Raw genomic sequence first — 71,263 nt, 5'->3', positions numbered from 1 at the left:
AGAGTTGCCGCCTCTGACTCTCCCTACTGGATTTGTGAAGATTCAAAGATGACAGTCATCTGGGAAGCTGTGCCCTTACATGTTGCCCGCTGCCTGAAGCTATTTCTATGAACAATCAGACCTCTCTTTTTCTATGGCCTCAAAAAACCTGTGCAGGGGTAGACTGCCCAGGTAGGGCACTCACAGCTCTAGCACCTTCTCTTGGAGGCCATGTTCAATGTTCTGGAGGGATGGGAGGAGGAGATAGATGGAGGAAAAAAGCTGTCCCTTCTGCTTCTGTCTTCTTATGTCCCCAAAGATTTCATGTGAGGAGAGTTACAAAGATCTTAGTGTTTGTTTCTTAGAAGTCTGGTTCTTTCCCATTTCCTCAGATTTCCTGGAGCCTGGACCTAGTCATGGACTCCCTCTGCCTCTGTGGTCTGATCAAACTGTAGGCTGTTTCTGCAAATGCATTGGGCTTTGAACCTAGGGGCTAGGCTACATGGTCATTGGCATCCCTTCTCCTTCTTACAAAAGGGAAGTAATAGGTTAGTGGAGTGAGCAGTGGGCCAGGAACAGATGAGTTTGGGGATCTGATCCTAGATCTGATGACTTGTGACTTTCTGCAAGTCACTTGCATCTTGGTACCTTGGTTTATCATTCATCGCATGCACGGTTCGACAGAGGCAGTTTGCTAAACCCTGGCCTCTCGTGTGTACTTCCGTATTTTTTTGCCTGTGTATCCCCTATACTATTATATACTTAATATTTTTCTGAAAATTGAATTACCTTTTTAACTTGACTTCATGGTAAGCAATGTATCCATGAAATGACATATTCAATGTGCTAGTTTTATTTTTTTCTACTACGTGCTAAGATAAATACTTATTTTTAATTATACTCATCTGTACAATCCCTGAAACCATCCTAAGTACCACATGCATATACCACCCTTTGGGAAACACTGAATTAGAGCATCACTTTTGTTCCTAAATGTCTTTACCCCTATTGTGAAATTCTAATAATCCCCCAAAGGAAAAACAATTTCATAAAGAAAAACATATAGTAAAAAAAGAAAAAAAAGAAAAAAAAAGAAAAACATATAGCATTCCTGAGCCAAGAGACAGCATGACCCTTGGATAAAATGGTTTGTGTGTGTGTGTGTATGTGTGTGTGTGTGTGTGTTTAAAGTGTGTGTGTTTTATTTATTTATTCTGAGAGACACAGAGAAGCAGAGACATAGAGAAGCAGGCTCCTCACAGGGAGCCCGATGTGGGACTTGATCCCTCATCCAGGATCATGCCCCGAGCCAAAGGCAGACACTCAACCGCTGAGCCACCCAGGTGTCCCCAAAATGGTTTGTGTTTGACAACTTTTTATTTCCCATCACACTTTACAGGTCCCAACTCTGATTCTAATTTCTTGAGCCTGAGGAGTCTACAGAACTCTGCTGCTGCTCTCTCCTTGGAGTTGCACACGGTCTACCAAAGACCTCAGGCCCAAAGTGCCTGAGGCCTGCCCCTGTATCAGGTGGTGGGACTACTGTGACCCTATAAAAATGGGATCCAAATTCCAAATGACTGGAGGGTTGGCCTTTCATCCTAAGCAAGCAATCCCAAGGTTAGAGCAAGTCTTGTTGGTGGGTAGCCTCCTCCAGTTCCCTTCACCCCCACTGCTTCCTGGAACTATCTGGATGACATAATTCAAGAGACTCATGGGGATCCTCTGCTGGGAACTCTCTTCTCTGGTAAGGTACTAGCAAGCAAGAGAGACAAGGGTTGGGCTCCTCAGCTGAGAGAGGGAGAAGAGATAATGTTTCCCTGGTAAAAGAAGGACACCTGTATAATGAAATAAAAGCTGAACAAATTATCAATCATCAGGGTTGATCTTCCTCTACCTCAGATATTCCCAAATCACAGTGATCATTACAATCATTTGATTTTATAAATAAAATTAAACACATCCCTATGCTATTATTCAGCAATTCCACTCCTTGGTATTTGGTATTTAGCTGTAATAAATGAAAACAGGAGCACCTGGGTGGCTCAGTCGAGCAGCCGACTCTTGATTTTGGCTCAGGTCTCCATCTCAGGGTCCTCAGATCGAGCTCTGCCTCAGGCTCTGCCCTCAGGGAGTAAGCTTCAGGATTTTCTCTCTCTCCCTCTGCCCCTCCCCATGCTGGCTCCCTCTCTCTCTCTCTCAAATAAATAAATAAATCTTTAAAAAAAATAGGGGTGGGACACCTGGGTGGCTCAGTGGTTGAGCATCTGCCTTTGGCTCAGGACGTGATCCCGGGGCCGGGGATTGAGCCTGAAATCAGCTCCCTGCTCCTCGGGAGCCTGCTTCTTCCTCTCCCTCTGCCTGCTGCTCCCCCTGCTTGTGCTCTCTCTCACTCTCTGTCAAATGAATAAATAAAATATTTTTTAAAAATAAATAAATGAAAACATATTTATGGCAGCTTTATTCATAATAGCCAAAAATAACACTAAAAGATCCATCAGTAGATAGAGAAACAAACTGAGGTATAGCCTTAGAGTGGAATACTACTCAACAATAAAAAGCAATGAAAGATTGATATGATTGATACATGTAACAACACAGATAAATCCCAAAAACTTTATGAGAAGCAAAAGAAAAAAAGAAACTGGACACATCCATTGATATGACATTCAAGAACAGGAAAGACCCATCAATGGTGATATCAGAAGAGTAGTGATCTACACAGGATGGAGATTGATTTAACTTTCTGGGACCGTAGAAATGTTCTGTACCCATACGTTTGCCAGAATTCACCCAATTTTACTCTGAAGATTTGTGCACTTCCCTATAGGTAAATTCTACCTTAATTTAAAAATCAAAACCAAGGGGCACCTGGATGGTTCAGTCAATTGAGCATCCCACTCTTTGTTTGGGCTCAGGTCATGATCTCAGGGTCATGAGATGGAGCCCTACATCAGAGTCCACGCTCAGTACAGAGTCTGCTTTCCCTCTCCCTCCCCTGCTTGTGTGTACTCTCTCTCTCTCTCTCTAAAATGGATGAATAAATCTTAAAAAAACAAAAACAAAAAACCAAATATATATATATCCTCTGGCTCCATCCTATTCCTACTACATCAGAATCTCCAGAGTAGAACCTAGAAATTTATATTTTATAAAACCTCTGCAGGTGAGTCTGATATACACTGCGGTGGGAATCTTTGGATCCTAAGAAAGCTTTGGCTGATTCATAGTTTACCAGATTTGGGGAAGCTACAGGGCTGCTAGTAGTTACTACTTATTGAACACTTATTATTATGTTCTCAAATTCTTTCAAGAACCCTGAAAATGGTTTTCTCCACCTTACAGATTAAAAAACAACAACAGCAAAACGAGGGCAAGACACTTGCCCAAACCACACAGCTGGTAAATAGCAAAAATACTTAGCCCAAGTATTCTTTACTACAAATACCTCATTCTTTCCATCATTCATTCATTCAAGTAATCCAAACCAAGTAAATATTGTGTGCCTTCTCAGAGCCAGGCACTCTGCTGGGCATTATGCCACACCAACCTCCCTGAGAAGATAGTAAGGAGGATTGATGGGTGAGCAAGATGGGAGCCTGTAATGCAGCGTTTACCTTTGCTTCATAGACTTGGGAGGAAAAGGGATCCCAGGCCTCTTTTAATTTTAATTATTCAGGTGGTTTGGGAAAAGGCAGGAGGTTTACGGTTATAGAAGCACAGCTAAAGGAAGCTTCTGTGCTGCTTACTTTGGGAACTTTCCAGAAGCTAACACCAATAGCAGGTACTGTTAAAAATGGGTTAAAATCATTATGGGATTATGAATAATTCACAGGCACCCCCTGTTACCCATTACATTTTGTTCTACATAATTGCTTCCTGGAAATCTGCTCCCAGGGCAGGGAATTGGGATTATGCATGAAATTGAATATTTCTGCCTTTGACAAGTAAATTTAAACAAAATTGTGAATTAGTTTCAGTCCCCTGCTGCCTATCCCCTTTGAGTTGATAACACTGGTTCTTTACCCAACAAAATCACTGTGTGAGCAAAAGAGTATAGCTCTTTTGAAAGGGAAGCGAGCTCCAGTTCCTATTCATACCAGGCAGTGTTCCAGGGGTTCTAAATATTGTGGAGGATTTGGGGTGGGATGGGGGACTAGAAGAGGGATGCCTGGGAAAAGAATCAGAGTCAAATCACAAAATGTACTCTGGATGATTTGATATAAAGATGGGAATGACCAGATTAGAGTAATCTTTCCTTAAAAATTGAGATGTGGGGCACCTGGGTGGCTCAGTTGGTTAAGCATCTTCTTTTGGCTCAGGTCATGATCCCAGGGTCCTGGGATGGAGCCCTGCATCAAGCTCCCTACTTAATGGGGAGTCTGCTTCTCCCTCTCTCTCCCTCTGCCCCTCCCCATTGCTCATTCTCTCTCTCTCAAAGAAATAAATAAAATATTTTTTAAAATTTTTAAATAAAAATTGAAATGTAATTCACACACCAAATCATTAATCTACCGTTTCCATAGATTTGCCTGTTCCAGACACTTCATATAAACGGAATCGAGCAATATATTGCATTTCATGACTAGCTCCTTTCACTTAATGCATTTTCAAAGTTCACCCATGTTGTAGCATGCATCAGAACGCCATTCCTTTTTATAGCTGAGTAATATTCCATCGTACAGATATACCATACTTTGCTTATGCATTCATCAACTCGTGGAATAGTTTTTGGCTACTATGAATAATCTATGAGTGTTCAAGTACAGGTTTTGTGTGAATGTATGCTTTCAATTCTCTTAGGTATACAGCTAAGAGTGGAATTGCTGGGTCATGAGATAACATTTGTTAATTAAAATTTTTTTATTTTAATCCCAGTGTAGCTAATATATACTATTGTATTAGTTCTATCTTTTTTTTTTTGTCCCTTATTCATTTGTTTTGTTTCTTAAATTCCACAACATATGTTCAAGGTCTTATTTTTTTTTAATTTATTTATTTACTCATGAAAGACACAGAGAGAGAGGGAGGCAGAGACACAGGCAGAGGGAGAAGCAGGCTCCCTGCAAGGAGCCCACTGTGGGACTTGATCCCAGATCCCGGAATCATGCCCTGGGCCAAAGACAGATGCTCAACCACTGAGCCACCCAGGCATCCCTAGGTCTTTTATTTTTTAGAGAGAGTGTGAGAGCTGAGGCGGGGGTGGCAGCAGGGGAGGTGCTGAGGGAGAGGGTGAGAGAGAAGCCTAAGCAGACTCCACATCCAGCGCGGTGCCTGTTGCAGGACTCAATCTCACAACCCTGAGATCATGACCTGAGCCAAAACCAAAAGTTGGATGCTTAACCGAATGCACCACCCCGGTACCCCATATGTTCAATATTTTGAGAAAGTATCAAACTGTTTTCTACAGTGGCTGCACCATTTTACATCTCCCCAACAGTGTATGAGGATTCCTCCCTTTCCTAGCAATACGGCCTTTCTCTAATGATACTCTTGCTTTATCATTTTTGTCAGAATTTGTCTATTCTATGTAGTGGTCACAGCTTATCAGAAAACCTACATTACTGGCTTCATGTGTCACCCATCTGCATAATGCATTTACAATCTAAGAAGAGCTTCCTGCAGATACACTAGTACATTATTCAGGATATTTCCAAATTCAAATTATCTGAAGCAAAGAGGGGATGTATTTACTCATGTAGCTAGGAAGATACTCACATAGCTTACAGACTGTAGAGGGAAGTTATAGGAATTAAGGCTTCAGCTTCAAACTGAATTTCTCTCTTTCCATTCCCCTCTGAATTTCCCTCTTGTTTCTTGTGTCCTCTTTCCATGACACTCTCCACCTCTCATCTCTGTAGCCTCTGCTTGGCCTCATTCTGCATCAGGTTCTTTCCATGTATAAGAATGATGGCTGCCTGCTACTCATACCTATGTTCTCCCAGCTTAGCATCACCAGGGATGGTTTAAGATCTTGGGACAGAGACCTTCTCTCCCAGAATGATGTATGTCATGCCATCCTTGTATCAATCACGTGTCCAGGAAAACAAAGTCTAAAGTTCTTGGCCTCCACTGCTCCCACACCCACATCTGTGGTCAGATCAGAAGAAGGGGACCTTCTCAGACTCACTACCTAACTACTGCCTCGTTAGTCATTTCACTCGGTTGCAATTTTACTTTTTCCAAATGAGTGGAATGGAATCTTTTTTTAGAAAATGTAGGAACAACTTCAGTAATTGAAAGCACTTTCTATTTTACTCTCAATGGGTTCAAAATCTGAGAGGGACTCTCAAGGGACTCCCCAAATTTCTCAGGTAAACAGCTATCAGAGCCCACATGTTAAAAAGAGAAAATGAGCTGAGTCCTTGGATGTTAGTGCTGGAAGACTCGGTGGGGACCATGTAGTCCTCCAACTCATTTTACACAGGGAGTAATTGAGGCCCAGCGCTGGGAGGGGGTCTCAACGCTGTCTAGTCACACAGATGAAAAGCAGTAGAGCCAGCCCTGAACCCTGATCTCCAGGCCATGACCTTTCTTCTTGTCCAGCGTTTTTTTGAGTGCATCCTCCCTCAGATTAAACAAAGGGCTCCAGATTCATAGTAAGGGCATAAGAAGGAGGCGCTAAATGGCTGCACAGACTTTGCAGTTCCAATTCATTCTCTGGGCATCACAAGGACCCAATTTACGCTGTGGGGAGGATTTCTTGCTGAAATCAGCACTGCTTGGGCCATCATCTAGCTATGAGTCACAAATTGCACAGGAAGTATCTGAATGAGCTTTCTCTGAGCGAGTGAGGAGAGAACAGAAGGGTGAGGAACAGAAATAATATGCAGACATTTTTGGAACTGAGACAGAGCTGCAATCAACAGACTCACTTGACCTGCCTCCTGCCCCGTATAATGCTCTCTGGGCAGTGTAGACAGTGCACACACAACCCTCTCCCTGCACACTTACTAACCACTTATCCAGTAGAAGAGAAATACTTTAAAAAATTTTTTTTTAAAATATTTTATTTAATTATTCATGAGAGACACAGAGAGAGAGAGGCAGAGACACAGGCAGAGGGAGAAGCAGGCTCCATGCAGGGAGTCCGATGTAGGACTTGATCCCGGGTCTCCGGGATCATGCCCTGGGCTGAAGGCAGAGCTAAACCACTGAGCCACCCAGGCTGCCCAAGAAATACTTCTGAGACACGTTTGAGAGGTTTTTTTTTCCCACATGAATTTGTATGAGTTCTTTATAGTAAGAGTTGTCTTATAACTGGCAAATATTCCAGCCCAGCTTTCATTTGTCTTTTACTTGGTTTTTCTCCTGTGATGTGTTGAATTTTTCATATGTGATCATGTGATCCCATTGATGAATCATTTCTTTCATGTTCCCTCAGCTGGAATGTCATGATCCAATATCCTCTTCTCCTTTGTTTTTTTAACCAGTGAAAATCATTTCTTATAAATCCGTCAAAACTTCCCTTAAAAACTTGAGTTTGTAGTAATTTGCACTCAGAATTCAGGACTCCCATTCCCATCCTACTTCGATTTATCGAAATTTTCTTCCAATATTTTGTAAACTTAAATACTAAAATAAACTCCCGATAGTTTGTAAGGATCTAAGTTTCTGTTTTCTTGTTGTATTTTTTTCCAAAGGGTTTATCAGTTATCGTAATAACACTTAATAACCAATAATTCTCTTCACTCCCAGTAATGCTTTTTAGAAGTGCATACTGTGAGGACGTATATTTCGTGGCTGTTGTTTTAAAATGTGTGCATAAATCCATGATGCTGTCTTCTTCCAAAGGCGGAAATTAATTCCCCTCCCTTTGAGTGTCAGCTGGACTTAGTAACACAATAAAGTATAATGGATGGTGTAAGCGCTTGTGTGTGACTCACGAGACCAGGTCATAAGAGACATGCAGCTTGCTTCTCATCCTTTCTTGGTCACCCACTCTAGAGCAGGGCAGCTACCAGCCTTCCTATCCACCATATATGTAACCGAGGAAACTCTGCCCCACTCAGAGTGCCCCAGGTTTGTCTGGGAGGCGCTGAGAAGAGCCTGAAAAGGGCACACAAACCAACCTCCCTTGTGTCTGTAGTCACAAGGCAGCTACTTGCCTTTTTCTGCTCTTCAATACCACTAACTGACTGTGGCCCTTGAATCCCCTTGGAAAAGCATCCCCTCTGCATAAACCATTGTGAGAGGCCCCAGAGCGGAGTGTTTCCTGGGGGTTGGGGATAGAACTGGCTGCTTTTGAGCTCCAGCAGTTCCTCTGGGCCCTCAAGTGGCTCAGCTTTGCCCTGAATCTTGACTAGCTCTATCAGCTTCTTTTTGTAAGCCCCTCTCTCTGTAGAGTGCTCAACACAGTTCAAAGGAGTGAGCAGGGGCACAAGCCCTTCTCTCTGCTTCCAGACATTTATTCTCTCTCCCACAGAAAAAAACATCCCACTTAAATGGATGAAGCAATGGAGGCTATTGGGGAGATGGATTAGAGCTCTAAACAGCAGCCAAGACATAATGCTCTGTTATTCCCTAAATTCTTTTTATAGGCCTCACCTAAGAGGCCCCTTTGACTCACCTAGTCAGTATTTGCCTTCTCACAGAAATACATACCCCTTCCTTGGTCCAGATAGCTCTTCCTTGGAAACCTAACAGCTTCCTCTTTGCCCCAGAAGCACGACCTGCCTGAGCTTCTGCATTAAAAACTGACCTAGCATTCTTAGGAAACCAGTGCCTCCTGCACTTCAGATCCAGGAAAGAGAAACACTGTGTTTCAGAGAAAATTCTCTTGCTCTCTTGCCTTCAAAAGGTTATTCACTGAAAAGAGATAGGGTTTTCTTGTCAAGAGTGGGGTGGGAGCTGCTTCAGAGACAGGCTGGCAGCCTTCAGAACCAACCTTTTTAACAAGCAGCTCCACTGTTGGAAAAATTTTAAAGACCAGAACAAAGATTTAATGGCAATGGTGCTTATTACAACACTGTAATAGTGAAAAATTAGCAATAGCCTAAATACTCAATAAGGGGACTGATCAAAATATGGCACAGCCAGGGGCACCTGGGTGGCTCAGTGATTGAGTGCCTGCCTGCCTTCGGCTCAGGTGGTGATCCTGGGGTCCTAGGATCGAGTCCTGTATCAGGCTCCCCATGGGGAATCTGCTTCTCCTTCTGTCTGTGTCTCTGCCTCTCTGTCTCTCAGGAATAAATAAATAAAATATTTTTAAAAAAATATTTTTAAAAAATATGGCACATCCATAAAATGGAACATCATTCAGCTTTTAAAAACTATACTGTAGATGAATGTTCAGAGACATGAAAAGATGAACATTGTAAATTGTTAGAAAAAAATTACTGTACTATGATGCCATTTTTTAAAGTATATACACTAATAAATGTAGGATGGATATATATCAAAGGCTAACAGTAGTTGACTTGAGATGATGGGTATTTTTATTGTCTTTATTTTGCCTACATGTATGTTCTACACACCCTCTAGCTGGTCTGTCACCTTGTAAAGAGAAGAAAATGGTAAGAATTTTCTTTTTTCTTTTTTTTTAAGATTTTATTTATTTATTCATGAGAGACACACACACACATAGAGAGAGAGAGAGAGAGGCAGAGACACAGGCAGAGGGAGAAGCAGGCTCCACGCAGGGAGCCTGACGTGGGACTCAATCCTGGGTCTCCAGGATCACGCCCTGGGCTGAAGCCAGTGCTAAACCGCTGAGCCACCAAGGCCACCCAAGAATTCTTTTCTTTTTTTTTTTTTTTTTTTTTTAATTTTTATTTATTTATGATAGTCACAGAGAGAGAGAGAGAGAGAGAGAGAGAGAGAGAGAGAGAGGCAGAGACATAGGCAGAGGGAGAAGCAGGCTCCATGCACCAGGAGCCTGACGTGGGATTCAATCCCAGGTCTCCAGGATCACGCCCTGGGCCAAAGGCAGGCGCTAAACCGCTGCACCACCCAGGGATCCCCAAGAATTATTTTCAATGCAAAATTTGACTACATTTCTACTAGACAAGCTAAAATCAAAAGGAATGACAATACCAAGTGTCAATGAGGATATGGAGCAACCGAGACTCTTGCCCACAGCTGAGGGGAGTGCAAATTCTAACAACCACTTTGGAAAAATGTCACACAATATTACTAAAGCAAAGCACGCATCCACCCCATGCCCCAGCTGTTCCGTTTCTAGGTATATACCAATAGAAGTGTGTGTTTATATACAACAAGTACACACACAAAATCATTACAGATTAACAATAACTTTATTAACAATAACCGAACTCTGGGAAAATACCAGTGTTCATCAGCAATAGAATGAGTAAAAGAAAGTGTTGCCTATTCATACGCCACAATACTACAGAACAGTGAAAAATAACAAACCACTACAAATGATAGAATTTCACAGATCTAATGTTGAGTGAGAAAAGCCTGATACTGAAAAGTATACACTATATTACTCCACTTACATGAAGGCCAAGAACAGGCCAAATGAAGCTATGATGAGAGGGATCAGGATAGGGGTTACCTGTAGGGATGGTACTGATGGGAAAGGAACATGAGGGAGCCTTCCAGGGTGCGGGGAATGTTCCATACCAGCATTGTCCAAAAAATATATAATGCAAGTTATCTATGTAATTTAACATAGTCTAGTAGCCATATTTAAAAAGCTAAAATGAAATCAGTGAAATTTAATTTTAATGATATATTTTTATTTAATATCCAAAATGCTGTCATTTGGACACTTAATTACTATTTAAAAATTATCAATGATATACAGTCCCTTTTTCTGTATTACATTGTTGAAAGTGTATTTTACACTTACAGCGCATCTCAATTCCAATTAGCCATCCTTTTTTTTTTCTTTTAATTTGATTATGTAATCTCTACACCCAACACGGGGCTCAAGCTACAACCCCCAGATCAAGAGTCACACACTGTAGCGTCTAAGCCAGCCTAGGTGCCCCTCAACTGGCCACCCGTCAATTGCTCAGTAGGCTGATAACTACCATATCAAACGGCACAGGACTGTACCTTGATTTGAGTGGTAACTTCGTGGGTAAGTACTCATAGAAAAGTTCATCAAACTGCACATGTGAGATAAAAGTTCTATTTCGATCAAATAAATAAATAAATACATTTTTAAATGAACCTTTATAAAAAGGGGGGGGGGTTCAGAGACACATCTAGCAAAGGAAAGTAGCCGATGGCTGTCTCGCTCTGCTGACCAGCCTTCTCAGGGCCTGAGGACACCGTTCAGAGTTCTAAGGGCAATCTGGCACGTCAGCTGACTTGTCTGCAGCAGAGACCCACCCCAGGGTGTGCTGGAGCACGGTGCCACCAGCAGCCCTACAGAAGGAAGAACAGAAACTTAGGGAGAATGCCCCAGTGTAATAGGGAGCTGGACACCGTGCCTTCTAACTGGGTTTACTGCTGGAGTTGAAGAACCCACTGGCCAGAAACGTCCGTGTGTCCACAGCTGATACCGGTTCCACCTGAGCCTGATAGAATCCACCTCCATAGCTTTCCTCAGGGAACCGTAACGCAGGCCCTGTTCCTTAGGTACAGAACGTATGCCTGATGACTTCTGGACTTTTTTTTTCCACTAATGTGTTTATTTAAAATTGTGTGTGTAGGGTGACCTGGCTGGCTCAGTCGGTGGAGCCACTTCTCTTGATTTCAGAGTTGTGGGTTCAAGCTCCACATTGGGTATAGAGATTACTTAAAAATAAAATCTAAAAAAACAAAGTGTGTGTGTACAAGTTCCTGTGTGTATAATGGAATAGTATACATTATACATTAACATTAAATCCATGACTTCACTGGTGGCTCAGTGATTGAACATCTGCCTTTGGCTCAGGTCACCATCCCGGGATCCTGGGATCTAGGGGTCCTGGGATCGAGTCCTACCTCGGGCTCCCTGTAAGGTGCCTGCTTCTTCCTCTGCCTCTCCCTGTGTCTCTCATGAATAAATAAATAAAATCTTTTTTTTTTTTTAAAGGTGATTTTCTAGAAAAACCCAGGCCTCAGAGAAAACAACCAGGGCAGGTTTCTCCTGAGGAGCTTACGTTGTAAACACGATAGAAATTATTTTTTGCTCTCCTGAGGCAAAGGAAAAGGCTCCAATTCCTCAGCCAGTGAAAACCCCAGAGCCAGGCATTTTATTTCCCAGATCAGCAGATCTCTTCACATTGCACTTCCTGTTTGTCCGGCTCTGCGAAATGAAATAATGTGGCCTGCAGGACTGAGAAACCGCCCAGGGCCTGACAGAGAGGAAAGTCAGGGGAAGTGCACATCCGTGAATACCGAATTGCTAAACAAAGACAAAGAGCAGCACCCTAACTTTGAGCCATGGCTCTCTTTTCTGAATTTGCTAGTACCTCAACAGTGTCAGGAATGTTTTTCCTATTAATATTCTGGAAATCTTTTCTCATCTTTTTTCTTGGCTCTGACCGGAACCAAGTTCCGGTCTTGAGTTCTTGGGGAGTGGGGGTGTACTCTCAGCATGTACTGAAGAGAGGCCTCCCCACCCCCCATTCAGAAGGTGCATGGGGTTCCTGTTCTATTTCTCCAGTGCCCTTCAGGCCTAAAGCCCTACATGTAGCAGCTATTGAGGGGACACAGAGATGTCACCACCTTGTTCTTAAGGAAGCTCAGTCCAATGGGGAGTGGAGGGGCGGAGAGACAAAGCCTAAAAAAGGCAGAAGGAAAGCAAGAAGGAAGGGAAGCAAAGAGTGGACTGAGGAAGGAAGCAGCCACCCTCCAAGCCCCAGTCTGGTCTGCAGAGGACGTTGGGAGATGAATTTTATATCCCTCCTCAGAGCTCTCTGCCACATGAAGGGCCTGTAATGGTCATGAAAATTGTTTCTATTCACTTACAGTTTACAACTTGCCGAGCACCAGGCTGAGCACTAACCACGCATTCTCTCAGTCAGCCCAGCCCAGAGCACAGGCTCTGGAGTTACTCATTCAGGCAGCACACTTCATTAAGAGACTACTATGTGCCAGGTGCTGTTCCAGGTACCGGGAAACAGCTGTGCCAAAGCCAAGTTTCTACCCTAAGAAGTTACACCAGAGGCTTTACTTGGATCAGATTTGGGTTTGTTTTATTTATTTATTTATTTATTTATTATTATTTTTTTATTTTTTTTTATTTTTTTTTCAAGAGAACAAATCTACACCTTTATTTATTTACTTTTCATAAGTTTAAATCCTTGAGGGGTACAGCATCACGCGGATTCTGTGGCCAATGGCTTTCGCAGGAAGGTTGCTTCGGAATTTGGCACGAACCATGCCGCTGTTTCCATGAGCACGAGTTACTTTTCCCCAGATTACTCTGGTTTTGTTTGGTTTGCCACCAGGAGTTACTGTGTTGTTCTTTGCTTTGTAGACGTAAGCACATCGCTTGCCGAGACAGAACTCCGTTTCATCTCGAGCATGAACACCTTCGATCTTCAGTAGAGCTGTGTGCTCCCTCTGGTTCCGGAGACCCCGTTTATAGCCGGCAAAAATGGCCTTGGACCAAAGCCTTCCAGACATAGTCGTCGCTTTAGGAGTCCTGTTCCCAGCAGCCTCCACAGGCTCCAAGATGGCGGAAAGAGCAGATTTGGGTTTTAAACCTGTGTCTGCCTTTTGCTGGATGATTGGCCATTAGCCGCTTGGGCCTTTATAGTGTCTACATCTATAAAATGACCCCCCCCTCAAAAAAAAAAAAAAAAAAAGAGATTTGCCTTAAAGGTTTTGTGGGAGTATTAAATGAAACACACAAGTCAAGGTTTTAGAGTGGCACCAGCACAGCCTCAGTAAACACTGGGTGTTATTTACAATGCCCAAGGTAGGTACCTTTTTTGCCACCCTCTTTTTTTTTTTTTTTTTTTTTTACTGTAGAAAATATACAAAACATAAGATGGACCATTTTAACCATTTTTAAGTATACGGTTCAGTGGCACTACGTACATTGACACTGGTGTGTGGCTGTCACCACCATCCATCTCGAATTTTTCCCATCTGCCCAAACTCCTTACCCATTAAAAATGAGCCTCCATTCCCCATTGCCTCCAGCCCCTGATAAACACCACCCTACTTTCCATCTCTGTGAACGTGACTACCCCAAGTGCTAGTATAAGTGAAATCATACAATATTTATCCTTCTGTTACCAGCTTATTTCACTTAGCATAATGCCCTCAAGATTCATCCAGGTTGTAGCATGTGCCAGAATTTCCTTCCTTTTAAAGGCTGAATAATATCCCGTGGTATGTAGACACCACATGTGTTTTTCCACTCACCTGTCAGTGGACACCTGGATAGTTTCTACCTTCTGACCGTTGTAACAAATCGTGCTATGAATACGGTGTACAAGTATCTTCTCAAGTCCTTGCTTTCAATTCTTTCGGGTATATACTCAGTAGTGGGATTGCTGGTTCATGTGGTGATTCCATTTTTATTTTTATTTTTTTACATTTCCACCAGCAGTGCACAAGAATTCCAATTTCTCACCTCTTCACCAACACTTGCTATCTCCTGGAGTTTTTTGATAATAGCCATCCTGATGAGAGCCAAGTGGTATCTCATTGTGGGTTTCAATTTGCATTTCCCTTGTGGTTAGTGATGTTGACTATCTTTTCATGTGTTTAATCAGCCACTTGTGTATCTTCCTTGGAGAAAGGTGTATCCAAATCCTCTGCCATTTTTCAGTTGGGATTGTTTAGTTTTTTGTTGTTGAGTTGTGTAGCAAGGTGTTTTATATCCACTTATTCCTTTCTTCGCACAGTGCTCCTAGAGCCTCCTCTCAGTCCCCCAGCTAGGCCCAGACTCATGCCCTGCCTCCTCTCCTGGTATCTCAAAGCAAGCCAGACTGATAAATGAAACCTGGAAACGCAACTAGAGAAAAAAAAGAAACAAAAGCAGGAAGAAGGGAGGGAAGGTCAGCCAAGGGCATAAACAAGCAGGCATCAATTCTCTCAATCCAGTGGGTACTAAATTAGGTACAAAATATCAGTGCCTCAGAGTCTCAGGAAAACTGATTCATCCTTGAATTTCATAAGGCAAATCGGTCTTTCACATTCTAGGAGCAACCTCTCTGCCTCTCCTGTGATGAAAGAGCAGCAGCAAAGATGAAAGAAAGTAAGAAAAAGGGTGGGGCGCCTGGAAGCACAGTAGGTGCTCTGCAAGCAGACCAGGAGCAGAACTGTGTCTGGGGGAAGAAGCAGGGAAGGTGATGGTTCCCCCATTGCAACCTCCAGAGGCGGAGACTTACAGCACTAAGGTAATAAGGAAGTTGATGTTAAAAAGGCAGGTGAGGCTGTGATGAAAAGTTGTGCAGGGAAGACATGTGAGAGCAAAACAGGAGATCCCTGAAATGGGAGCCATCCACAGTGCATTACTGAGATACGCTTGCTCCTCCGACATCAACTCCAGCCTTGCCCCAGGCAGTTTCTCCTTGATAATAGAGTAAGACAATAGCTCTTCACCGGGAACCATGCCAAATGCAGGTTCATAGGCACCATCTCCAGAGACACGGCCTCAGTGTGCCTGAGATGGGCTCAGGAGCCTGCACTTTGGCCCAGTTGCCCATGATGACGGCAGTGCCAATGGTAGAGCCATACTTTGAGCCCTTTTGGCTACTCTCAGGCGCAGAGGCAACCCTGGGCTTTCCCCAGTCTGCAGGACAGCCGTCATGGTCTCCGCTCCGCCTTTCTCTCCCCAAGTCCCAGATTCCTGAGATTACAAACAAAAATTAGGAGGTGATTACTTATTTACCCTGTGACAACAGGATTCTTTCCTTCCCAAAAGGATTTGCTAAGAAATGCTTCTATTTTTCAGGCTCTTGCCCTGAAGTGTTTGCCACATAAAAAGTGTGAGAGCAAAAACTTGGCAGATGGCATCTGCGGGAGAGATGAAGAGCATGTAAGAGCCATGGCAGATTGATCATCACTGAGCAGTGAAGATAAAATGAGAATCATAACCTAAAGTTACATTGAGAGGAGCACCTGGGTGGCTCAGCAGTGATGCATCTGCCTTTAGCTCAGGTCATGATCTTGGGGTCCTGGGATCGAGCCCCACATCAGGCTCCGTGCTTAGCAGAGAGCCCATTTCTCTCTCTCCCTTTGCCCCCACCCCCAGCTCATGCTCTCTCTCAAATAAAATCTTTAAAAAAAATAAATATAAAGTTACAGTGAGAATAGGATTTTATGTACTTGTCAAGGACACATCCATTGTAACTGTCATAATGACTCATGAGTCTCATGTGCCAGGCCTTGTGCTAAGTACTTTATTCATTAATTAAAAAATATATTTAGATGGCAGCCTGGGTGGCTCAGTGGTTTAGCACCACCTTTGGCCCAGGGCGTGATCCTGGAGACGTGGGATCGAGTCCCATGTCGGGCTCCCTGCATGGAGCCTGCTTCTCCCTCTGCCTGTGTCTCTGCCTTTCTCTGTGTCTCTCATGAATAAATAAATAAAATCTTTTAAAAATGTATTTATGTATGTATTTATTTATTTACATACAAATAAGTAAATACACAAATGGTTATAAAAATATAAACAGAGGCTGTGTTTCCAGATGGTCACAGGTCATTCAAGCAACATAGCCTTGTGATTTTAGCACATGAGCTCTGGACAGACTTAGGTTCAAATCTTGGTTCTATCATTCATCAACTATGTGACCTCAGCAAAAAACATCTCCTGGCCTCAGCTTCCTCATCTGTTAAATAAGGAAGCATGTTGCTCCCCAGGCTGCTCTGCTGATTAAATGAGATGATACAAGTGAAATTCTTAGCACGGTCTCTGATACGTAGTAAAGCCGCTTTTGAGTGTTTTGAATGGTCGTTGTTACCACTGTTGCTGCCTGAGGAGAGTGAGTCCTCTGACCTAAAGTAGGGCATGTCGGGCCAACAGCTGTTTCTGCCTTCACCCGCCCCCAACAAAGATCTAGAGAGATCCAGGGGCCACTGCTAGGCCGGAGTAGTCCGTGAGGTGGCAGCCAGAGCTGGAAGCAACCTGCCTCTGGGCTTCCTGATAGATGACTCCATGCACAGGTAGTATGGCCTAGAAAGGCAGAGGACCTCATAAAATAGGTGTGAGGTGGCTTCAAGAATTAAATAGATGAGCAATGCCTGGCACACAGCAAATGTTCAATCATCAAGTATCACTATGATCTACAATTGTATAAGATACTTGCTAAGAACATGATCTTGATAATAATTAGCATTAATTGAGCATCTACTCCAAGAGCCAGCTCTTGGGTCTGGCTGCCCAATACTTGCACCCTTTGCTGATAGCAGCATTCCACCTTCTTCTGTGGAAATCTCAGCCCTCCGTGCCACAGCCCTGGGAGGGGTGCCCACACAGTCCTCCGTCCCAGCCCCTGACAGACCTGTGAAGCCTCATTATCCAAAGGCCACCAGACCAAGCCCACAGTCTGATGGAATCGGGTTTGTGGACTTGATGCAGTGAGGTGGGCTCCTTTGGAGTTGAGATTGAGAAAAGAGAGTTCACTGGAGAGCAAAAGCTGTCATGACGTGAGGGCGGCTGAGCAGTTGGCTGTTCCTTGTCCCCCATAAGAGATGAGAATAGCAAAGCAGGCCTTTGCTTTAACCTTTTGTCACAGATCAGAAAGCACTGGTCACCCAAAGAGAGGTCCTTCTGACATTTCACAGCTTCTGCTTGACTTCTGGAGAACCTGTTTCCTGCTGGCTTTCCCGCTGGCTTTATCTTCTCTGTCCTCCTGGCTTCGTTTTGCACCAGAAACTGCCTTTCACTGTCAGTCCAGGCCACATGTGGCTCTTTCAACCCCAACAGTGACTTCATTACAGACGCGCTTTTCTTCAAGACTGGTATTCGTTAGAAAACTGTCATAATGAGAATTGGAACCTCTGATGACTGGAACATGACAAAACCCCCTAGAGCCACGCAAAGCCCATGGCCACATTGCCTCGAGCTGGGGAGATGAGGTCAGAGCAGGGCAGGGGAAAGCAGAGCTCAGGGAAGGCAGAGCCACCAGCTGCTGGAACTGACACACTTGTCCCCGCCTGGCCTCCCAGAATATTGACTGTTTAGTTATTCTTTCGATTCTGGGAGCTAGCCTAACCTCCCCACCCCGCCCAGGATTATCTGTTCAAGCAAGCCACTCAGTTTCTACTGCTTGCCATCCTAGAACTCTAAACATACCTCTTTCTGCAGGCCTTTTGTTTGCTGCTGGCGACAGAGACGAATAGGCTGCAGTCCCACTCTGACAACTTGTGATTAAAGGGTGTGATTATTATAGGGAACAAACAGGGTGGCTGGAGGGGAGAGGGGTGGGGGGTTGGGGTAACTGGGAGATGGGCATTAAGGAGGGCAGGTGATGTAAGGAGCACTGGGTGTTATATGCAACTGATGAATCACTAAATTCTACTACTGAAACTAATAACACACTCTATGTTAACTAACTTGAATTTAAATAAAGTCTTTTTTAAAAAGGAGAGTGATTATTCTCATGACAAAAGATTTTTCCTTTTGGGGCTCCCAGCTGGCTCAGTCAGTAGGGCACGTGACTCTTGATCTCAGGGTTGCAAGTTCAAGCTTCATGTTGGGTGTAGAGATTATTTAAAAATAAAATCAGGGCGCCTGGGTGGCTCAGTGGTTGAGCGTCTGCCTTCGGCCCAGGTTGTGATCCCGGGGTCCCGGGATCGAGTCCCGCATCGGGCTCCCTGCATGGAGCCTGCTTCTCCCTCTGCCTGTGTCTCTGCTTCTCTCCGTGTGTGTCTCTCATGAATAAATAAGTAAAATTGTTAAAAAATAAAAATAGAATCATTCTCCCTCTGCCTGTGTCTCTCTCTGTGTGTGTGTCTCTTGTGAATAAATAAATAAAATCTTAAAAATAAAAATAAAATCCTTAAAAAAAGATTCTTCCTTTTGCAAAATAATTCACTCTTAAGTCCTCCCCATTCCCCCAATCCTCCTGTAAACTAGATGAAAGCTCACTCTATCCCCAGCAACTAGCAACTGGCCTACAAATAAGCCCTCAACAGATTCACTGAATGAATGGATGGATGGATGATGGGATCATCTTCATTTCCACATATAAGGAACCCGCCTCAGAGAGGCTTATAACTAGCCCATACACATGCTATCAACAAGTGGTAGAGCAGAGATTCAAAGCCACACCAGCCTGCGTCTTCACTACACTACACTGTGTTTCTCTTGTTCACCCTGGAAAGGAACTCTTGCCTTTTCTCAGGAGAAAGAGTCACCAAGATTCCAATGTCAAAATAGCACATTGCAATTTAGGGGTTCCCTAAAGAGTTAAACAGAATTGCCACGTGACCTGGCAATTTTACCCCTAGGTATAGACCCCAAAGATCTGAAAGAAGGTATGCAAGTACATGTGCACACATGTTCACAACAGCACTGCTTGGGCAGCAGGACTCGGACTGGTCCTAAAGGTCCACTTGTTTCAAGCATATGCATTCCCTGCTTGCTAACCTAAGTCCCTTGATGGGTAGCAGTGCTAACTTATTTTCCTTGAGATTTGCAGACTGCTGGTTTGGAGGAGCGGAGAATCAAACTTTTGCAGAAGATAAGGGTTAATCACATTTAAAAAAAGCTGCCTGGGCAGCTCGGGTGGCTCAGTGGTTTAGCGATGCCTTCGGCCCGGGGTGTGATCCTGGAGACCCGGGATCCAATCCCATGTTAGGCTCCCTGCATGGAGCCTGCTTCTCCCTCTGCCTGTGTCTCTGCCTTTCTCTGTGTCTCTCATGAATAAATAAATAAAATCTTAAAAAAAAAAAAGCTGCCATTGATGCCAGCAAGTCTGTTTAGGGTCATGTCGACATACAAAGAACCACCTGGGCACCTCCTTCTTCTGCATGCAGTCCCCCTGCCTTTTCCATTGCCTTCCACTTTTTTTTTTTAAGATTTTATTTATTTATTCACAAGACACACACACACACACACACACACACACACAGGCAGAGGGAGAAGCAGGCTCCATGCAGGGAGCTGGATGCAAGACTCGATCCCAGGACTCCAGGATCACACCCTGGGCCAAAGGCAGGCGCTAAACCGCTGAGCCACCCAGGGATCTCTATTGGCTTCCACTTTCAAACCATCCAGCTTCCCCTGGACAGGGAAGATGGTCTGTGAGACATTAGTCTATCATCTTCCCCAGTTGCCAGTCTCCTGAATAAAAACAACCTTTCCTTTCCTTCCATCACTGTCTCTTGGTTTTCAAGCAGTGGACAGCCGAAATCTCAGTTTGGAACTGGTTCTCTGTCCTGTAGCATTTGCAATAGTCCAAATGCCCATCAGTGAGTGGATGGACAAAGTGTGGTATCCAGGTACATGGAATATAATTTAGCCACAAAAAGGAATGGAGTAATGATACCTTTTACAGTATGGATAAACCCTGAAAACATTATACTAAGTGAAAGAAGCCAGACACAGAAGGTCATGTATTATATGATTCAATTTACATGAAATATCCAGAATAGGTAAATGCACAAGACAGAACACAGATTTGGTGGTTACAGGGCTGAGAAGAGGGGATTCTTTTAGGGGTGATGAAAATGTTTTGGAACTAAATAGAGGTGATGGTTATACAACATTGCGAGTGTACTAAATGCCACTGAATTGTTCACTTCAAGATGATTAGCTTTACGTTGAGGTGAACTTCACCTCAATTAAAGAAAATCACATTCCTAGAGTCATGTTAGCACTCAAACACCAAATGCTTCCCATGGCACCTCTCCCAGCCCCAGGCACACAGTAAGTGCTCAATGAATGTTGATGCTTTTTTTTTTTTAAAAAGATTTATTTATCTATTTTAGAGAAAGAGAGGTGAGCAGTGGGGGGTGGGGTGGGCAGAGAAAAAGAATCCTGAAGCAGACTCCCAGCTAAATGCAATTCCAGGGCCCCGAGATCAGAACCTGAGCCGAAACGAAAAGTAAGGCCACTTAACCAGCTGTGCCACCCAGGCACCTCTGCTTGATGCTTTTAATTGGTTTTTCGGCTGCTTTGGAGAAACCTTCTTTTGGAGGCAGTGTGATTGAATGGCTAAGAATACAGACAGCTTGTGTTCAAGCCCCAGGTCATCCACTTGGGTGAAATTCTAAACTTCTGTATGCTAATTTTCTCATCAGTAAAATTGGAATAATGTGCCTACTTCATAGGACTGTTCTAAGGACTGAAACTGTAAATCCATGTAAAGCACCTTGCCCAGTCCACATAGCACAATAAATTCTCAGTAAATATCATCTCCTATGGTGATGGTGATTATCTGTGACAGAGGGTTCTACTGTCTACTGGGTTCCCTCTGTTTTCAAAAGTTCTTATCACACACACTCTCTCTGTAATACATTCTGTGCTGCAGAGATCTGTTTTTGCCAGGAAAGAAGCTGTTATTTTCAAAGCAGACTGACTCTCCCATGAGAAGACCTCCAGCTCTGAAATCCCAAGGCCGCCCTGGAGTACCCTGCTTGGTTTTCATCTCCATCAGCGACAGAGAGCTCCCAGGAAGTGAACTCTATACAGAATAATGAGAGTGGCTCCTGTCTCCTTTGGCTGCCCATGCATGCAATTTAGCGCATTTATTGTGTGCTCTGTTTCTTGGGTCACATGCTATGTCAGATGACACCGCTCCATTCCCAGCCCCAGGCTGCTTCCTGTGTTCTGTGATGTGGAAGAGACTTGGAGACGATGGAAACATCCCACACAGCTGGTCAGCCAGACTCAGAGGTCCATGCTGGTGCAGAAGGTTCACCAGGCTCAGAAGACATCCTGTCCACACCCCCAAACATATCAAACCTGTGCCTCTTGTCCATGCCCCGGTCACACCTTTGATTTTTTAAATCACTGTTTTAAAAATAATTTATTTAGTAGAGGTAATGCACTCACAAAGGATAAAAAAAATCAAACAGTATCAAAAGGATATGACGTGAAAAGGAAGACTCTCCTCCTTTCCCTTCAGCTTCGAAGCTTTTCTGCTCTCCTCCCCCAAGAAGATCATCATGACTGTTCTTAAATGTCGTTCTAGAGACAGTCTATGCATATAGGAACATATATTTATTCCTACTCCGTGATCCCCATGAATCCTTTAGTGTCGAAGATACCATACCTGGAATTCTGCATCCTGTTGTTGTTGTTTTTTTAAAGATTTTATTTATTTGAGAGAGAGAGAGAGAGAGCACACAAGCACGGGAAAGGGAGAAGCAGATTCCCCACTAAGCAGGGAGCCGGACATGGGCCTCAATCCCAGGATCCTGGGATCATGACCTGAGCCAAAGGCAGACGCCTAACAGACTGAACCACCCAGGCACCCCTGCATCTTGTTTTTTTTTTAATACTAAATTATCGAGTAGTCTTTATAGCAGTTCACGAAATTTCTCCCTTTTAACTGCTGCATTGTGTTCCATTTTATAGAGCTGCAAAACTTCATCCAACCAGTTCCCCAATGATGGACACTTAGGTTGTTTCCAATATTTTCCTTTAACAAAGTGGGGCTATAATGAATGCCCGTCTGGAAGGAAATGAGAATTAGATTTCCTTCTGTTGGGGACGGGGATTCTTCTTTTCCCTCCACTTTCCCCAGAGTTGCTTGTATATACAGGACTTGTCCTGTATTTTGTCCTGAGCTCTCTACTGACCAACAGGATGCCACGAATGTAGTTAAGTTATAAAAAAAAAAAAAAAAAAAAAAAAAACCACACAAAAAAACGTTAGAGCTATTTTTCTTCCACCATCATTGGTACTTAAATCAATTAAAGGCCACACTAACTGAAAAGCGTATCTCTTCGAAGAAAGATCTGGACAATCCCATACGGTCACCTGCAGGTTTAACTGAGGGGAAGTTTATAAAAGGGAAGACTGCAAATTAAAGGTACTTATTTTCATATTCAGGAAAGGAAAATACTGTTCCTTGGCTGAAGTCCCAGATCGTGAACAGCAAGCACTATCAATAAGAGGTAACTTCAGATTTTTGTTCTGACCATCAGCCAATCAGCGATAACGTCACCCCGGTAACAAGCTTCGGAAAGAGAGCAAGTCTCGCACGGCCCCAGCCTCCGAAAGCCAGCCAATCAGGAAGCCCCTGTGCAGACAGCAGCCAATCAGCAAGCCCCTCACTCCGGAGCCCGGGCTGGAAAGTCAGCGAGCCAAGGGCAGCTTTGCTCTGCGCGGCTGGAACCCAGCTGAGAGTCCTTCCCACCCCTGCGGACCTGCTCTCCCGAAAGGCCACCAGCGCCTGGCGTCGCGTCTCCCCAAACCTTACCTAAAACCAGCTCTAGCCAAGTAAGACTTAAGCACACTTCTCACTTTCAGGCAGACATGAAGTTCATCTTTTTTGTATCAAATATCAAGTTCAACTGAATGTTACCTTGCAAATTTGCAGCCCTTTCACCGTTTGGACTCCCGTTGATGGTTTGTTTGTGAGGTCAGACTTGTGAGTGCAGTTGCACTGATGCAGTTATGAGATCTTCGAATTCAGCTCTTGGACTCTTGCAGTGGTTTCTATTATCTATTTTTTATTTCTGTGCATCTGAACCCACACCCCCAAACCAAAAGCAAGCAGAAATTTTTGTGCTGAACTTTCTGAGCAGTAGTCATCTATTAAATGAGGAAAAATTCCTTTTGAAGCTTTCTGCAGTATGCAATTGTTCGTTTAACATTACAAAAAAAATTGTAGTAAGCCAATATAAATCAGCATTTGTTAACAGCTATGCATCAGAGACGTATGATTTCCTCAACTAGTGTTAAGGAAAGTGATAAACAGATTTTTTTAAATTAAGAGAAATTTAGGCTAAAATGATAAAATAATTGCAGCAGAAATGTAGTTGCCTTCCACACAGTATATGATATGATCACTCTTTCAGCTCAAATAACCTGAAAGTGTTTTCTGGTTCCAAAATTGCAAGCAAAACAAACAAAACAAAACAAAAGCAAAATTACAAGGAAATTTCAAATAGTAGGATGAACTCCATTGCTATAATAAAAATGTAAAAGCTCCATTTAGCATTACAGAGGTGATCAAAGATCTAAATGTCTCACATTATGGCACAGCCACAATGTAAGTAATCTCAATGCAGAAACAGCTTTTCCTTTGTGCAATAATTTTCTTGAAAAAAAAAAAAGTGCTAATAAGGCTATTGTGAGTAAACTCTCTTCCAGATAAAACCTCAGACACAGCAGCAAATTTAGGTAGAGAGTGAACTCACTAAGAGAGTTAATCTCACACACACCAAAGATGCACAAAAACACTTTTGGAGGTGATGGATATGTGTATTATCTTGCCTGTGGTGACAGTTCACAGGTGTATGCATACGTCCAAACTCATCAAATTGCATACATTAAATATATGCAATTTTATTGTATATATTTTAAAAGTTGTTAAAAATGTTTTTACTAAAAAAAAAAGTTTTTACTACTGGGACACCTGGGTGGCTCAGTGGTTGAGCATCTACCTTTGGCACAGGTCATGAGATACAGAGGCCCTGGGATCAAGTCTTGCATCAGGCTCCCCACAGAGAGCCTGCTTCTCCCTCTGCCTATGTCTCTGCCTCTCTCTGTATGTCTCTCATGAATAATTCTTTAAAAAAATGTTTTTACTACTTTTGTTGGAGATAATACAAACGACTTTTGGTGAATGCTTGTATAAGGGTATAAACAATACTTATTCAAGGTCAAAGCACAGCATAAATAATTCTATGGTTGGTCATTCTAATCATGCTCTGCATAATGCTACTCAACAGTACTCGATGTCTTTTTCATTAGGATTGAAGTAACTGTTGTGAAATTGCTCTCCTATTTCAGCATTGATACTGTTCTAAGTGATCAATTTAGGATTTTTGTGATTTTATTGGCATTCAGTATTCTTCATTTCTCTCACATTTAAAAACTATTTATCCGAGAGAGAGAGCAGGGGGAGGAGCAGAGGGAGAAGGACAAGCAGACTCCACGCTGAGTGTAGAGCCCAACATGGGGCTCAATCCCATGACCCCAAGATCATAACCCCAGTCGAAATCAAGAGTCAGAGTCTCAACTGGCTGAGCCATCCAGGCACCCCTTAAAGCTATTCTTTTTAAAAAAAAATATTTTATTTATCTATTCATGGGAGAGACACAGAGAGAGGCAGAGACATGGATAGAGAGAGAAGCAGGCTTCTCACGGGGAGCCCGATGCGGGACTTGATCCCGGGATCCAGGAATCACGCCCTAAATCAAAGGCAGATGCTCAACCGCTGAGCTACCCAGGTGTCCCCAAAGCTATTCTTAAAAGGGATATTATGTATGAGCTGGAAAATAAATTTCAGCCCAAAGTGGATAATTATTTCAGCACCTGCTATGACTATCTTTCAAAATGGATTTCACTCATTGAAAAATAAGATTTTTGGCATAGGTGTTACTAAACACTGTTTCAGCATGGGAACAAGTCAAATCAACATGTGTAGTACTGAAGAAAAAAGGAATAGAAATTGATGACAATGCTCCTTTCTGTTACTGGGCACTTTACAAAGTTATTGATTAAGAGATGCAATGTAATCCTGAAGAGTGGAAAAGCAGGTTATTCTACGAAAGATGGTATTATGTGCTTCAACCAATCACATCTGAAGAGCAATTCTTAGTGTTGTTAACTCTTTGCAAGTACATGTTCCATATGCTGGTTCATAATGCTAATTCTGAGCACAATTTCTCGTTGGCCAAGAACAGAATTAGTTGAATATGACCATTGCAGAAATCACATTAAAATGTAAATGGAACATAGACTGTAACTTCAGGGAATTTTATAAGCAAATTCTGCAAAACAAGGAACTATTTTTTTTAAGACTTTATTTATTTGACAGAGAGAGAGTGCACAAGTAGGGAGAGCAGCAGGCAGAGGGAGAGGGAGAAACAGGCTCTCCAACAAGCAGAGAGCTCGAGGTGAGGCTCAATTCCAGGACTCTGGGATCATGACTTGAGCTGAAGGCAGATGCTTAACTGGACAGAGCCACTCAGGTGCCCCAAAACAAGGAACTCTTAACGAGAGCCAAATTGCCAGGGAAATATAATGGAATAAATAGGTATGTAATTTAGATATTTATAATTTACTTTAGATAAACAAGTCTGTTTTTAGAATATGTGTGTCTTGGGACACGTGGGTTGCTCAATGAGTTAAGCATCCAACTCCTGATTTTGGTTCAGGTTATGATCTGCGGGGTAGTGGAATCAAGCCTGAGTCAGGCTTCACACTCAGCAGGGAGTCTGCTTAAGATTTTCTCTATCTTCCTCTGCTCCTCCCCACTGCCCCCCCCCCCCAGATAAATAAGTAAATCTTAAAGAAATGCAATATTTTAAAAATCTCAAATATATACATGTAGGCAATTAGGAATAATTCAAATTTAACTGGGTCTTCTGTGTTTTTATTTTTTAAATTGGTGAACACCTCAGGCCCAGTTTCTGTGCCTCCATGTTTTGGATCACCCCTGCCTATAAAGCCATCCTCCTCTTCTTCAATGATAAAATCCTAATTCTCTTTCGAGACCCATCTCAAAATGATTCCTTAGTGGTGGCTAACTCTGTGCCAGGCATTATTCTAATTGCCTTACATCTATTAAATCATTTATTCCTCCCTGAGGTAATCATTCTTAGTTATAATAGCAAATATGATAAGGAAGATATTTTTCCTATTTTATAGATGAAGCAATTAGGGCACAGAGAAATTAAGTGACTTACCATAAGTTACCCAATTAGTAAGTAGTGGAGCTGGGATTCAAATCCAGACAGTGTGGCTCTGGAGTCCATTCCATGATACGGCACCCACATCTGTCGAATATGCTTGCCCTTGGAACCCAGCCCAGGCCACAACGAGAAGTCCCAACGTGAGTGTTCCAGATGACAGCCAGCATCAACCACCAGACATGTGTAAACGACCCTCATGATTCCGGCTCCAGCTTTCGAGTCTTACATTTGAGGCTCCAGACATCATCCCCACTGTATCCTGTCTGAATATCTAGCATACAGAAATCATGAGAGATGATAAAAATGTTTTATTTTCATTTTTTAATTTTTTAAGAAATTTTTATTTATATATTTGATGGAGAGCACAAGCAAGGGGAGCAGCAGAGGGAGAGGGAGAAGCAGGCTCCCCACTGAGCAGGGAGCCCAATGCAGGGGCTCAATCCCAGGACCTCGGGATCATGACCTGAGCTGAAGGCAGACACTTAGCTCACTGAGACACCCAGGCACCCCAATAAATGTTTTTTTTTTAAATTTTATTTATGATAGTCATACAGAGAGAAAGAGAGAGAGGCAGAGACACAGGCAGAGGGAGAAGCAGGCTCCATGCACCGGGAGCCTGACGTGGGATTCGATCCTGGGTCTCCAGGATCGCGCCCTGGGCCAAAGGCAGGCGCCAAACCGCTGCGCCACCCAGGGATCCCCCAATAAATGTTTTTTAAAATATTTTTTTAGAGCAGTTTTAGGTGCACAGCAAAATTGAGAGGAAGATCCCGAGACTGCCTGTATGTCTCCTGTGCTCACACATGAACCGCCTCCCACATGATCACCATCTCCCACCAGAGGGGGGCACATTTATTATGTAAATATAATAAATATCTGTTTTTTGTATAATGAACCCGCACTTACACATCGGAATCAGCCAAAGCCCACCATTTTCATCAGGGTTCATTCTTGTATATTCCATGGGTTTAGACCCACGTAGAGTGACACATACCCACCATTACAGCATCATACAGAACAGTTTCACTGCCCTAAAAATTCTCTGTGCTCTTCTTATTCATCCTTCCCTCCTCCCTAACTGCTGGTAACTACTGATCTTTCTACTGTTTCTCCAGTTTTGCCTTTTCCAGAATGTTATATATTTGGAATATTATGGCAGACATAGGCTATTCAGATCAGTTTCTTTCAGTGACAAACACTTGAGTTTCCTTCCATGTCTTTTCGTGGCTTGACACCCCAATCCTCTGTAGCTCTTATTGGACTCATTGTCAGGCATTGAGTTTTGGAATAATCTATTATGCAGCATTAGATAACAAAACATCCTTCCAGGATTTTCTCTAACTAGCCTCAGGGTAAAAAAAATTATTTATGTTTTCACTCATTCATTCATCCAACTATTGAACTTAACAGGGTATATTTGGCTTCAGACATGGCCAGATCGAAGTGGCTCAAATGATGTCATCAGGGTTCTGTATCTCTGTATCTCTTTTCTCACTGGCAGCTCTAAGCTTTCCTGGATTTTACAGCTCCCCACAACGTATCTCCTCAAAATACCAGCATAAACTCCGAGGAAGCTCTGAATCATCTGCTGTAACGATGAGTCATGTTTTCAACTTCAAGTTGTAGAAAACTCTACTAACAGTGGCTTAAAGTTTAAACCATGAGGATATTTATTACTTAGAAGAAGTCCAGAAGCAGAAGCCCCAGCACTGGTGAAATATTAAGTCCTTAAGTTCTTTCTAGCCTTCACTCTATCCTAATGCTTATTGCCTCATGGTTATAACACAGCCTTCCCAGCTCCACCCATCACATCTGCCTTCAAAGCAGGAGGAAAAGGAAAGGAACAGAGACAGTTTGTTTCACAAGCATGGCACTTTTCTCAGAAAGTCAAGTATCTTCCCAGAGCAGTGTTTTTACTTCACTGGCCAGAACTAGGTTACCTGGCCACATCCTCACTGAGAAGGTGGGAGAGTAGCTAACTTTCCAGAGGCTACAGCAGGAAGCAGCCAAGAAGGGAGCCTGTGAGTGGCTGTTGGGTATGCATCTTCCATGTCTGCCTAGCCCTGAATCAATCATTGCCAGGGGCATGGAGATTTCTAATTGATTAGATCTTAGGCCAAGGGGTAGGACTAGCTTCACAAACCTCACATGAACCTCAGGGACTGCACAGGATTTTCTGAGGCTTGGGGCAACGTGTTTCCTCAAAGCAAGAGCAATGAAAATGTACCAGTCCATCCACAGGAGAGCTACAGAGTGTTCCACTGTGAGGATGAATCCACAATTCTTTTAATTAGCCCATTTTAGTTCTAACACAAGAAGATGGAAGGTTGGGTATGGGTAAGTTTAAACCCAGGCGTGCAGTGGGAGGGACATGAGGGGACAGGAGGTTAGGACAGGGAGCATGTCAGGGCAGAGAAGGCTGCAAGGAAGCTGGGGAAGAGGTAATCATGGCTGGCCATGAGAGCCAAGCTATGCCACTGTTTCATCCAGTACTCACAACAAATACATGAGGTCACTATTACTTATTCCCATTCAATTCTCGTGTTCCAGAAGAGAAAATTCAGAGCTGGAGAAGTTGAGTCATTTGCTGGAGTCACTTGCTCCAGAACCAGGGATTGACTAGATGAGATCTTTCTGATTCGTCCCCTAAGCTCTTTGATTCCAGAGCTGCTAGGCTTAATTGAGACCTGGAACTGGTTCCCTACAGAAAGGGTAAGGGGGGTGAGGGTGACAGGCCCAATTAAAGTTACATGAGGTCACTCTTCCTGGAACCATCTGAATGCAGCTGCTGCAGACCAGGCCCCATTATCTGATGTGTTTGGAGACTGGGGTTGTGAAAAATCTACAGTGCTCAAGCTGAGATGAGGTTTCTGACTGCAGAAGGAGCAAGTCCACAGAATTGTAGAGGTAATAGCTCCACCACATCGCGTAGGGCCTCACCAGACGGACATCACCTCCATCAAGCTGCTCTGGAGCTGCAGCTGGGCCCCAGGGGAGGGGTGCGCCCAATCCCCACCTTGCTCCATGTGAACGCCACGTGTGGCGTGTTCCCATTTCTGTAAAAATTAAGTATATTCGAAGGAAAACAATTTGGAAATGTAGCCTACACTGTTGGCAGTGCTATCTGGGGGTGGGGCGCTGGGGCAACCACCGACCTCCTTTTTTCCCTAGTACAGACTGCTGTGAAGATTAAGCTCAGAAGGGAAAAAAAAGGAAGAAAAATCCAGTTGTATTTAAGGCAAAAAAGTTGTAATATCTAGGTTAAAGGGAAAAAAAGAGCTAAAAAAGTTAAACCGAAGGCAGAGCTAGGCCCAACCCCGGGACCTGTAAGGGAACGATTCTGCTCGTCCCCCCGCAGCTCCCCGCCCCCGCCCCCCACCCCGCGGCCGCTCCCAGGCCCGCGCGCTCCCGAGAGGCTGACGGGCGGCGGGCGGGGCGGAGTCGGCTCCGAGCCGGGCCCCTGCGCTTCTGCCCGCACTCGGCCCCCCGGGGCGGGCTCCGCGTGACCCGGGGCCACGTGAGCCGCGCGGGGCGGGGCCGCCGGCGCTGCCGCAGCCGCCGCCGCCGCCGCGGGAGGCGTCCGAGTAAGTGGGGAGCGGGGCCGGCGGGGGCCCTCCTCGCGGGCGGGGGCGGGCGCGGGCGCTGACCCCGCCCCGGGCCCCCAGGCCGGAGCCCGCGAGCTGCCGGGACCCCTTCCCGGCGCGGGGCCGGAGGGGCGATGGGGTCGCCATCGGGGTCGGGAAAACCTCCCGTGCCCTTGGGTTGGCCTAGACGGCCACCTCCGCCTCCCGCTCTGGTCGCCGTGCGGGAAGGTTACGTCCCCCGTGTGCTCTGGGGGAACTGACGGTCCGCAGAGCCAGGCCGGCGGGCGGCAGCACCCCTCCGGGAGACCCCGTGGCTCTCCCCTGCCCTGGTGGCCCGATCCGATCGCAGGCCCCCTCTATGGAGGAAGAGGCCGGGATCCAGAATAGCCAGCGCGTGGGGTGGAGGGGCGGGACAGGGGCGGGGTCGAGCGACCGGGTCCTAGCCCACTGCGTGGTGCACATGCAGCCTCGTCTGATATTCGCCATCGTGGACTCTGTCAGGGAGGTACTGTTGTCCTCATCTTCGCGGAAGAAGCAGCAGGCTGGGAGAACTTGAGCCCTTTGACCAAGGTCCTGCGGTTGGTTAGCTGGTAAATGGAGGGACTGAGGTCAGAACCCGGCCTGTCTTCCAGCAGCGCCTCCTGGTGGGTGGCGGCGGCATGGGCCCAGCCTGTGTGAACTGGACGGTGGGGTCTTTTTACCTCCTCCTCTCTCAGAGACACCCTGGGGAGAGGGTGTTGCTGGGTGAGAAGGACTTCTCCCCTCCCCCCAGCCGCCTGCATCCCTATCTCCCTGTCCTTTACCACGGATTCCTTTTGTCACCTGCCGCCTCCAGGACAAGATGAAGCTAATCATCCTGGACCATTATTCTCAGGCCAGCGAGTGGGCAGCCAAATACATCAGGAACCGCATCATCCAGTTCAACCCAGGGCCAGACAAGTACTTCACCCTGGGACTTCCTACTGGTGCGTTGTGGGATGGAGAGGGTGCCAAGGATTTCGCGAAAGTGAGCGAGCATTAGGGTTTTTAAGGGGCCAGGTATGTGGGCTCACAGAGCCAAGGGATTTTTTAAAAAAAATTATCATTTATTTGAAAGAGAGAGAGTGCACGAGCTGAGGGAGAGACACACAGAGAGAGAAGCTGGCTCCCCTGCTGATCAGGGAGCCCAGTGTGGACCCGATCCCAGGACTCCAGGATCAGGACTTGAGCCGAAGGCAGACGCTTAACCCACTGAGCCACCCAAGCGACCCTAGTCTCAGTTTCTTATGGAAAAATCAGAATAGTGCTTTTATGGGAGGATATTTTTTTTGACCCCAGCTCCTCAAGGCAAATGTCCTGATTCTTTCTCTCCAAGTTTGGGTGGATTTGTCCCAGTGTGGCATCCACTAGAGCAGGAGACTTCAGACTTTCTCTTTTTTTTTTTTTTTCAGACTTTTTCTGTAAATGGTTACAGAGTTAATATTTTACGCTTCCCTGCCCATATAGCCTCTGTTGCAACTGCTTACTGTCCTTGTATCTCAAAAGTGCTGCAGATAACACGTAAATGAATGTGCATAGCCATCTACCAATAAAACTTGATGGATGCTGAAGTTTGAATTTATATAATTCTCACATGTCACAAAGTAATATTCTTCTGATATTTATACTTTAAAAATGTAAAAAACTGATGAGCTGTATGAACACTGGCAACAGGCTAGGTTTGGCCTGTGGGATGAAGTTTGTGGGCCTCTGCACCAGAGAGGTTTGTGGGAGCAGTATCTGCACGTCTCTATGAAACCACTAATGTCTCAGGTCCTGGAGGGGCTGCACTAACATCCTGTTTTCTAACTGTGGTGCTTCTCTAGGTCAGTCTCTGTTTCTGCTGAGATCCCTCCCTAACTCCCTATCACCTGCACAATCAGATCCCAGCTTCTTGGTGTGGCATTCAGGGTCCTCTGAGATCTGGCCCCTTCCCGACTGTCCTACTTGAACCAGCACAGTATTTCCATTTTGGTTCCTTGGAGCATGGCTTCTGTCGGGGCTCTGGGTGGAAATCAAAGAAACCAACTCCGGCTAACTTAAGCAGAAAAGGAATGTACTGGCTAGATATTGGGGAGCACAGAATTGATGGGAAACAGAGAAATTTGGAAAGTGGACATGATGAAGCTCAGCGGGAGGCCGGGGAAGTGTGTGGCTCAGGCATGGCTGAGGCCTTGTCTTAGGGACAGACTGATGATGGGGACAGGGAGGGAACTTCCATTCAGCAGGTATTTGTTGAATGCCCACTGTATGCTGAGCTCTTCTAGGTGCTGCGTATACAATGACAAAGACATAGAGTCTTGCCTTCCTGAGTGGGACAGAATAAGCAAGTTAATTGACAAAATACAGAGTATATTAGATGGTGATGAGTGAAGGAGAAGAATGAAACAGGGAAGGGGGATAAGGAGTGTCTAGGCAGGGGTGGCGGTTACAGCATTGGCTATGGTGGCAGGGAAGGTCCTTCTGAGAAAGTGACATTTGAGTAAAGGCCAGAAGTGAGAATCACATAGGTCCCTGAAGGAAGAGCAATGCTGGCTGAGGTGGACCTACCTTGAGCTGCTGTGGTAACCAGGGGCCAAGGTATGTAGAGACTTTGTGAGGATTGGTTGTCACTTTTTGAAATGAGAAGCCATTAGTAGATGCTGAAAAGAGCAATCTGATTTGGGTGGGGCTTCTTTCCATTTTCTTATTTTTTAAAAAATATTTATTCATGAGAGAGAGAGAGGCAGAGGGAGAAGCAGGCTTCTCACAGGGAGCCTGATGTGGAACTCGATCACAGGACCCCAAGATCATGACCTAAGCCAAAGGCAGACATTTAACTAAGCCACCCAGGTGCCCCTCCATCTTATTTTAAAAATATTTCAAATATTTACAAAAGCTGAAAGGACAGTACCATTTTCCTAGCCTTACCAATTATTTATTATTAGAGACACACAGAAAGAAAGAGGCAGAGAGACACAGGCAGAGGGAGAAGCAGGCTCCATGCCGGGAGCCCGATGCGGGGACTCGATCCTCGGACCCCAGGATCACGCCCTGGGCTGAAGGCAGATGCTCAACCACTGAGCCACCCAGGCGTCCCAACCTTACCAGCTATTAACATTTGCCACATTTACCCTTCATCTCTTCTGCCTCATATTCTCTGTCTACACACACACACACACACACACACTTTTGAACGAGCTACTTGAAGCTACTTCATCTCTTCTGCCTCATATTCTCTGTCTACACACACACACACACACACACACACACACACACACACACTTTTTAATGAGCTACTTGAAGGTAAGTTCCAAACCTTCTGACACTTGACCTCTGCTCTTTGGGCATGTATCTCCTCAGAATAAGGGTACATCCTGTTGCATAACTGTAGCGCTGCTATCATACCTATTAAAAATCATTCTATAGTATCACTGATATACAGACAATAGTAACATTTTTTCTTAATTGTCCACATTTATCTTTTATGTTTTTCCCCCCAATAATCCAGTATCCAAACTTCATGCATATTTAGTTTTTTAATCTACAGAGGTCTTCCTGCCTTTATGTTTTATGACATAGAGACTTTTTAATGAGACTCAGCTCACATGAGTCTGCTGCCCCTTGGGGAAGTCTTCCCTGAACCCGCAGACTTAGCCTGGTCATGGCGGACATTACTGCTTCACATTGCAGTCCTAGACCTGGAGCTCTTTCACCGTGGCTGCTGTGGCTCTCCCTCCTCCATTCCCATCTTGTGGCCCACCGCCTCCCACATACTAGTTGCTCAGGGAATACGTAAGTGTGATATTTACCCAGGTTCCTATTCCAGTCATTCCCCTCAGCAGTGTGCTGAGCACCGGGATTCAGCAGCAGAGTGGACAGGCGCAGGCCTGCCCTGGAGCTGGCAGTCTGGCGGGGAGGGAGGCATTCAGAAGCACTTACGGGATGGCACTGGGGCACCGGGGGCAGGACTTCGGATCTGACCTGCCGTCTCAGATCTCATAGGGTCTCCCTGCTGAAGAATCCTGACTCATTCCGCAGGAACTAGGAGCTGAAGGGTGTTCATGGCTGTGGCCTCTCTTACAGGGAGCACCCCAATTGGTTGCTACAAGAAGCTCATTGAGTACTGTAAGAATGGAGACCTGTCCTTCAAATATGTGAAGACTTTCAACATGGATGAGTACGTGGGTGAGTCTGTCTCTTTCAAGGTCTCACCTGATTCCAGGAGGGTCCTGCTCCTCCCCCTCCGGGCTCAGCCCAGGAGTAGAATGGGGATGTCTCCGGGACCAGTGATGTTTGGTGATAAGCTCAATTAGCGACGCCCGTCTCTCCCAGGCCTTGGTGTACTCACCTACAAAATGGTGCCATGACAGCTGACCTCGGGTTGTAAGCATTAAGGGATCTACCAGGTAGGGGAGCCTTTTGTACACAGCGAGCATTTTAAATATGAGAGCATCTCCTCCTCCTCCCTAGCTCCACGCCACTTCTTTCTGTAACCAGGGGGATCGTGGCTGGGTGTGTTCCGCAGTGTCTGTGTCTGGTCTTTCCGTGTCATCCTCTAGCTCCGCTCCCTGCTGGGCACACTGGGAGAGGAGCAGAGACTGGTGGCCCTTCCGGTGCTGGGAAGCTATACCTTGGTCTTCTATCTCCCTGCCCCCCTCTCCCATCATTTCGTAAGGCTTCACTTTAAACATTTTTGTTTTCAGTTGTGGTAAGATACACGTAAAATTTACCATCCAGCAATTGTTTTATGTGGAGTTCAGCAGTGTTAAGTATATTCACGGTGTTGTGCAACCAATCTCAGAACTCTTTGCATCTTGGAAAACTGAAACTCTCTACTATTCCACACCAACTACCCGTGTGCTGCTTCCCAAGCCCTAGCAACTAGCATTTTACTGCTTCTGTGAATTTCACTACTTGGGATACCTCGTTTAAGTGGCATCGTAGAGTACTTGCCTTTTTTGCAACTGGCGTATTTCACTCAACAAAACCTCCCAGCGTTTGTCCATGTTGCAGTATGTGTTAGAATTTCATTCCTTTTTAAGGCTGGCATTAAACACTCTTCATGTTTAATTAAACATCCACTTGAAACTTTTTCTTCTTGGCTAGAAATCATTTTGGGGAAGCCCTGAGATAATTCTCTCCAACCAGCTGGTGTTCAGGTTGGGGTTCAGGTTGAAAGGGGTATATGGGGGTGAATGGTGGGGTGGGAGGCACAGGGCAGGGGGTATGCATGCTTCCTTTCCCAGATGGCCCAAGGCCTATGCCCAGGTTGCTAGGCCTTCTCAGGAAGCAGAGAGTAGCCCTGGCCTCCCGTCTACAATTACTCCCTGTGTGAAGGAGATCCAGATGAAGGGATTTCTCAGGCTCTTGATGTGCAGTTACTCTGGCCCAGTCCTGCCGCCACCTGTGGTGGTGGGTGGGCACAGGGGTACCATCTCAGCCGATGGCCAGTGGCTCGGGGTCAGAGGATGGGTGTCCAAGGCCCCCTTATAGGCATTCCCCTGCAAGGGTTGTGGAGGTCTGAGGGCCTCTCGGCATCCTCCTTGGGAGGAGGGCTCTGGCTCCACCTGGCATGACTGAGTGTAGCCGCGGCCCCACAGGCCTTCCTCGAGACCACCCGGAGAGTTACCATTCCTTCATGTGGAACCATTTCTTCAAGCACATTGACATCCGCCCAGAAAACACCCACATTCTGGATGGGAATGCAACTGACCTGCAGGCTGAGTGTGACGCCTTTGAAGAGAAGATCAGAGCCGCGGGGGGCATTGAGCTGTTTGTTGGAGGTGAGTGTGACACTTTGTGCTATGTGTCCAGGGCAGGCCCAGGGTGGTGCAAACACGTGGAGGGGAAGCTAAGACCTAGGCCTGTCTCCCAACAGCTTCCTCACAGTGCAGTAGTAACAGTGGGAATCATTTATCACCCTGAGTAGGCAGGGAAGACAGAGTAGGAGCCCTCCCTCCCTGCCTTGACTGGGCCACTCAGTGACCGTGTGGTTTTGGACGTCTCCTTTTTCTGAACCTTAGTGCCTTGTTGGTAAAGTGAGATATTTGGATTTGGACTCTAAGATTTTGTTCCTTAAGTTTTTATATGGATCAGTCCATGGGACTTAACCTACACAGTAAAAATCAAAGACTCATATAGTTCCAGAAGATTCCACACTCAGCCCCTGCACCTTATAGATAGCCATTTGAACCAGAGAAGTTTTGTGACTTGCCCAAGGTCAGCCAGAGCAGTGGAAAGAAAGCAGGAACCTAGGGTTTCCCCTGTCAGTCTGTGTTTTCTTCCTACCCGGGGCTGTCCCCTTACGTTTCCATCTTTTTGCCATCTCTGAAGTCATCTACAGGGGTAGTAAGTTGGAGTGCCTTTTACTGCTCTAGACCTAACTCTTCTTTACTTCAGGGTAGGAGGAAAAGGCTGAGAGCTCTCATGTTCTAAGATTTTATAAACTTTGCAACCCTTGTTCAGTCTCTGCTCTTCATTTGCTGGGACTAATCCCAGCACCAGGACCCTTGACTACTGGCAGGAGAAAGAAGTTAAAGAAGTTACCCTTCAATGATCTGGTGAAGCAGAAGCTATTTGGAGTACTGCTTACTTAGCTTTTGAGGGTGGTAGCAAGGTGACCAGACAAACAGAAATGTGTGTGTGTGCCTCAAACAGAAAATGGGCAGGATGTGGGGAGAGGAGAGGACCTGTGCTTCAAGTGTATCTTCCCCGGGGGTGAATGAGAACAGAGTTGTGATTTCAAAGATTTTCACACACCCCAGGTGGGGAAGGGTAGATTGTCCATTCTTAAAATCTTGGATCTCTGGGGCTGACAGGGCTGTCCTGGCTGTTTCTCTTGGGCAGGCATCGGGCCTGATGGACACATTGCCTTCAATGAGCCGGGCTCCAGTCTGGTGTCCAGGACCCGTGTGAAGACTCTGGCCATGGACACCATCCTGGCCAATGCTAGGTTCTTCGATGGTGACCTCACCAAGGTGCCCACCATGGCCCTGACGGTGGGTGTGGGCACTCTAATGGATGCTAGAGAGGTAAGGGCACTGGGGTCCACAGGCCTTCCTTAGGGGGTTGGACTTGTCTGGTTGTTAACTATCCAGTACCATCTGAGTACACGGTTACTAGAAGTGAAGGCGTTATAAATAAGGCTAAACTCCCAGGTCATCCTATGACTGTTCCTCCTTCCTCTTTGGAGGTAACTATTATTCTATTCTCAGTGGAGCCCTTTCCGCACGAGAGGCTGTGGGCTCCCTGGCCTCTGCTTATGTGCCCCTTTGGAGTTTAAGGCCAAGAGATGCTGAGCACCACTAATGTCTGAATAGGAATGGGCCTATTTGCCCAGGTACTGAGAGGGACTCCCTGCAGTGAGTGGAGGTCACTGTTTGAACGGAGGTCCCCCTGCCACCCGGGATACATGTGGTTATGGCCTTGTGCTTGGGGACTCCTAAATGTGGAGAAGTGTGATTTAAGTGTCTTAACCCAGTTTAGTGTGTTTTTCCCTAGAAAGTTTGGTATCATTTTAATTTTTTGTGGTTCTAGTTTCTTTACTATCTTTCACTAGAATTTTAAATGCATTTTCTCTTCCTTTCAGGGGTATAGTCAGTGGGCAGCAGTCACTGACATTTTAGCTTCAAGTTTCTTTGCCCAAATCTGTGAACAAAGGTCTAAATCAGTGAAAAAAAGCTCCCTATTTCAAGAGAACTTTGTGAAATGAGTGTTACCAGCTTTGTCTTGGGTAACTTTTGACTCAGTACTGTGGAGGGTTACCCTGCTGTTTTGGGCCTCACGGCTTGTTAACACTAGGGTGTGAGGGCCCTCCCTGTCACGTGAGGGTATCATGCTTGGGGAAGGACCTGAGTCTGGAAATCAGGAGTTCTGGGATCCTGAATAAAAAGAGTTCCATTCTCTCCATGCCTCTCTGGTTTCTCTTCTTTGAAGAAACAGTAAATCTTGTTCACAACCCTGTGGTACAAGTGCATCGCAATGAGAGGAAATCTAGAGAGCAAGGTACCTTTACAGTCACTTTCCAGCACTTATGTTCTTAACATTTTAACTGTTGAGGGAGTCGGGTGTCTTTGCTTTATTTGAACATAAAGCATCATTCCAGGTCCCGCTAGTCAGTCTAATACCTGGAATTGAAAGTGACCAGATTAAGGGGCAGCTTTTGTGGGATTGAACCTCAGCAGCTGCACATATAACCATTACCCCCGTCACTTCACGGGTTCTTGGAGATGGTGCAGGCTGGGACCCCTCTTCTTCAGACTGCACTTGTGAAAACTCAGCCTAGGACTCCTGGGGAACCAGTGTCCCAACTGTTGGGTCAGAGGCATGGGCCTTTGGCCTATGTGTTCACAGCTGTTGTCAAAGGTACCAGGAGGCATCATCACCTGGTGGTCTAGAGCATGGACTCTGGGTCAGAATGACCTGGGTTAAAAAAAAAAACAACAAAAAACAAAAACAGAATGACCCGGGTTAAACTACTTAGTCCCCTGGAGTTCATTTCCTCATCATAGGTTATGGGGCTGATGATGCTCCCAGCCTCAGGTCATGGGTGATGCACACAGAGCAGGGAGCAGTGTGCTGCAGGCTAACAACTTATAAACCATATCTTAAAAACACACAGTGCTTATAGCCAGTTGGGGTAGCTGGACCAGAATTCAGGCCTCTGGATTCCAGGTTCCACTGCTCATCCTCCTGCATCACAGGCTTGTTTTCTGATCCCCAGGTGATGATCCTCATCACGGGTGCTCACAAGGCCTTTGCTCTGTACAAGGCCATCGAGGAAGGAGTGAGCCACATGTGGACTGTGTCTGCCTTCCAGCAGCATCCCCGCACGGTGTTTGTGTGCGACGAAGATGCCACCCTGGAGCTGAAAGTGAAAACTGTCAAGTATTTCAAAGGTGAGGGGAGGGGAAGAGTGGGTCCGGAAGTAGGTGGCCAGGTTTTAGGGTATGCCGGAGGTGAGGAGTGGATCTAGTTTTCTTGCTCTGGCTGGTTTCATAGACAACTCTTGATTTCAATAAAAACCAAACCTTACGGTCATTGCTTTTCCATCCATGACTGCAAGGGTCTATTTCTGGAGGCCCATTTGTTCTGAGGAGGCACAAAGAAAATGAAATGAAAGTAGTCCAGCAGCTGTGTGGTGTTCTCTTGGCAGGGATATTGAACCTCAGGTTTTGGGTTTGTTTTAATCTCTCCAGGTCTCATACAGGCCTCTCCCTTCTAGGTAAGGCGCCAAACTGTCACGAGGATCTTTTCTACTTTAAAAAGGACACACTGCTTTAGGCAAACTTAGGGGAAAACCCTCATTTACTAAGCAGACAAATTACGAATTTATTCTTTGGTGACGAGATTAACCTTTTGATAGCCAACACCTCTAAAGACTGAATTTATAAAAGGGTTGTGGATTCTAGCATTCACTGGGAATAACAAATTCTTTTCTTACTCTTAGTATCTATATCATTTGGAGTCACAGAGAAAAGATGGTTTTCAGTACTAGGACAAACTTTGAGAGCTGCTGGATATTGTTGTTCATAATGTAGTACACTGCTTCTACCTGCATTTAAGTACCTTTGTTTTTAATTTTTCACAGGTTTAATGCTTGTTCATAACAAGTTGGTGGACCCCTTGTACAGTATCAAAGAGAAAGAAACAGAGAAAAACCAGCCTTCTGAGAAACCATACGGTGATTAGCCTGTACCCATCCTAGCATCGAGTACCTCTTTAGGACAGGCAGAGCAAATTCTGGAAATTGCCTTTAGGAGAACAGAATGGTGTTTCTTTAATCCAGTATGGTTACTCCAGATCAATGGATATTTTTCTTGGCTATGCAGCATGGAACCTAGTCATGAGAGTTTAGCTACAGGGAGAAGGACATGTTTTCTAACTTACTTTAATCAGAAAAAGCGTCTCTGAAAAATGTACTCTGGAATTTTGAGGTCTGCCCTACACAGATCAGGATTTTTAGCTTTTGTTCTGCCTCTGGCACAGTTCTCACAGACGACACACTCCTGTCAGAAATTTCTATCATTACATACACTGATTCTCCATTGTGGGAGTACGGGGGCCTGTGTATATTGGCCAGAACCTGTTTGGAGAGGCTTTGAAAGCCCCTCTTGAGTGGGCCTGCCTCTCCTTTGAGAATTCAGTGTTCTAGTTCTAGGTTAAGGAACAAAGTCTCAACCTTCTGTTCAGTTATAAGTGCCACGGCAAGAAAATGATTCCTTTCTTTCCCTAGCTAGTTGTTTTTTTTTTCCCCCTGCTCTCACAGTTGGCCTTTCTGTGAACTCAAGAGGACCCCCTGGGGGAGGATATGGGTGGCTAGGGCTGAAGAGAAGGCTTTTGCTGATACACTCAGAGCCTCAAGGTGCCTAGCCACATCAAACTCCCTTCCCTCTGGGACCCTCTGGCACCCATGTTGTTGTTCCGAGGTCTCACTGGGGCAACAGATCCTGCCATAGTGTGTTCAGCAAAGGGGGCCGGGGCAAGCAGCTCAGGCCTAAGTTTAGTCACAACAGGAACAACATGTTATCCTGTTTCTCTGAGTGCTGAGTGCCCGGACAACATACCAAATGCTTCTAAAGTTGCCTAATAGTAGCCTTTCTCCACTTAAAATACCCTGCCCTTCCCACCCGCTCAGGTTCCTGTGGTGTGGTCTGATGTTCCCAGAGCATCAGGAAATAACAGACTCCTTTGTCCCTTTATCCTTCACCTCTTGTTCACAAAATGAATTTACTGCCCTGCCTTTAGATTCTCATAAGCCTTTGTGAAGCGGATGTTGCCTTCCCCTTCCTGTTTCTGTGCCTGTTTGAAGCTCCTACTTCCTTTCTTTCTGGGAAAGATCTTTCAGAGACTAGCTCAGGCCTCTCTTCAAGTACTGTATTGGGTACCAGTGTTTTGTCTTTAGCTTTTATACGTGATTGTGCTGTTATTCTGTCTTAAGCTAATGGATCAGTGGACTTGTTTACAATGTGATATTTTCTATTAAATCCAGTATTTTCAAATAAAATGTGTCTTTGTGGACTTGCACCCCCCAGAGGGCAGACAGTGGTCTGGGTTGCTGTTTACATATTTTGGGAAGAGTGGGTGAGCAAAGCTTCACACTCCCTCCTCACAACAGCTCTATAGGGAGGCACACTCAGGAGCACCTGGGTGGCTCAGTGGGCAAGCACCTGCCTTTGGCTCAGGGCGTGATCCCTGGGTCCTGGGATCAAGTCCTGCCTCAGGCTCCCTTTGGGGAGCCTGCTTCTCCCTCTGCCTATGTCTCTGCCTCTCTCTGTGTGTCTCTCATGAATAAATAAAATCTTAAGGAAGGCACAATCATGGCAACTGTTGACCTCGTCTTCAGTCACGGGGAGAATAAAATCGTTTATAAAAATGAAGCACCTGTATAAAATGGTGAGCTTGAACGGATGAGTAATAGATTGTGATGTTCTTCTGGCTGTACCTGGGATCCAAACAAGGTACAGCTTCTAAAAAGAATAAGGAGACTTGTGACCAGGAGGGATAAAAGAACTGCAGGGTATGGAAAATACGTTTAGTTGTGGGGTTTTTTTTTTGTTAGAAAAGTAAATATAATTGAACATCTTGGATCAATATAAACAGTTGAGGGACAAGTAGAAGTTGGCAAAAGGGTTTAATTTTTTACCAGTTGTATTGAGATATAATTTACATGCCCACAAAAGTCACCTATTTTAAATATAAACTGATTTGTATTGTCTTTGGAGCTTGCAATTTCCTATCACATCCATTTCTATCCCCAAGAGCTCCTTACTCCTACTGCGCCCAGGTGACCACAGATCTCCTTTGTCTCTACAATTTACCTTTTCTGGATATTTTGCATCAGTGGAATCCTATGGCATGCCATCTTGTGAGTGTGGCTTTTCACTAAGCAGAATGTTTTTGAGGTTAATCCATTTAATGCATATCAGTATTCCCTTTTTATTGCAAAACAGTATTCTGTGGTACGGATATACTGCATTTTGTTTATCTGGTGAAGGAGAGACTACATTTTAAATAAATACATTTTTAAATGTTCTAGAAAAAAATTAGAATGAAAAAATTTAGTCACAACAGCTAAGCTGGACATGGCTGTGTGAACTTGGGATCTTAAAAAGATCTCTTTCCCAGGCCTGTTTTCTCTGATGGTCCAACGGTAGCAATGTCATCCCGCTATAACCGGTTCTTATGCAGAGCAAGTGGGATGTATATATTCCTGAGCCAGACTGGGTCTCTGATGGTACTCTTGGCTCCTTGGAAAAGAGGTAATTACATTTTGGGGTGGGGATCACAGTGAGCCTGGAATATCTTGCTGCCAAAAAATAAGGGTGCTTTAAAAAAAGGCTTAGGGTAGTAATGAAAGGTCAAAACAGCCAGTTTAATGGGGCTTCTGCTGCTCAGGTTGCGACAATTTGATCAGTACGAAAATATTAAATACAGCTAAATGGAACAAGTTGAATCTGTGAAATCACAAATCCGATACTCAAAGAGGAAAACGAAACGATACTGTTGAGTATAAATGGTACCGTATTTCAGGAAGAGAGGAGTGAATGTGTTTAACGTTTTATTGCATTTCATAAAAAGCAGCTGCATGTTGACATAAATGGGGTGTGGCCTCTTCTATTTAATCTGTTTAGAAAGTACTTTGAGATAGATATAAGATCCTGGCCCACTATTTCCCCCAGATATATCAAAGGCTTACTCCCTTCCTTCCTTTGGGTCTCTGCTTCAGTGTGATTTATCAGAGATCTCCCCTGACCCTTCAGTATGAAGTAGCAATCCACAGTCCCTACTCCCTGACCCAGCTCTTTTACTACCTACTGTGTATTTTGCTTCCCACTAAATGTAGCTCTATGAAGGCAGACTTAAATATTGCTCTATGCCATCCCTCTCAGTGCCTTGATATCCAGAAGGCAGCTGTTATATTTGTTCAACTATAATCCTGAATAGTTCCCCACAATAGTAGTGAACATACACAAGAACCTGGGGAAGTAACAGCATATTATCTGATAAGAGATTACCCAGTTGACATACTAAGGAGATCTAACTAAATTTGATGCCTCATTCCTGGGAACCCAAATCCTTACTGTGATGAGATGCTAGTGAAGCAAGTATACATTTCTAACAAATTATATTTTGACAGACTACTGAGTTATATAATAATGATAAATAGAACATAGTATTTTGAGCTTTAAGGGAGGCCTTAACACCAGATGGCAACCACATTGTATTCCTCTTGTTTGTTCAGTGTCCTAAGACTAATTCATAAAGCCTCAAATCTCCACTGCTTCTGCCGCCAGCTTTTCTCTCAGCTATGACCTTGAAAATCAGACCAAGCAGGAAAGAACTTCCACAACCATCACACATATCCACCAGAGAGCCTTGCTTTCCTACTTTGCTTTCTTCCTATTATTTGCTCCTTGTCTAGTTCCTCCACTTGAATACTAGATCCCACTTCTCTTGCCTCCTTGAGGGATTGTTCCAGCAAGACCGCCACTCCCCTGCAGCATCAAAATGTCCTGCTTTCCTGGATCACTCCTATCGGCATATAAAACAGTCTTTTAAAACATTTTTTTTTTTTTTTTTTAAGAGAGTGAGTCTGCACGAGGGTGGTGTGGGGTGGGGTTGAGGAGGGGCAGAAGAAGAGAAAGAGAGAATCTTAGGCAGGCTCCATGCCCAGTGCAAAGCCTGACACAGGCTCACCCCATCTTGCAACCCGGAGATCGTGACCCAAGCTGAAATCAAGAATCAGGATGCTTAACAAATGGAGCCACCCAGGCACCCCTATAAACAAAACTCTTTACACCATTTCTCCTCCTGTAGTAGCCTCAGTCTCTGATTCCCTTTACTGCAAAACTTTTGGAAGTTACCCCTTTTGGGCTCTCCTGTCTCTCCTCCTGCCTCTCTTCTGGTATTCCCATTATGTATATGTTACACCTTTGTAACTATCTAAGGATTGTTGGATATTCTATACCTTTAAAAAAAATTATTCCTTTTTTCTCTTCAAATTTCAGTGTGAAACATTTCTCTTGACATATTTCCAAGCTCACCGAGTCTTTCCTTAGGTGTTTTGAGACTACTGATGGGCCCCTCAAAGGCATTTGTTTCTGTTGTTTTTAGTATTTCTTTTTGATTCTTCGAGTTTCCATCTTTTGCATAATTACTCAACTGTTCTTGTACGTTGTCCACTTCTTCCATCAGAGATTTCAGCATATTAATCATTATTTTATTTTTTTAAAAAGATTATTTGAGAGAGACCACCAGAGAAAGAGCATGAGCAGAGGGGAGGGGCAGAGATAGAAACAAACTTGCCACTGAGCAGGGAACCCAATGCAGAGCTCTAACCCAGGACCCTGGGATCATGACCTGAGCCCAACCGACTGAGCCACCCAGGCACCTCTAATCCTTGTTACTGTGAATTCCCAGTCTGATATAACAGTACAATCTCTGCTGTATCTGAGTCTAGTTCTCATGCTTGCTTTGTTTCATCGGACTTTGTTTCTTGCTACTTAGCATCCTTGTATACTTTTTATACAAGAATGGAAGCTGGACATGATATATATTGGGTAACAGGAACTGAAGTCAATGGGCCTTGGGCGTGAGGTCTTATGTTTACATGACTAGCAATGTCTGCTGTGTCCTTGTTTTTGTCTTCCCTTTCTATGTTTGGGTTTCCCTAGAAACTCCTTGAAATAGAGTCTGTGTCTTACAGTTTTCTTAAAAGCTGTAATCCATGTTATAATACTAGAGCTCTACTGCTGGTAGGGTATTAGGGAGAATTATTCTATATCTTATATCTGTTTTGTCTTTTTTAGTGAGCTAGAGTCCCTGGGCCAAGATCTTCAGAAGTGCCTTAGCCCCCCCCCCCTTTTTTTTTCTTATATGAGACAGGAAGGCTAAGGGGGGGGCTTAAGCCATCCAAGTGCCCTTCTCCAAGGTTAGAGAAGACTCTGGCAAAGCAGTTCTGCTTGAGGGCAGCCTTCTGCCATGGAAACAGAAAATTCGGGGTGTATTTTAAAATGGCTACTTTCCCCCTCCACCTTGCAGAAGGGGATTTTTCTGTCATCTTTACATTGAGAATCTGGGGAAGCTCCTGGAGATAAATCCCACCAGTGTGGGAGACCACATAGAGTAACTCCTAGGAGTTTTAAACTCTCAAGCAAGTCCACACTCAGCCCCCAGTAATTCACTTCAATCCTGATAATTGGCTCTAGCAGCTTCTCCTTTAGGTGAACAGATCTGTATTTTCTGCATTTTTTTTCTCTAGTTTTTGTGGTGGCTCGCCCTGTGACCTCTTTTCTTTGATGGACTGAAGAAAACCTGATTTTGTTCAGCATTTTTTCTTATTGTGAGGATACCCCATTCTTTCTCAAATATATTCTAGATTTTCACCTCCCTTGTCACTTTGACACTTGTCAACGTCACCAATGGCCACAATGATCACTAAGTCAATGCTTTGAGCTCCTATCTCTTGACCTATTTGCACTACCTGACAGCTCACCACTCCTTCCTTCAAACTTGACGTGCCTTCCAGGACATCACACACTGATTTTTCTGACCTTACTGGTCACTTGCTGTCTCTTCTGTTGGGTCCTTCACATCACCCTGAACTCTTGGCATTTGGAGGGCTCCAAGACTCAGTCTTTGGACCTCTTCTTCCCATATAACTCACTCTCTTAGTAATTTCATCCAGTCTCATGGCTTCACATTCCATCTATACATTGACTCCCATGTTTCCATCTTCAGGCCAAGACGCCATTGAATTCCAGACTACAACACCCAACTGCCTACCCAACATCTCCACTGAGATCACTGCCAGGCACCTCAAACTCCTCTATCCACAAATAAATTTCTGATCTTCACCAGCAAATCTCTGCCATCTATAGCTTTTCCTGTCTCAATTACTGAGACAAAAAGAGCTAGAAATCAACTCTGATGCCTCACTTTCTCATATTATACATGCAATCTATTAGTAAATCCTTGAAGTTTTATCTTCAAGGTTAAGTACAGAATCTGACCACTCATCAGGATTCCAAGTGCTGGCACAGAGGACCAAGCCACCTCCACTTGTCACCTGAGTTACTAGAGTAGTCTCCTAACTGGTCTGTTTCTACCTTTGCTCACATGCTCTCCTAAAATCTAAGACCCTATCACACTTCTGCTCAATGCCCTTCAAAGGCTTCTTAGAGTAGAATCCAAAGGTCAAGCAGTCTGCCTCCACTGTCCAACCTCTCACTACTCTCCCTTCCTCAGTCCACTTTAGCTCTCACTGGCTCCCATGCTCTACTCCAAGGGCGCTGGCCCTTGCTGCTCTCTCTATCTAGACTCTCTTCTCCCAGGTGCTCACATGGTACACTCCCATACTGCTCAGCCTTTGTACAACTGCTATCTTGATGAAGTCTTCTACACTCTTTAAAATTCCAACATCACACTCTGCCTCCCCTAACTTCTCTCCATAGCACTTGACTTTTGATAACCCATCTTGTTTCCTCAATGTCTGTCTCCTTCCACCAAAATTTAAGTTGCATAAGGAAAAAGATGTCTGTTTTATTAACTGCTACATTCTCAGGACCCAGAAAAACAGTAAGGCCCATCATGAGGTATGCAAGAAATATGTTAAGTAAGTGAATGAATACCAGGAAATACAGCAGACTGCAAGAAATAGAACAGGAATGACAAAAAGAAAAAACAAAAACAAAAACAAAAAAAACAGGAATGACAGTAAGACACACAATCTTTTGAATTTCTATGCATTGACATTACATCGATATTAGTTTGTTTGATTCAATGAAGGGAAAGGAAAAAAAAAAGATCCAAGCAAGGAAATTCAGTAACTATACTGATTTTGTATTTATAACTTTGGCATCAGAATCTCACTGTGTTTTCAATGTGCACAATCCTCTCCAAAGTACCTTTGAGTGGTAAATCTTTAGGAGATCTGAGTAATTATGCAAAGACTAGACTGTGAATGCTAAAAGTTGGTAATTATCATTAACATTGGTCAGAACATCCTCAAAGCCAGCTCTCTGACCACAAAGCCTCACTCCGTTTTGCTGGCCGATTTTTTTATTGAGCCAAAGTTCAGAGAGCAGATTATTTGGCTATTTTTACCCAGTATCTGAAGGTATCATAGTATAATGACTCGTCTGTCATACATAGGGGCATGCATCAGATATAACTTAATTTGTTTACTTCAGTGGATGGAGACAAGTGTTACTATCAGGAGCGACACTTCCCATGTAACAATTGAACGTCAACTATAGTTTTAAGTGGGCTTACAGTTTTTGGCAATACTTCTGTTCCTGCCTTGCTAATATCATTAGATGCCATTCTACCTACCAGTGCTTATAGCAGACTATGATGAAACACAAGAAGGAAAATTAAAATCCCCAAAATAAACCTGTTTCTGTAACAAAATAAAATACCATCTTATTGCATTTTTATAACATGGGAACTGCTGCCACCTGCTGGTCACGCTTATGACAAAGTTAATACTTGGGATTTCCAAAATTTCCTTTCAAAGCAGGCAGCCACATGAATGGTGTTATGATTATCCCATCTAATTAACTCTACTTTTTTCTTTACCTAAATAAATATATAAAAATTAAGTATATTAAGAGATTTATAATGTAAACTAGAACCCTCTACTACTAAAAAATGACCTTGCAGGGGTGCCTGGCTGGCTCAGTCAGGAGAGTGTGTGGCTCTTGATCTTGGGGTAATGAGATTAAGCCCCACATTAGGTGTAGGATTGCTTAAAATTAAATCTTTTAAAAAACAACAACAAAAACCATCCAGTTTGTGGATTTCCTCATGAAGCTGAGTAGGAAAATAACCATAAGAGTATATGGACTAAAAACTCCACACAAAGCCAGTGAAGTGTCCTGAGCAATAACTGATTTAAAACTACAAACATAAATAAAAAACCAAAACAAAACAAACAAAACACCATACATTCAATAATTTGCTGAGCCTGCTAGGATTAGGTCATCAGTCTTCCATAAAAGGTTTTCAGCTCCTGACCAATCCAGGTACATCAAGATCTAAAGGATGTTTAAATAATACTAACAATAAAAATGGATGGTACAACTGGGCCAGCCAAAAGAAGCCTAAGAAGACATGATAACTAAATGTAATGTGTGGTATTCTGGAAAGGACCCAGGAATAGCTCAAGGTCAACAGGAAAAAAACAAAGAAAATATGAATAAAGAGTGGACTTTTGTTGCTGATAATGTATCAATACTTGTTCATTATTGTGACAAATTTACTATTCTAATGTAAGATGTCAAGTAATAGGGGAAACATGGAACATATGGGAACACTGTACTATCTCTGCAATTTTCCTGTAAATCTGAAACTTCTAAAACTGTTTACTTAAAAAAATAAACAAGATGCACAATTCAGTGGACAAAAGTGAGCTCTTAAGTCAGTTCAATCACAAGCTTTAAAAGTCACAAAAGTTCTAGTTTGACTTTAAAAGTTATTTAGTAATTTATTTTCAACTATCTGTTCTAGACTCAAACCTTTTATTTAAATCAAAAGACGTAGCCTTTTCAAACTACAGTTTTCAGCATGATGAACTGGCAGTTACAAACTGCTATAACACAGGAATCCTTGGCTCTCTTGCTTTCATCAAGAGAACACATGAGGTTCATGTCAATGTAGGATAAATCCTGGCCCAATTGTAAAAAAAAGAAAGGGGGGGGGGAGCCTTCACGAAATTAAACTAGGTATAAAACTCTTTGTTCTATTATATAGTTTCTTGATATACCAACCTTCCACAAACCCAGGCATTTCATAGGGCATTCAGGGAGTTATGCCAATTTTTCATTTTACTCAGAGACAAAAGTGCTCTAGCCAAAACCATGCCATCTTAAAATTACTGCATAACTCATGTCTCAAAATTAAGACTTCACAAGCCCTATTATCTTTGTTAAAATTGCAGGAAAGAGGATGAAATTAAGGAAAAAGGATGAAACATTCCGATGAACAAACAAGTCTGAGACTAACCACTTGTGTTTTTTAAAATCATCAAGAAAGAGAAATATCCCATTTCTTTCGCAAACCTTCATTATGAAGCTTTCTTATTTCCACTATGTCATCAACATAATGTGCAAAAGACTAAAATAATAAAATAACCTCTAGCAAATACCAACTAGTCCATGAACTGGGGAACTTCTGAGTGGCTACTACTTAAAAAAAATTTTCAACTGAATTCCTATTAAATCACAGAGCCACTCTTCTTAGGTGTATAGTGTATAACTATTTTAATTTCCATTTCTTATTCAACTTATTCTTTAGTTCTTATATAAAATGTGCAAAATGAAAGCTCATGAGCCATATGGTCCAAACAAAATAGAGACACTAAAAGCTAGGTTCAGTCATGAGTCTGGTTAAGAGAAGAAATGCTATTCCATGACTTTTTTCTGCTCACTTTAAGAATACGTGTTACATGCCATATTGTTTTTAAAAATGTGATCAGATGCCTTGGCGACAGAGTAGCAGAAACTCTGCTCTAATTATAAGACAATTTTTAAATTATTTTTATTTTTAAGATTAAGCAGCCTCATTGACAATCCAGAAACAGTCCCTGCTGACTCTGGATACACACGCATAAAATGGTGAAAAGTGATTCCCCAATTTTCAATGACAATTTGGGTAAAAAGAACTGTTCACAGCTGCAGCTGTATCCCTCTTGTCCTCTTTTTCAAAAAATCTTATTTTGCTACCAAGCCATTCACCAAACCATAAGGAAAGACAATTTTTCAAAAAGCCATCAAAACCCAGAAACAGGGATCTAGGAATTAAGCCAAAATTATCCCCCAAAACAGTGCTGTTACAAAAGGGGGTAGGAAGCCAAATTTCCATAGCTCATTAGAAAAGACCTTTAAAAAGAATTCAGAAAATGAAGGCTGGAACTACAATGGTGTGGAGTTCAAAATGGAGGTAATTAAAGAAAGTACAGCTTGTTCAGCTTGGGAATATATTAGGCTTTCTCTTACTTCAGCAGAAATAAAAATATGAGCTGCTGGAGTTAATATTAAAATTGTCCTCACTGATGGAAGGTAGGGTAAGAGGAAAGGGAGAGAATGTAGAACAAAAAGGTAGCAAAGACAAGTCATCTTGCATCTAGGCTCTATAGCCCCGAAGAGTTGAATGGGACTCCAATTCTTCTGGGCCAGTGTCATGAAATTCTAGACTTGGCTCAAAACCAGTGGACTGCACACCACTAATAAATACCAGGTGACCCACAGTGTTTGTGGCATTGAAAATATTTTTCAAATTATCTATAAATTTCTATTCTGAAAAGCAGTAGATCAAAATGACATTGGGCCATCCAATCAGTTACAGAATAAAGGGCTTCCTCCAAAGAATACTAACTTGGCAGAGTTAGGTTGAAAGGAATGTAACATGGAGTTAATGAGATCAGGCTCTCAGTACAATTTTAATAAGGCTTCTTTCTACCCATCCCAGTTTTAAGGAGTAATACTGAGGGTACTCCCACATGTCTTAGAGGGATGTTTTCAGGTAAAAAGGTCTTTAACTCTTGACTCCTCTCCTTACCTAAAGCTTGGGGAAGAAAATAAATATTTATTTTTTAACTATTCAGAGCTTCGGGCACACTGTAGTATTTAATATTCTCTAGTTTTCATTTTCTGAACCTTTGGCTTATAATTTTCTCTATGTTACAATGAAAAACATATGAATGTGCCTTAATCAGTAGTACCACACGAAAATATAAACCTTGTTCTTCCACATCTTCTACAAAGGAAGAGTGAATTAACGGTACCCTAAATATCCTGCAGTTATTTTCTGTACTCGACAAAAGATTAGGGCAAACCATTCCACTTCCTTATCTTGAGCAGTAGGAGTTAACTAGTCTTCAATCTCATCTTCCCAAATATCTCCATTAACATCCACAGCATGGAACAACCTAGAAGCATAAAATAAGGTACATTTATAGGCACTTGGGAAAAACTTAGTATCATCTCTTTCCTTTTCTCAAAATTACTTTCTGCATTCTTCTGATAACATGTGTATCTTTTCCTTGCATTTATTTATTTATTTATTTATTTATTTATTTAATTTTTTTTTTTTAAGATTTTATTTATTTATTCATGACAGATGCACAGAGAGAGAGAGGCAGAGACACAGGCAGAGGGAGAAGCAGGCCCCACGCAGGGAGCATGACGCGGGACCCGATCCCAGGACCCCAGGATCATGCTCTGGGCTAAAGGCAGGCGCCAAGCCACCGAGCCACCCAGGGATCCCCATCTTTTCCTTTCCTTTAATCACTACACCAAGGAGGGCTGAAATATGGCTCCCTTTGAACAAGCTTTTTTTTTTTTCTTTTAGTATTTTATTTTTTTATTTGAGAGAGAGCGAGACAGAGAGCAAGCGCACAAGCAGGGGGACCACCAGGCAGAGGGAGAGAGAGAAGCAGGCTCTCCACTGAGCAGGGAGCCCAACATGGGGCTTGATCCTAGAACCCAGAGATCGTGACCTGAGCTGAAGATAGATGCTTAACCATCTGAGCCATCCAAGCGCCCCTGAATAAGCTGTCTTAAAGTTTCCAAGAATAGCCCTTTTCAGATCCAAACAAATTCTCTAGGGCCAAGAATTAACAATAACGGAAAATGGGTATCAAAAAATTGATACTCAATGTATACATATACAGTAGATGGAATTAAGCCAGGATTGGGGAGTCAGGCAATCTAGAAGGGGGAATTCTTTCAAACCACCATAACTCTATTACATGTGAGTCACTATACTCTGTTTCATTGTCCTTGCACTCTCCAATAGTATGTTTTATAGCTGCCAATTTGTTTTCCTTCCCCATGTTACCTAAAATTTACGCAATTTAAAAAAATAAAATGAAATTTATGCAATTTCAACACTAGATTTATAATGGCTCACGGAAAGATCCTATTTCTTCAATTTCTCTTATAATTTAGTAACATCAATGATTGTAGATACAGATGTCTTTTAACAAAAATCATCAGCTGATGTTGAAATCAGAGCTGTTGAAAAACAGGATATTCACACTGTGCCAAGAAACCACCCCAGAGATTACTTACTAATAACAGAAAAAGAAAACTTACATTTACAATGTAGCATAGAACTGAGCAGCATACTAACCTGGGACAGCCTGACATTATGGACCTAATGTCATCAATAAGAAGTACACATCAACCCTCATGTATTCTTGTCAAAAATGTGACTCTAAATCTATTCAAACTCAGTCTAGATCTAACTTCTAATTTATAGGAAATAGGACAGAGAAACTAAGGACAGAGCAACTAACAAAAAGACAACAGGGAGAAATAAAACTCTGGAAAGCAAGCTGTTCTCCACAGGACAAGTGGCCTGGACTCTCTAAAGTGTCAACATAGAGGAAACATGTTTTTCCTTAACATAGAGGAAAAAAGGTGGGCAAAACTCTTCTATAGTAAGAGACTGAAGAGACAGAACCAAGTAAAATGTTTGAACCTGATTATATCCTGGTTCAGTAAAACAGCTTTAAAAGATACTTTCAGGGATAAGTGGGAAGTTTTCAATATGGTTTATTTATTCATGAGAACACACAGAGAGAGGCAGAGACATAGGTGGAGAGAAAAGCAGACTCTCCAAGGGGAGCCTGATGTAGGACTCGATCCTGGGACTCCGGGATCACCCAACTGAGCCAAAGGCAGACAGACGCTCAACCACTGAGCCACCCAGGCATCCCTAAATATGTTTATTACATTAAAATATGCCATCATCATTAAATTTCTTTAAATATTCTTGTTATATAGAAGAATTTTATTATCACTTGTTCATCTTCATAGGTGGTATCCTACTAATCATACTCTTTCAACTTTCACCTCTTCTGTATGTTTGAACAGTTTCACTATAAAAAGTTGAGGCGGATAAAAAATAAAATTTCCAGACAGCATATTTTTCATCATTAACTCATTTTCAAGAAAATAGAAAGTCCACATACATGAAAAAAAATATGTAAGAGAATTCTCTAAGCAAAGTGGCCCACAAATGAAGTACCAAAAACTGCTGTTGAGACAAGGGGACTGGACTGTGTATACATACCGATTAAAACACGGGGAAGCAGGATCAGTGAAATGTTTGTAAGGGTTTGCTCTAGAGAGAGAACCCATGCAAATCCAGCAGAAATACTGCATACAGCCAGTACATGTCATCTTGTTACATCCATCTAATTTCTGGTGGGAAAGATAGAGAAAAATATCAAGGCTATAAAAACAATAGAGAAAAGCACATGCTAAAAAGATTGAGTACAATGGTCTCCCAGTCTTCTCCTTTTTCCTCATGCAGGGACTATTACATGCTTACTCTGTTGCTTTACAAGTAAAATACAGAAAATATTTAGCAGGTGTACCTACAACTAGATACTTCACAAAATCTTTTCGATGAATAGTAGATTCAAACCAAGTATGTATAATATTAGCTGAACTTGTTTGGGTTAAAAAAATGTTTGGGTTTAATATGTGTGACTTTAAACTTTTTACATAAATCTAAGTAAACATTTGGTACCAAGTCCTCCACTGTAACATGACGAGACATGTCTAAAGTGGTTAAACACAATGCCAGTTTCCTTAACAAAGTAACTGGGGAATCACCACTTGGTTCAGTTAGGATACAATGGATTAAAACAGGAGCATCAAATGCCAAGTTATATTCTGATTTTAAAACATATTACGATTTTGTCAAGAAGCAACAGATTTAATTAAATGTCTATTTTGGCTCAGACTAACAGGAAAATGTCTTCATTTCCTAAGTGTATACTTCTTAATAAGCAGGTGTGTTAATTTCCAGGATAAATAGTTCTAAGAAGTCAAACTTGATTTTTTTTTTTATCATGTAGATGAGTTAAGAGTTCATTGTAGCTCCACTAGGGCTCCCCATAACATATTCAAATTTGATGTGAATACAATGTGAGGACAATTTTCACTCTATGAAAGCATTTAAAAAGGTAAGTCTACATACATTTAGGATCAATAACAATATTTGGTAGTGAATTTGCATTTTATAAGTAAGAAGGTTTAATAAATCTGTTTTCTTAGTCATAAAATTAATAGGCTTCTTAAGGCAATCGTAACAAGCTTGTAAGTCTGTCTGCCAAATTTGGCCCAAACCTTTACCTCTATGGGAGTCCCACAACATGGGCAGCTCTTTGAGTTCTTTTCTAGCCATTCCTTACTTTCCATCTCTTCCAGTGCCTTCTGAATCACCCTCTTACCATACCTCTGTTCCAAAAATCTTTTATTGGCCTCATCTGCTTGCAGGTACTCATTTCGTAAGTCCATTAATTTCTCTGGAAAGTGAAATGGAAAATTAACTTTTATACAACTTTCCAAAGCTGACTAAAAGCCATTAAAAAAATGGTCATAATCTTTGATTATTCAATAATGCTATTACTGGAAGTTTAATCACGAGGAAATAATCTAAAGTAAAGTTATATGCATGGAGATGCACATAACAATGGCAAACAAATTAAATGTCCAAGGGAACAACCACATGTGAAAGAACCAATTAATGACAATATTTAGTTATTAAAAACTTATGAGCTGGCTACAACTCAATTAAAATACTCATTACAAAATCCAGAAAAAGGCATATTTAGGTTAGAACTAAGTAGGTAAAAATATTACATGTACAAATGACAAAGAATATAAAAGAATGCTCTAGCTAGAGAAGTGGGACTTGCTCAAGGCATTAGAATAAGAGGTCATCTTTTTTGTTGAGTCTGACTTATTAATGTTGACATGTTTGAGCAACTAGTAGCATACAGTTAAAGACTGACTTAGCTAGAAGTCACAGGTTGAAACACACACTGATTTTCCACGAAGTCAGCATCATTCACACTTGACAATAACAAGGCGTACCAAATAAACAAAGCATCTTTGGCTTAAGAGCAAAGACTATTCAATTCTGTAGATTAAAAAAAGTCAGTGACTGAAATTTACCACCCACAGGTACTGTAAAGTTCCTCCTTTCAACCTTTCCGCTGATATTTTTCAATTTCACTGCACTGTTCTATCACTTAACTCAGCTGCAACAGGCAGCCATTCTCAAGGGCTTTACTTATAGACAAAAACTTTTGTTCACATTCTATCACCTTAATTTTTAACAAGATTAATTGAAGACCTCTCTCAACGGTGTTCTAATTATTTTATTAATTTACTAGTCTGACTCCCTTTTTATGTAGTTGATCTTTGGGGGGAAGATTTCTTTCTCTGTATTGTGCACTCCATGGCTCCATCACCTCTACTTAGATGTAGCAGACACGTACCTTTTTATCTTGTCATTTTTATCCTTCTAAAAAAAAAAAAAAAAAATCAAAGCATTTTTGTGTTCTCAGATTTCTTGAGAATTTCAAAGATTATTGCTCTAATGTTCTCAAAATAATTGTTAGTATTTCATGTATTTTATAGAATAATATCAATTATGGCTAGATCTACAGATACAGGTAGATACAGAAATTGTTTTTTTTTTTTAAGATTTTATTTATTTACTCATGAGGGACATGAGTATTTACTCATGAGAGAGAGGCAGAGACATAGGCAAAGGGAGAAGCAGGCTCCTCACAGGGAGTCCGATGTGGGACTTAATCCTGGATCCTGGGATCACGCCCTGAGCCAAAGGCAGATGCTCAACCACTGAGCCACCCAGGCAAGAAAGGAATACTTAATTTTGTTAGTCCCCAAGCCTCTCTGACTTCTTTCACAAATGCTATGAAACACCTAAAATGTACTTCAGCCTCTCAATGATAAGGTTATAGAAGTCTAAAGCAAAGGCTTCTATTATACTCTGGTGAATCCTCCATCCCATCTGCCCATATCCACTACAAGACTCTGCTCTAGGCAACTGGAAGAATCCAGTCATTCTCCTCTTAGGGTTACTTTCTTGGGAGATAATAACACTCTGCTATAGTAACTATAGTAATAATGGCATTAATGGTTAACATTTTGGGATCCCTGGGTGGCACAGAGGTTTGGCGCCTGCCTTTGGCCCAGGGCGCGATCCTGGATACCCGGGATCGAATCCCATGTCGGGCTCCCGGTGCATGGAGCCTGCTTCTCCCTCTGCCTCTCTCTCTCTGTGACTATCATAAATAAATAAAAATTAAAAAAAAAAATTAAAAAAAAATGGTTAACATTTTGCATTTTAAATGGATCAGCCCAGTTCTCAAACTGTCTATGGTGAAGAACCAGTTTTCTGCGCGCGCGCGCGCACACACACACACACACACACACACACACACACCTGCCTCCACCTATTCCTCCTGCCTGTCAGGGACCAAAACTTTTGCAAGATATAATCAAATGAATTATTAGAAAAATTATTTTAAAAACAAGAAACAAAGCTTAAATTTTTATTAGATCTGACATAAAATTATTTTGTGAAATCGCTGTAACTTTCTAGCTCTCACTCTCAATTTCTTTTATCACAGACTAGTGTAAAAATATGAGCTTCAAGTAGCACTACGATAGTTTATTTGATCCTTCAAATAACCCTATGAAATAGCTATTATCATTACCCCTGCTAGCCTGAAAAAAACTAACCCATCAAATCTAGTTAAACTGAGGTCTGAGGACTGATTTCTCAGTCCTTATTTATTAGATCAGAATTAGCAAATAGTTGCACCTCCTGTACCCGCTTCAATAAATGGTGGCTTTCTGAAGCGCTAAGTGTTGATGAACATTCTGCGGCTTCCCTGGGCTCAATGATAAAGAACTTGATGACTGATCAGACATAGGTGCCATGGAAAAAGAGTAGCAGCTAAGACAGTCTGATTTGTTAACTAGAAGCTACATTATCCCATGTTCATAGACAGAAATTAGCTTGCCATTTCTTTTCTGGCATGTTCCCCCTGGCTATCTGCATGGCTTGTTTCCTTGGTTCCTTCAAGCCTTTTATTCAAACCACTTTGCCACTGAAGTCTTCCCTTTTTTCCCCTAAGTAAAATCCCAAAACACTTCCCCTTCAGAATATTTCATATCCTGTCCCTGGTTTATTATTTTTTTCCTCCACAGCACTTACAACCATCTAATATTCTTTTTATTTTGTTTGCCTGTCTCTGCCATTAAAATATAAATTCCATGAGGGTATCTCCAGAGCCTAGGACAATAACTGAAACAAAAATATCTGCTGAGGGGATCCCTGGGTGGCTCAGAGGTTTGGTGCCTGCCTTCAGCCCAGGGCATGATCCTGGAGCCCCGGGATCGAGTCCCACATCAGGATCCCTGCATGGAGCCTGCTTCTCCCTCTGCCTGTGTCTCTGCCTCTCTCTCTCTCTGTCTCTCATGAATAAATAAATAAAACCTTTAAAAAAAAAGAAAAGAAAAGAAAATGGGAGAAAAAATAAAAAAAAAATCTGCTGAACGAACACTTTCAAACTGGAGGATTAAAATGTTAAAGTTTTCTCTTGGGGCAGAGGGTGGGAGGAGCGGTGGTGTGTAGAGGCTAGGAGGATCGAGTTCACACAGTTACAACTTACCTGCAGTTACCTTACATGGAGAGACCCCATGGTAAGTCAATCTGCACAAGGTACAGAAAGCAAAATTGCAACTGGAGCAGATGCCCATGGTGCAGCCAGGCTCCTGCATTACAGGCAACTGGCAGCACGGTCGCGGACAGTACACCACATCTGCCATAAGGTCCAAGGTGGACTGGAGGAGAAGGCGGTCATAACGGGCAAATAACTCTGTATCCACTAGCTCTTTGACCTGGAGGGAATATAAAACACATAAATGTGATGATTTCCCAGCCAGTTCTGATTCTGAGGAGATCCTTAAAATGTTGGTGCTAACTAGATGCACATGAACTAAAACTGTCTCACTTCAAAAACAAACCAAATGTGGCTGAGACTATACCTTGATTGAGATGGTGGCTACATGGGCCTACATATGTGTCAAAGCTAAGCAAACTGTACACTTTAAATGGGTACATTTACGGCTTAATAAAGTTGATTGGAAAAGTCAAACTAAATACGCTGTCTCTGATTCTGTTAACCATTCAGATCTCAACCTCACATAAAGGCAGGTTACTGATTCTCCAGGGTTGATGGAATCCAGCAGATAAGCAAGTAACTCAACAGAACACTTTACAATAATTTTTCTGACACTCATCCCTGCCAAGAACTGCTCATGCCCAGGCCAGCAAAGGAAGTATTTACATTTGCTTCAACCACTGAGGAAGACCAAGGCATTCTTGATGGACATATTGAAACTACCTGCGGGTGGTCAGGCTTCAAGGCCTCACCCTACCCTGATGAGCCCCATCAAGGAAATTGCTGAGAAGATGCCTCCCTTTATGAAAGAGAATCAGGAGGCAGCTATCAGCAGAGTAGAGGATTACCTGACCAGGGGTGGCCACCGAAGGGCACTTGGGTTCTGGGCAGTTGAGGCACTGAACTTGGCCATCTCTGATCTGGATTTCAAAGTAGTCCTTTAGACAGGCTTTACAGTACACATGTCTGCACTCCAAGAAGTACATGCATTCACTGCCCAGCTTCTCACAAAAACAGATATTGCACATGAACAATTTACTGTTAAAGCATTTTATCTGCTGAGCTTGATCAAAGTCCAAGATTTCCTGAATCAGACTTGACAACGATTCCACATCCTGTACAGCTCTCTCATCCACAACCTCCTCTTGATCTGCATCCGATCCAGCAGCTCCTCCAAAATCTAGCTCTGTGTTGGGAGAGGGTTGAGCCGTCCTTCTCTGCACCTTTTTCTGAGAACCCATCTTGAGCTCAAAAGGAGAGACAATATTCAGGTATGCTAAAGTCTCTTCCTTAAGAAATTGCATCCAAGCGAACAGGACCACGTTGCCACGGTGTTCTTCCCATAGGTTGTCTAAGTGCTTGCAGAGAGCAGACAGCTAGGAGAGAGCACAGGAGGGTGCTAGTGAGCATGGAAAGATGATCATACTGTCAACTCTTCATTTCTCTTGCAATCTTTTTAACTTCTAAGTGAAGCCCTTACAATTCCTAATTTTTTTTTTTTTTTTTTTTTTTTTTTTTTTTTTTTTTTTTACTGCTGTGATAAAGTGTGCTGTAAAAAGCACCAATATTCTTACTGGGGCACTTCTTACACTATTCAACAACACTGAGTCACAGCAGAACACACAGTCAGAAGCTAAAAAAAGTATCCTGAAAACAAGAGAAATGGCAGGATGCTCTAAGAGTATAGGTCTACACATGAGCAGCTGAAATGGAGGATTTTTTTTTCTATTCTTGGTTGTTTAAGTATTGATACATATCTCATGTAAGAAAAAGAGATGTGACTCTAAAATGCACCACTTAAAAAAAAAGATTTTATTTACTCATGAAAGAGAGAAAGAGAGAGAGAGACAGAGACAAAGAGAGTGAGAGGCAGAGGGAGCAGCAGGCTCCCTGTGGAGAGAGAGCTTGATTTGGGACTCAATCCCAGGACCCTAGGATCATGACCCGAGCCAAAGGCAGATCCTTCTCACTGAGCCACCCAGACAACCCTAAAATGAACTACTTCTATCCTTTGGAGTCCTAGTCCTATAGGTATGCTGCATAATGATTAGAGCAGCTTAATAATATCACCCAACTTTTTAATTCTAACTTTTTCAGTCCTAACAAAAAGCCAACTCATGTGAAAGATTCTAACAGAATCCAACCTCAGAATCCTTGTTAGTCAGATTTACAAGCTAGTGTTAACTAAGCAATCTGGGCTTACGCCAGATCCTGGTTAATGGAGGGGGACAGAATGATATGGAACCTGGACTTGATTATAAGCTCTCAATAGGGTTTTGCTGCCATAGGGAAAGCTTACACTTCCTAAGCTAAGCAACCAAAGTTTAGACTACTCTGACTTTTCTCTTTAAAGGTGGTTTGTTCAATTTGAAAGAGGATTTTCCATTAGAAATGTAAAATATTGGTAAGTAGAGCTCAGGAATTATAAGCAGCTTTTCTTTTTAGCTAAACAGAAAAAATAAGCCTTCCAGATGCAGACAAATTTTGTAAATTTACATAACAAGTGGTAAGACCACATTTTCTGTTCCTTGCTCTGTGTAGTGCCATTTACCACACCCTACACAGGGACAAACTTAAACACTTCCTGATCTTAAAAACTTACTACATTAAATACCGTGCAAAATACTTTTTCACACTGACATGAATATGCTTATAAGATCATCATACTTCTGAGAAACTTGCTGAAATGTGTAAAATGTAATAAATACTAAAAGGAGAGCTCTGAGTGCTATTTGAGCCACCAAGTCCAACAAAGAAGTGAGATTCACAATGCCAAGGAATCAGGGTCCAGCAAACAAGAATTGAACCAAGAAGGAATAGGAGGCCAATTAAAACATCAATTACAAGAATGCATCTGATAGAGAATCCTACTGTAATTTCAGCTGTAACACATAAAATAATGAACAACTCTCCTTTCCCACACTCCCACAAGCCAGCAGTAAGTAGATGCTACTTGGCTGGAATCTGAAACTGCAACCACACACACAGTGAATCTGTCCTTGTTTGTGCTTGTGTGTATCCATGTACACACATGTACGGATATAAAGTATCAAGAGCTCTCTGAAGAAATGAGATTATCAGTATCTAAATAATTCAGTCAACTCTCAGTGATCTAAATGTCAAACAGCCTTGATATGCTTGGGCAAATAATTCACTATATTACATGTATTGCCTCTGGCACAGATATCAGAATGCTAGGTAATATTCCTTTTTTATTAGACATGTATCATCCTAACTTAAAATTTAATTTTGTTTTTAAATCATAAGCTCAATTTTACAAAAGCACTCTCATCTGAAAGATTAGACTGGTCAGTGGGGTGGAATGAAAACTCCATGATCAAAAGGGAAAAACTGACAAGCTGTTCCTTGAGGTCAAGTAACTCTGACAGCTTTTGTCTTAATATACATCAGCCTATCAATCTTCATCACGACTTCTAGAGAAGTAGCTGCTATTGATCCATTATCTACCCCAGAGTACTTTATATTAGCTTCAAGTCATATTTATGTCTCAATCAAGAGCTGAGGCTATTACTATAAAAGGATATGTAAGCCAGAGGAAATGAAGGCTTCATAATACAGAGTTTGTGAAATAGGAAATATAGGAATCCTATGCATTTCTATTTGTGTGCATTTACATCTGTGGGAGACCAGTCAACATTTGTTATTAATACACAGATCTCTAAAAATAAAAGTGCTTATTATGTTGACTTAGGAAATGTGTTTATCTAACTACATCAGCTCAATTTTAGTCCTCCTAATTATAGTTAAATCTTCATTTAAGGAATGGTAAGAAACTAAGGGAAAAAAGTAATACCAACATCTAAGGAAAATTAGGACCTTATAATCTCTATTACAAAGCAGATTAAGTGGAAAAATAGCAAGATAAGGAAAAATATATATATATACTTGATTAAAAATTATTCCTACTGCAATTCATAATGATTAGTCATCCTAATTAATGTCATTCCTTTCTACAACACCAAACACTTTCAATTCATTACCATTAGGATTCATGAAGGCACGGGGAAAAAAAATTACAAAACCAAAGCCATTTGTTCTTCATGCAATGAATTCAAGATCATCAAGATAGTCTTCAATTAAAGATGGTTTTTTAAGTTTCTAAAAACGGATAGGAGAAATTAAGTTTCGGGTCTAACCTGAGTTGGTGACAGCCATTTGCCACTAAGTGTGAATGAAGGTGGGGAGGAGGATGGATAATCTGGTGGCAGTTCAAAGTTCAGCACAAGTGGAGGCAGAAAGCAAATGGTGTATTCAAAGCCACCATTCTGGAGACACTCATTTGAATTGCCTGAACCAAAAACAAAGATTAGAAAGAATCAGCTGGTCAACACTTGAGTGTCCATTACTGTTGAACAGTGCTCAAGAAGGACTAATGCTTTAGTTGAGGGGAGAAGAACCCTCCCCCAAAGCAGTTTCTATTTCCTTATTTTAACTTCATAGCCACCACCTTTAAAAAAAAAAAATCGTAAGTCCTTGAAAAATCTATTAAGCACCATGATATTTCTGAAGACACATAACTTATTCTCGTGTATACTTTTGAGTACAATTCCTAACACTAGCTAATAAGCAAGTAATAAACAATGTTTTCTTTTGTTGTTTTACAGTAGATGATTACAGACACAATCTAGAGAAAAGGATGTTTATTTCTATTAAAGAGCCATGACCTACTTAGAGCAGCATGTGCCAACTACCCATGAATCATACTTGGGAGAATTTGTGCCAACACAATGATCTCAGGCTTGAGGGCAAGATACAATACACAACATTCTCGTAATCAAAGTTTCATTTTAAAAATCACACTTACTTTCTTTACTCAATGCCTTTATAGTAGAAACATTTTGAGAAAGTATGCATCAAAGTCTTCTGTGAACGTTTGTATCAAAAGTAGTTTGGGTTTTTTTTTTTTTTTTTCTGAAGCAAAAGGTCACAGAATAACAGCATATGTCACAGGTTTATGGTAGTTGAAATGATTCTGGAAACCAAACAATATTAACAACCACCACGGGACTTTAAAACTTTCCAAGCATTTTTACATACATTATGTCATTTTCTCTTTTATTATCCCTATTTAACAGCCAATGACTCATAGCTGATAAACTGCTAGTTAGAAAATTAGAATGCATGAAATATGCAGGATAATATCCCAATTCGGTGGTCAAAAGGCGAATCAAATTGAGAACTATTTACTCTCAGTCCAATTTTCAATTAAAACAGAAACATGCCTTAAGTCTGTAGTACTACCATCTATCACTAATGCCTACAAACACAAGATAGTAAGTTTGAGGTACACTAAGAAATTGAGAATAACATTTATAAAAATCTGTTTAAGAGAATATTAACTAACCGCTCACAAATATCTTGAAATTTTGTGGCAAATCCAAATAGATCCTGGTTTCTCCACCTTGGACAGACTCTGCTTTTCTAAACTCATCTCCATCATAAATACTCGCCAGGGCCAGCAATTCATCCTCCTGAGCTTCTCGATCTTCTGACGACATTTAATTTTCTGAAGAGCTGAAGATAATCATTGAAATTAGTTAAGAACAGAAAAGGCACAGAGTTTGGACAAGCCTAATGGCACCAAAAAAAAAAAAAAAAAAAAAAAAAGGTAAAGTTCCTTACAAACAACTGCAAAGAATTAATCACTATTTCCATATTTCCACTTTTCTGCTAAACTAGATATGATAGACATATCTAATATTCCAGCAGCATTGCAATAGCAATAACTTTTTCAAAAATGACAGTTGTGGTGCTTCTAACTGCTGCCTTCATCAGTTAAATATCACTGATTTAGAAAAAAAAAAAAAAAAAGCATGATTTAGGGCAGCCCAGGTGGCTCAGCAGTTTAGCGCCGCCTGCAGCCCAGGGCCTGATCCTGGAGACCCGGAATCGAGTCCCACGTCAGGCTCCCTGCATGGAGCCTGCTTCTCCCTCTGCCTGTGTCTCTGCCTCTCTCTGTGTGTCTCATGAATAAATAAATAAAATCTTAAAAAAAAAATTATAGAAAAAAAAGCATGATTTAAAAAAACTTTAAGATTTTATTTTTTTATTTGAGAGAGAGGGGGAGAGAGCCAGAGAAAGCATGAACAGAGGGAAAGGGCAGAGGAAGAAGCACACTCTCCACCAGCAGGGAGCCCAATATGAGGTTGGATCCCAGGACCCGGGATCATTGACCTGAGCCGAAGGCATATGCTCAACTGACTGAGTCACTGAGGCACCCTTGAAAATTTTTTTAAAAAGGACAAATCAGGACAGCCCCTGTGGTGCAGCAGTTTGGCGCCGCCTGCAGCCTGGGGTGTGATCCTGGAGACCTGGGATCGAGTCCCACATTGGGCTCCCTGTGTGGAGCCTGCTTCTCCCTCTGCCTGTGTCTCTGCCTCTCTCTCTCTGTGTCTATGAATAAATAAATAAAATCTTAAAAAAAAAAAAAAGGACAAATCATTGGGGTCCCTGGGTGGCATAGTCAGTTAAGCGTCAGACTCCCTTGATTTCAGCTCAGGTAGTGATCTCAGAGTTGTGGAATCAAGCCTCACATCAGGCTCCATGCTCCATGTAGAATTGGCTTGAGTTTCTCTCTCCCTCTCCTGCTTGTGCGCGCTCTCTCTCAAGTAAATGAATAAATCTTAAAAAAAAAAAAAAGGACAAATCACAAATTATTTTGATTTGCCCACCAAATCTAGCTAAGTGCCTTGCTCACAGAAGACTAAAATATATGTGATATCTTCCTAAAAATCAATGAGTTTTTTAAATGTACAGAAACCTCTAGGGCAAGTTTTCTCAACCTCAATACTCTTGACACTTGGGAACAAATAATTCTTTGCGGTGGGAGGCTGTCCTGTGCATTACAGGATGTGTACTAGAATCCCTGGCTTCAACCCACTAGATGCCAACAGCATGCCTCCCCTTCAACATAGCCAAATGTGCTTCCCCAACCAGGGGTGCAGAAGGGGTACTGCTCCCAGTTGAGAGCACCCTGTTCTAGAGAACATTTCAGGGGCAGATACTACAGGAGAGGGTTAGATAACTAAGGAAGCAGCAAAGAAAAGTTAAATTTTTAAAAATACTACCAGAGTCCATCAAAACAATTCTAAGATTTACCATTATTTTAGGCAAAAGTAGGAATGAAAGTACACTACAATTAAAATGTAAAATTGATACTTTTTAAGTGCAGCAACTGAAAGATGCACCACAATTTCAGATAATGTGTATGCAGAAAAATATGTAATGAGAATCTATAAAAATTCATTAAAACAAAAAATTACTGATCTGTCAATTAAAATATTGGACTATTAAGTGGATTTGCAAATATGCCTTCAAAAATTTTTTAAAATTGAAATGTATACAACTGAAAAGTTAAGACATTATTAAAGGTGACACTATAAAATTTGAACAAGTTTATATAAAATGATTGTTTTCAATTTTTTTTTTTTTTTGCCAACAGATGATCATGGTTTTGCTTAAGCTTCATCCCTTTCCCAAATAGAACACAGTGACATATTTCCATTGAGGTCAGTACCTGTTATTAACAACCAGAAGAAAAGGATATTAACACTGCAGTCTGTTTTTCAGTTCAAAATTTGGAATTCATGCAAATCCCATTTATTCTCCAGAAGGTGGTGTTGAGACTGTTGATACTGTTGGATACAAGGCCAAGATCTGGAACTCATACTAGAGATACTATAGAAATCCTGCCATCTGCAGAAAAATTAAAAAAAACAAAAACAAAAACAAAACATGGTGTTAGGACAATCTCCAAATTTATTTATTTTTTTAAAGATTTTTTAAAAATTTATTTATTCATGAGAGACGGGGGGGGGGGGGGGGGGGGGGCATAGACACAGGCAGAGGGAGAAGCAGGCCCCATGCAGGGAGCCCGATGTGGGACTCCAGGATCACTCCCTGGGCAGAAGGCAGGCGCTAAACCACTGAGCCACCCAGGGATCCCTCAATCTCCAAATTTAAATTCTGAATTTCTGTTATTACCACTTAAGTCAAATACATCCTGACACATAGTCAATGCCAATCTACAGCTGTGTATTTCTTTAGGAAAGCCTAATTGAGCCACGTGGTTAAAGGGGTATTTGCAAGTCATCAGCAATGATCAGCCTTATCTGACTGCCTTCAGCCCTGGGAGGAGCCGAGGTGGAATACCAAGGTCATATGGGAAGTGAGCACATCAAGTCCTGTAACAAACACCTAAACATCTTCCTGGGTCTGCTTCTGTTTCTTCTTTCCTCTTCAGCTTCTTCTATTTCTTCATTTCTTACTAATGAATTACCTGCTAATAAACTAATCCTGCTAGGGACATTCAACGTTAGGTCAATTTAACCATGACAGAAAGATATTTAAAACAAGTTTTTAGTTCTATTCTGAAAGTTTTAGAGCCAGACTTCTCAACGAGGAATAAGGGGGAAAAGGAAGGTGGTCCATAGATGGGTTATGGGGAAACCTAAGAACACTATGAAGTCACATGCAAAAATGTCATACAAAACAGTAATTTTAAAACCAGATTCTCAGATGTGTGACTCCCAAATAAACTAAGAATGAAATCTGGAATCAATTCACATTTATTGAGCACCTACTATATATTGTATTAGGCCCTTCTATACTATTTTACTTAATCTTAAACAATTTTACCAGACCTAGTGCCCGGTGACAATATAATTTTGTTTCTTCCTGTTTAAACATTTATAAACAGGGTGAAAGACGAATTTATAATGATTCTGGTTTTAGGTCAGTGTTCTCCATTTTGTCTGCACATTAGAATCACCTGGGGAGCTGCTTTTCAAACTCTCAATACCTAGGCCATATTCTAGAGCAGTTAAATCAAGCCATCAGTAGTTCTCCAAGCTCTCCAGATGATTCCTAAGTGTGCCTGGGACTGAGAAGCTCTAATCCAAGCAGTGTTTCCCTTATTTTTTTTTTCAGTGTTTCCCTTAAATAGCTCCTCATACCTACCCCACCACACCCCAGCTTCTTTTTTTTTTTTTTTTTAATTTTTTATTATTTATGATAGTCATACAGAGAGAGAGAGGCAGAGACACAGGCAGAGGGAGAAGCAGGCTCCATGCACCGGGAGCCTGACGTGGGATTCGATCCCCGGTCTCCAGGATCGCGCCCTGGGCCAAAGGCAGGCGCCAAACCGCTGCGCCATCCAGGGATCCCCACACCCCAGCTTCTAAGGCTGCCTGCCATCAGGTCCCAGTCCCTTAATTCACATGGCAGACCTACATTTCATTTTTATCCACTCAGCCTCGAAGGCTCATGTCCCAAAACCCTATTCAATGTAGAAATTTTCAATTAGGGATGATGTCTTCAAAAATCCAGCAAACTTTTTTTTGTTGTTGTTGTTGTTACTGTAACTTTCCTAGGGCATTAGCACATCCCACTTTGCATTTGAGCGGTTTATGAAGAACCTGCACTATCAGACTCCATTAATTAGCTCCGTAAGGGCAAGGATCGAGTCTTCTGCATCTGTGTGTTGGTCTCAGCATCTACCAGTGCCTGGTGTTTGACGCTGGATTAAAAAACAAAACAAAACACCGTAACTGAATTGGCGTGAGATGCAGTGTGCTGAGTTGGGGACCAGAAGTGTAACGTTCAGGGACTGCTCTGCCACAACCCACTAGAAGCAGGAGTCACAGTTACACGAAGAGAAGTAACACTCAGGGGGCTCTTTCCGTGTGTCAGGCACTGTGCTAAGCCCTTTAAACGTATCAACTCCTGTTAGATTCCCACAGCCCCATGAAGCAAGTCCCTCTTAATATTTCCATTACACAGATGAGAAAAAAGGGCAGTTTAAGTCTCTTTCCGGCCCAAGGTCACACCGCTAATATATAACTAAATCTGGGTTCAGACCGCTCTGTTTCTTCACCTGTAACCCAGGAGCAAGAACAAACCCCGGCGCCACGAGACGAGAGGCGGACATCGGGTTTCATACCGGCTTTGGCCCACGGGAGGCGGCTACCCGGGGGACGGAAGCCCTCGGCCGCCGGGTTTCCCTCCGGCCTCGGGAAATCCTCCTCCTCCTCCTCCCAGGCCACACGGTGCAAACTGCAGAGCTGGGGTCGGCCCCGGCTCCCGAGTCAGCACGCCGCCGCGGCTGTGCCCCCGCGCACGACCCGGCGTGCTGAGTCGTCGTGGGCGCGACTCACCTGCAGGCGGGCGGCGGGCGAGCCCCAGCCTCGCTACCTGCCCCAGCGCCCGCGGCCGAGGGCGCCGTACGAACGAGGGGGCCGGGAGCCGGCCCCGGGCGTCCCCAGCGAGCAGGGCCTGGACCTTGCCCTTGCTCCTCGGAGCGCCCCCGGGGGGGTGGCGGGATCTCGGCCGGGCCCGGCTGGGGACGCCCTGTCTGGAATCGGGGGGGGTGGGGGGCGCTCGGGCCCGCCGAGCAGTCCCGGCCAGGCCGCTCTTCTCCGCCTCGCGCGCCCGGAGCGCGGTCCACACCGTACCTTCCGGCCACTCCGCCGTGCCGAGCCAGAAAGTTCCGCCCTCTGCCCTAGCCCTGGTCCCCTCGCCGCCACCGCCGGGCCGGCCTGGAGACGCCCGGCTCAACCAGGGCTCGCACCGCCTCTTCCGTGTAGGGAGCTGTCAGCTGAGCCGGGCGGATCCGGCTGGGGCGGCCCGGCGAGGAGTGGGCTTCGCGCAGGCGCCGTGGCCGCCCCGGTCCCTCGGTCGCCCCCTGCAGGCCAAAGGCGGCGCTGCCGGCGCGGTCCCGTCACCGCGCCCCACACACAGCGCCCCACACGCGGCCCTGGAAACTACGCGCCAGAGCAAGTTGATACAAACGCAGCTTCTGTGCCCCCGGGGCTCCTTCTTTACAGTAGTTCCGGGAGGCGCTCGGGAATTAGAAGTTTTGCCAACCCTTAGAGGTGAAGGGAGGCCATGGTCTATCCACGACAGACCTGCTCCTCCGGGCCGACTAAGCAGGCCTCCCCCATCCTAATTTCTTCCTCAGAAATGCTGCCCATTTTTGTGGTACCTCCTCTAGGAAAGCATTCACCCATTGTTATTACCGCACTTATTGAGCAGTTAGGACGCTTCAAGCGCTTTACATACATTTTCTCTTTATCTTCACCATAACCTTATGATTATTCCCATTTTTTTTTTAATTTTTATTTATTTATGATAGTCACAGAGAGAGAGAGAGAGGCAGAGACACAGGCAGAGGGAGAAGCAGGCTCCATGCACCGGGAGCCCGACGTGGGACTCGATCCTGGGTCTCCAGGATCGCGCCCTGGGCCAAAGGCAGGCGCCAGACGGCTGCGCCACCCAGGGATCCCTATTCCCATTTTATTAATGAGGACATTGAAACGTAGAGATGTTCGGGAATTTATTTTATTTTTTAAAGATTTTTTATTTATTTATTCACAGAGACAGAGAGAGAGAGAGAGAGAGAGAGAGGCAGAGGCACAGACAGAGAGCCCGACGTGGGACTTGATCCGCGGTCTCCAGGATCACGCCCTGGGCTGCAGGCGGCGCGAAACTGCTGTGCCACCGGGGCTGCCCCGATGTTGGGGAATTTACCAAATGGTAGGTGATTATTGAGAGGCTGAGAGGGAATTAAAATTACATGCCCTCTACCTCACACCATATGCATAAAGTAACTCAAAATTGATCAAAGATCGAAATGTAAGAGCTAAAACTGTAAAAGTCTTAAAAGAAAATGTGAGAATAAGTCTTCATGAACTTGGGTCAGGCAATAGTTTTTTAGTTACGAAACCAAAAGCACAAGCAACAAAAGAAAAAAATAGATAAATTGGACTCAACACAATAAAAAATGTTTATGCTTCAAAGTACACTATCAAGAAAGTGAGAAGACAACCTACAGAATAGGAGTATTTGCAAATCATTTATCTAATATTCAGGATATAAAAAGCATTTCTGTAACTCAACAATAAAAGAGACAATCCAGTTTTAAATGTTTTTAAGTTTTAACCATGTTGTAGCATGGGCAAAGGATCTGAATAGACATTTCTTCAAAGAAGACATACAAATGGTTCAGAAGCATATGAAAAGATGCTCAACATCATTAGTCATTGGGGAAATGCAAATCAAAACCATGAGAAACCACACGCACTAGGATGGCTATAATAAAAAGACAGGTTGGGATGCCTGGGTGGCTCAGTGGTTGAGTGTCTGCCTTTGGTTCAGGGCGTGATCCCATAGTCCTGGGATCAAGTCTCACATCAGGCTTCCTGCATGGAGCCTGCTTCTCCCTCTGCCTATGTGTGTCTCTCTGACACTCTGCCTCTCTCTCTGTGTGTCTCTCATGCCTCTCTGTGTGTCTCTCATGAATAAATAAATAAAATCTTTAAAAAATAAAAAAATAAAAGGACAGATAATAACAAGTGTTGATGAGATTGGGGGAAATTGGAACCTTCATACATTTCTGAGAATGTAAAATGGTGTAGCTGCTTTGGAACATAGTTTTGACAGTTCCTCTAAACATAGTGATGCCTGGATAGCTCAGTGGTTGAGTGTCGCCTTTAGCTCAGGATGTGATCCTGCTGTCCCGGGATCGAGTCCCACATCAGGCTTTTCACGAGGAGCCTGCTTCTCCCTCTGCCTAGGTCTCTGCCTCTCTTTGTGTCTCTCATGAATGAATAAATAAAACCTTTAAAAAAAAAAAGTTAAACACAGAGTTTCAGTAAGACCCAGAAATTCTACTCCTAAGTATATATCCAAGAGAGTTGAAAACATATGTTCACACAAAAACTTGTACACATATGCACAATTACATTTGTACACTGGTACATATTTATTTGCATATAGTATACATAAATGTTCACTATAGCTGCAGTATTCACAATTGCCAAAAGGTTGAAATAACCTAAATGTCCATCATTGGATAAATTGATAAACTAAATATGGTACATCCTTACAATGAAATATTATTCTGTCATAAAAAAGGAGTGAAATGCTGATAAATGCTACAATACGGATGAACCTTAAAAACATTATGCTAAGTGAAGAAGACACAAAAGGCCACATATTGTATAATTCCAGTTATATGAAATGTCCAGAACAGGCAAATCCACAGGGACAGGAGTGCATGGGAAGTGACTACTAATGGATATGGGGTTACTTTGGGGGGATGAAAATCCTATAGTGGTGAAGGTTGCACAGTTTTGTGACTATACTAAAAACCACTGGGCTGTACACTTTTAAAGGGTGAATTTGGGGATATGTGAATTATATCTCAATAAAAAAATTTTAGGTAGTCAGTCCTTATGCGAGATGCTGAAATGTTGGTTCTGGTTCCTGGAAACCATCAAACTAATGTGGCCCTAATGATCTAATAAGCTCCTATGTCCCCTATATCATATACTTCTCCCCCAAGAAAAGTAATTTTCAGGGGTAAACCTCTAATCCAAGCCTACAGGATTCAAAAGGTCTTTACCACCCCTGCCTTCCAGGCAGGATTGGCTTCATGGGTAAGTCAGCTGTGTAGTAGTCTCACAGGGCCCTGTTCTCA

At 42.9% G+C, this 71,263-nt stretch overlaps 2 protein-coding genes and 1 pseudogene across 12 annotated transcripts; 1 reads left to right on the top strand and 2 right to left on the bottom strand.

The window, feature by feature from the left end:
* Positions 1-13,139: 13,139 nt before the first annotated feature.
* Positions 13,140-13,565, bottom strand: LOC112907594 (large ribosomal subunit protein eL33 pseudogene; annotated as a pseudogene).
* Positions 13,566-30,125: 16,560 nt separating this feature from the next.
* GNPDA1 (glucosamine-6-phosphate deaminase 1) lies at positions 30,126-41,250 on the top strand. Of its 7 annotated transcripts, none has more exons than XM_072749867.1 (8): positions 30,186-30,245; positions 30,747-30,835; positions 31,081-31,210; positions 34,329-34,430; positions 35,846-36,028; positions 37,092-37,276; positions 38,968-39,142; positions 39,835-41,250. In XM_072749867.1, exons 3-8 carry the CDS (start codon positions 31,087-31,089, stop codon positions 39,933-39,935), a joined length of 870 nt encoding a protein of 289 aa, XP_072605968.1. In that variant the 5' UTR covers positions 30,186-30,245; positions 30,747-30,835; positions 31,081-31,086; the 3' UTR covers positions 39,936-41,250. The 7 variants fall into 7 exon arrangements, with proteins under 7 accessions (XP_072605966.1, XP_072605968.1, XP_072605967.1 ...); XM_072749866.1 differs by having other exon boundaries at positions 30,712-30,835; XM_072749870.1 differs by having other exon boundaries at positions 30,207-30,245; positions 30,712-30,750.
* Positions 41,251-48,706: 7,456 nt separating this feature from the next.
* RNF14 (ring finger protein 14) lies at positions 48,707-68,476 on the bottom strand. 5 transcript variants are annotated; one of them, XM_072749862.1, is made up of 10 exons: positions 68,238-68,414; positions 65,303-65,481; positions 64,320-64,408; positions 63,131-63,300; positions 61,923-62,074; positions 58,614-59,141; positions 57,754-57,982; positions 54,395-54,567; positions 53,325-53,455; positions 48,707-51,174 (listed from the first exon to the last, which is right to left on the bottom strand). In XM_072749862.1, exons 4-10 carry the CDS (start codon positions 63,282-63,284, stop codon positions 51,117-51,119), a joined length of 1,425 nt encoding a protein of 474 aa, XP_072605963.1. In that variant the 5' UTR covers positions 63,285-63,300; positions 64,320-64,408; positions 65,303-65,481; positions 68,238-68,414; the 3' UTR covers positions 48,707-51,116. The 5 variants fall into 5 exon arrangements, with proteins under 5 accessions (XP_072605963.1, XP_025873973.1, XP_025873967.1 ...); XM_026018188.2 differs by lacking the exon at positions 64,320-64,408 and having other exon boundaries at positions 68,238-68,476; XM_026018182.2 differs by lacking the exons at positions 64,320-64,408; positions 68,238-68,414 and adding an exon at positions 67,941-68,223.
* Positions 68,477-71,263: the final 2,787 nt, after the last annotated feature.

The sequence above is a fragment of the Vulpes vulpes genome, chromosome 2 (genome assembly GCF_048418805.1).
Source record: "Vulpes vulpes isolate BD-2025 chromosome 2, VulVul3, whole genome shotgun sequence".
In the NCBI taxonomy this organism is placed as follows: domain Eukaryota; kingdom Metazoa; phylum Chordata; class Mammalia; order Carnivora; family Canidae; genus Vulpes; species Vulpes vulpes.
The sequence above is the reverse complement of the archived record's forward strand: the minus strand, read 5'-3'. Positions and strand labels throughout refer to the sequence as shown.

Bases quoted from the DNA above. Each gene is read 5' to 3' on its own strand.
- GNPDA1 (XM_072749864.1), top strand. From the start codon at position 30,604: ATGGAGGAAGAGGCCGGGATCCAGAATAGCCAGCGCGTGGGGTGGAGG. The intron at 30,751-31,080 runs GTACTGTTGTCC...TGCCGCCTCCAG, and splicing joins TCGTGGACTCTGTCAGGGAG to GACAAGATGAAGCTAATCAT. The intron at 34,431-35,845 runs GTGAGTCTGTCT...GCGGCCCCACAG, and splicing joins CAACATGGATGAGTACGTGG to GCCTTCCTCGAGACCACCCG.
- RNF14 (XM_026018188.2), bottom strand. From the start codon at position 63,284: ATGTCGTCAGAAGATCGAGAAGCTCAGGAGGATGAATTGCTGGCCCTG. The intron at 59,142-61,922 runs GTTAGACCCGAA...GCTCTCTCCTAG, and splicing joins AATGGCTGTCACCAACTCAG to CTGTCTGCTCTCTGCAAGCA. The intron at 53,456-54,394 runs GTAAAGGTTTGG...CTTTCCCACCAG, and splicing joins GTTGTGGGACTCCCATAGAG to AAATTAGATGGATGTAACAA.